We start from the raw sequence: 72,089 nt of genomic DNA on the forward strand, positions 1-72,089 counted from the left end.
ATGTAATATACATTTTTATAATTTATAGTAATTGTGCAGTATCAATAATTACTGATAGTTAATATTTTTATTTTTTTTTTTTTTTGTAGTTTACTTTATCACAATAAATTTATTACCTATCCAATTTTAATTTTCAAAAATTATTGTTGTTTATTGGAATATACAATTTTTTATTTTGTAAAAGTAGATATTTTTCGTTAATAAAATATTTTTGAAACATTTTCTAATATTAACTGTAATTATATTGTATAATATATATATATTATATATAATAAATATAATATTAAAATGTTTGTGTTAATTTATGTCTGTATTAAAATATTTTATATTATATAATTAATAATCGCATTTTTTAACCGCAATGACTGTGTTACAAGTTAGAATTACCATCAGGTACTTAAAATTAATTTTACGGTGTTTGTTACAATGTCGTGCTTTTTCCGACTAATATTGTTCCAAATCTATCTTAAAATATCTTTATATTTATAATATTTTCATTTTGTCATCATGCAAAAATTGTTGTGTCAATGGGATATCAGACTTTGCGGGAAGACATAAAAACACTTAAGGAAAATATTACATGTAATTGGTGTACGAAAACATAACGTATAGGATGGCATAAAATTGGACAAAAGTTAGAAGATTTATCATTAATAACAAATAATTAATAGTTTATTATACTTGCATCAGGTTTCATTGATTTGAAAATCATTTATATAACAAAAAAAAAAAAAAAAATTAAAAATATAAATTGAGTATTGTGTGGAATGATAGTTTAAGATAATTTAAGAATAATTACCGGTCGTTGGTATTTTTTACTTTTATGAATTTATATTATTAATACCTGTCTATAAAATTTTTGTTCGTATTTAAGTTGTGTATCCTTTCATAACTATGGTTAGTTATTTAGGTGCCAATTTTGTGGTTTAAGAAAAAATAATAACTGCATACAAAACAAAGTAGGTTAAGGCACCTATACTTAAAACGTATGTACAATACACATTTATATATATATTACACATAACTTTATCACCTGTTATTATGCGCTTGAATACTGTTTGTTACCATACATTTTTGTCGTCAAAACAAAAAATACAAAATATAAACGCACAAAGTCGGCTGACCGAATATTACGAATGTAATCTATAGTTGAATATATTTATTATTTTTAAATTACATGTAAATTATATTTAATAAAATTAACCTAAAGTATAATATATAGGTAATGTAAAATTGATAGTTGATTGAAGCTAGCCGACAGCCGTGAATATTGATACGAATAATTTTAACAGTAATAAAATAGGTGTATGTTTATAATTAGAAAACATAATGTTGGTAATTTTTCAGCAACACATTTGGCGATCTGGTTTGAAATGATGAGAAAAATTTGCAAATCCTTCGGGCCTGGAACAAAACAACCAAAAGAACCTTATTATAATTCTGTATGAATAACATCATTCAGAAATAAATGGATGTCTTCTGAACCATTTGTTTCGCCAATTGTCACGGGAATAAAAATAACAAATGTTACGGGCTAACCCACGACCGTATTGATCTATTGTCAGTTTGCATTTTCATCCGCGTAAAAATGCAACACCCCCATCATAAACGACTATTGTGATGGTGCCAACTATTAATGTACTCGTACGGTATAATAATATAATGCGCTTTGACCGATAGACCTACAAAGTTTGTAAGCTTTACCTTCGTCAAATGGATCACATTGCACGAATATACGTGCACGTACAGCATATAGGTTAGTTTAGTTTACGTTTACGGTTGATTCAATGCTCGTTTATTTCTCGGATGGAATAAGGCTTACCTTTTGATTGTTTATTTTTTATTATTTATCCTTGATGGTTTAATAATTACAATTATTAAACCATCAAGGATATTTTAAAATGAAAAATAATTATAAGCATTTTAACTATTTTTAAATTACCTATTTTACCACTCCAATTCAAATTTAAAAGAATTATTTTAATTTATAAACCATCAAGATGATATAATCCAAAAATGTTCAAGAATTGTCAACTGATATTAATAACTAAAAACAATATCACTAATGACATGATTAATATTATATGAAACTAATAACTATTACTAATATTAATATAATATTAACAATCATTATATTAGCGTTTATATTTATTAAGTAAAATTATTTTATGATAAGAAATTTATCAGTCAAACTTAACATACAAACAGTTATAGTCTTTCCATTTAGTTTTTTTATATTAATACATTTTAAGTTATGCATTTAATTAATTGTAAACATAATATTTTTATATAAAATCGATAATAGTTTTAATTTTCTTCTTTTTTTTCTCATTATAGATGTAAACAATTAATACAACTAATTTCAAACTTGTTACAAATGTTTAATATTATAAGTTAAATTATTCGGAAATCGATGTTTTGAAACTTTAAGATCACAACATCGTTGAATGATATAAATGAAATAAACTTTAAATTAATTATTCAGGTTATGGTTTTGTTTTATTATACATTTTTTTCTAATTTACTTTTTTTTTTATTATTACATTAACCTTATATATAGGTAATTTAGATTTAAGTGTAAAAATTAATAAAAGATTTAGTACAGATAGCATATGTGTAATTTATTCAGAATTTTGGTTTTGTATAATCGAGTGCTCAATCATAATGCAAATATTATGTTTTTACAAATAATTATAAACAATTTTTGAAAAAGTTTAAAATTTTCTTAGTTTTTGAATTTTGACATTGGCGATGCTAGAATATTTTACTTGATAGGGTCAATATGAAGCCAACAATTATGATGTCCGCCTTGCAAAAAATGAAATAACATATACTAATAAATTGTGGGGTCATATTATAATATGATATTTCAGCACCTAAATCTCTATTATTCTTAATTATGAATTTTTGTGCTTATCAAAAATGATTATATTATTATGTTTAAGGTCGAACCAGTGTCTAGTGATTTTACCCGTCTCTGGCACCAACACTTAATTTTTATAAGAATTTATACATATATTGTCATGGTCGGACGACAATGTATATTTAGTTTTACCATTATTTTAATAAAAGGTCGCTGAAAAATGCGGTTTAATTAATTGTGTAACATACGCACAAAGTTTGAGAAATGCTAATTTATAATACAGGAAAGTTACAACTCAAATGATAATTTATATTGTTTATCCCTGATAAAATATGAATTATTGTAGTTAATATATATTAATTACTTAAAGTGCTTAAAATGTTTTAAATCAAAGATCAATGCATTCATAAACAACTTGCATTTATGTAACGTACAAATCATTATATAATTTCTTTGTTTTCTCTATACGATAAAAGTATGATAATATTATTTGATAATGACAAAGAACATGTTTTTAATGATATCAGTACCTTTGGGGTAATAGGTCCACATCCAATTTAGAAGACGGATCGTCTTCAAACAATACCTGTAAAAATAATAAACAATATCAATACATTTTAAATTATTAGTGATATTAGATAATGGTAATATTTTCAGAAATAAAATATTACAATAAAAATTGAACTTAAACAATATGGTCAATATTACACAAGAATATATAATTAACAATTCTTTCCCTTATAAATACAGTGATTATTTTTATCCGTATCGTTTAATATAATCACAAAGCATTTAATAAGTTTTCCATCTTTAAAATCTTTGTTATTTATAAAAATATTTATTTTAGATAGTATTCATATTTTTCAATATATTATTTTACCTACTTCCCACGCGTTAGAGTAACAATACATTTTTGGTTTTCCATTGATAACCAATAACAATAATATTGATTAAAACTTATTTTTTTCAATATATTTTTTTACGTTTTAAATTATTTAAACATTGATCAACGGTATGATATTTGATGATAAAATTAGTAGTCCATTTTGTTTATTTTTTTTCAAATAGTTTTTTATAACACAGATCATTTTAAAATTATAACATTTTATTAACAAATTTCGCACACATTTTTCAGTTATAGAAACTCATAAAGAGCATTTTTTTTTTTCAAATATTAAATGTGTAGGAGTTTAAAAATGTTATTTTTTTCTGTTAAAAAAATGGCATGAATATACTACTACTATTATTAACGTTTTTTCCCTAAAGCCTACATTTGTTCTCTCTAATCGGAATACGAACAATGTGTTTATAATTCATTATTTATACGATCGTTCAATATTGAAATATTCTAATTCGCATTTATATTTTACATTCCGAGATTAATGCAAGACATGTTTAACTATTTCTCGGGTATTTCAAACATGCATAACTGTAGTAGCCTAAACTAAGTTCAAGGAAAACTCTGGACGACTCGCTTGTGCTTACCCATCTAGACGTATCGTACTGCTGTCTGGGCAGAGGTTCTCCTGACAAGTCGATCAACTTGGCTTCTTTGACTTCTTGAGCTACGTCATCTGCTAGAAAGAAAGAAAAAAAACACCCATCGTAGTATTAATAGTACGTGCAATACGCGCGTTATTGTGTGGTTAACTGCGATGGTGCAACGTGCCCTTTAGAATGGTTTTTGATTAAATGTGCATCATCGGACGTGAGTAAAAAGTGAAATTTATACATTTTATACACAATGGACGACTCGAGACAACGCTTTTGTACGTTGCATGTTATGTAGGCTTTCGCTTTTCGATCCATCTCTCGTCCGTACAAAATCACCGCAACGTAATAATAATATTGTATTGTGCCACCGAAATTGTGACTTATATTATAGTCTCACATCATAATTCATTGGTCACTTGTACGCCGCGATTATATGTACGAACATAATATGATATTGAGTACATAATATGCAGATCTAAAGTATTCACAATGTGTCTCACAATACGGCTATTCGGTTTTACCCAAATACGATAGAATTTAAATCGTTCTAATATTTTTTTCGCACGCATAGATGTGTTTATTTTCAATCAAAAAACATTCGACTATGTAAATGTAATTAATCTTTTACCCGTGCATCTACGATTACATAATCGTATTCAAATGCAGCCTGTTGATGAGCAAGACACGAGCGGCTATGCACGTCATAACGCATAAAGCATTGCGATTGTACATTATGTCCGAACAATAAACGTATCATGTTATTCATGTTATTTTTTGTTATCACTAAAAACAATATAACAAGTATGCTAGACTGTTTTTTGTGGTAATCGGTTTAAAAACAATATGGGTAACTATACGAAATGGAGATGATAATAATTATTATTTGAAATTCGATTGATCAAAATACCAATTTGGATAACGTTTCGTAGTTCTGCTGTTCGAACAACGAATGAAAACCCAAGCAAATTAGATCGTACGTATAGTAAACCATTTGAAACTACAATAACAGGTGACTGCCGCAGCAGATGTGGCTATCAAGTGAATACTTCTTGTTTGTTGGACACAAAATTCACTGTGAACAGTGCAACAAAGCGTTTGGCGGGACCAATGTTAATACTTATTAGTTACCGCTAACTAGGCTACACCGACATTACGTACGTCTAATTATTATATGTATATACCGTGATATACGTGCTGTATTACATTGTTGCGTCGTAAATATACGGAAAATAATGAATTCATCTTTTGAATTTTTCTCTCTCCGAAAAACCGTTTATCCCTGCTGGACATTCGCAATAACATTTCATATTAATCGAGTCGTGTGACATCATATATAATATACAATACATGAATATAGAGTAATTAACTTTTAATAATAACGTGTCTTACTCAATACCTATGAAACGTTCGCCCGACCGCTTCCTAATGACATGGAAAAAAAATTACAAAATTATACACACATGTGTACATACCCACGTATAAAAGTTCAACGTCCAAGGAAAATACATCCAGCATTGCAGTAAGGGTGAGTACACCGATTTTATTAAACATTAATGAACATCTTGAATGGTGCCGTGCACCTCGGTTCTTATAACTTAAAAACAATAGTTAATTTAATAATTGCTTTGAATAGTTATTTATTTTACTGCGCTTTTACTATAGTATGTAACGTTGTTATTAAAATATTTTTCGATTACAGTGTCAAGGTTTTAATAGTCTTGAAGTACCTATGCGTTTAATTGACTAATCATTCAAACACTTGCATTATGTAAAAAAAAACCTCATCCATAGTAATAATATTGCGGATAGTGAAAAAAGTGTACGCTAAAAAATTTAAATCGACCTCAATTTAGTGGTCACGTAACTTTTGTTGATACTTTTCTCATTAAAAATACGCACACGATGAAGCATACTTGATAATTTATTCAACGTATACAAGAGTATAAATAAACAAAATACTGATCCACATAAACTTTGTATTAATCATTTTCCAACGAATTACGTTGTATTCAAATCATAGGTAATTCTAATCACCTCGGGCTTAATGAAATCGAGTCAATAAACGAAAATCAAAACATATTAACAACTTTCACTGTTTGTCAAAACTATACATTCTGCAAATTATCTTCTTGTGTACATTATTTTCGTTCCCATTTTTAAACTGTTTCATAATGGTAACGAATGATGATTATAAAATATATTTTAAAATTATGATTGTAAAATGAATCGTTTAATTCAACATCTGATCGGAAAATAAATCATCGGCGTGCTGCACAATACAAGGCATATTCGATTAACGATTGAAAATATTTACTTCCGCATTTAACATTGTACCTACTTTGTAATCAATAAGTTTTAAAAAGCAAAAAAAAATGGAACAAATAAATATGATTAAAAGTGATTATAACTCATAACATTACAAAATCATAACCTATAGATCTCAGCAAGCGTGACATTTTCTCACTATAGTCTCTGTTATTACAGACGAGCGAACATCGTTTTACCATCGTAGTATTGAAAATATTTACCTCGCACGGTGTTCGGAATTATTTCCGGAGTTTTCAATTCGATGTCCGATTTCTGTTTGTTGTACTCCTTCCAGACGTCCGGCACGGAGCTGATTAGTTGACTGATGGTGATGGACATGTTTTGTGCCTACGGTTGACGACGGATCGGGGAGGGGATGGGATGAAAAATAAGAGAAAAATTTAATGAAAAAAAAAAAAAAAACAGGCGATCAGGCCACTCGCGCAGGGTCGCGCTAGGCGGTGTCACAAATTCGACCTTACCATTTTCCGTTTGGCGCACATAAAAGCGTGACATTCCGACATTGATTGGCCGCTGGCTATGACGAAGGCGAACACGTTGCTGTGAGTCGAATCGGTGAAACAATGGGACACCCTGTACGGCCGAAAAAAAAACACAAAAATCAACGTTGCGCTTGCGATAGGTGTATAGGGTGGGGTGGGGAGGTGGACGAGAAAAGCGTGCGTTTTCCGTTACTACGTCCAATCGAGGTTTATTTTTTTTTCCTTTCTCTCTCCTTCGTTTTTCGCGGCAATTCTTTTAATTGTGCCCGCGATCACCGTGAAGCGCTAACACGGTTTGACCGGATTTTCGTTCGGTTCGCTGTACGATACGAGACGCCGTGAAAAAAAAAAAAAATATTGAATTCGCAACGATCGACACCGATAACCGATTAACAATGTGCAATGTGTACACGGGGGTCTTCAACCTGTTTTCCGAAGGACCGACGACGAGCGTTTTGCGTAAAATGACGCACGACATGATTTACACGCACATGATTTGCCTAAGTGGTCTAACGTGTACGGCAGCGATCGCATCGTTTGTTTCGACCGTGCACGACAACGACGAACAACGGCACGATGACGCGTGAACATGTTCGGGAAAAGCGCGTTGAAAAAATAAGACCAACGATGATTTTATCGGGTACAATTCGCAACGAGTCGCTGCTCCGATCGTCGTCTCATTCGTACACCGAACGCGGTTCAAATGCGCATTTCTTTTACGCGATCTCGTACACGTGCGCCTATCAATTTGAACACCTAAACCGGACCAAATTTTTCTTTTGACGTTTTCTTTACTATTTCTACTGTTAAAAAATATAAGATACAAAAACGGTTTGTATTTAACATTGGGTTCCGTGTATTTCTTGATTAATATCACCTTTCTATCGGTGTGTCCAGCACGGTCTTCTTGTCGTCATTGGTTTCCGTTATTCTGATGCCTTGCCCGTTTAACGTAACCGTCACGTTCTGCGATTTTCTTTTGCTGGCTTTGGCCTGGTGTAAGAAATAATAATAATTACGAAAACAATTAAAACACACGTTTTGTTAATCACGAACAATTAAGTTTTGAAATCAAATAAATGCTAACGAGCACGTTATCTGTATCGTTCGAAATACAAATAATCACTTGTGTGGTACAATGTAAGATTTACAAATTTTACGCACACCTCAGTACCGAAATTACTTCATTAGTAACATTTTAACCAACAGTTAAATTATGTACATAGTGAAGAGAAATTTTTTTATTTCCAACGATTTTAATTGTTATATATTATTTCCATACTTTCGTAAGCTAGTATAATAATTTTTTTTCACATAACTTATTTCGCTCGTATCGATTTGTTTTTATAAAAATATTACATTGCATTCATTTGAAATTAATTCTGCACTTACAGACTCAAAATATTTTTCTCGGTTCATTTAATGAGTATATTTTATTTATATTAAAAAATGTTATCAAAAACAAAACCTCGGAAGCGAGGAACATTACATTTCTTATATATGAAATAATAATATATCATAATACCTTAATATAATTTTTTATCATTTACATAAAAAATTATTAACTACACCAAAATTAACTAATTTTTAATTATTACTTACCTGATATTTTTAATGTAGTTTAAAGTTTTATCATAACAACCATTAATCCTACTCAGTGGCGTAGCTAGGATTTTCTGAAGGGGGGTGTTAATTGTAATTATTAAATATTATATGTAATACGTACAAACTTAAACTTTTATTTTAATTAATTAATATGTATACATAATGTCTGTAATAGAGATGTAATGTATATTCGAATTCGGACAGCTTTACCATAAATTATTCGAATATTTGACTATTCGAATATCAGTATTCGATGCTACAATACCTATTATTATTAAACGTTTTGTGTTGTACGAAAACGTCAACGAATAATTTTCGTCACATATTGTCGCAATCGCGATAATGTTAACCTGTATATATGTAATTAGTATTGTGCATTATTTTATATTTCATATTGTAATATCGATTTACCTATATTCCTATAATAATGTAATGCAGTGGTTCCCAACCCCATGGGCCGCGGCCCACAAGTGAGCCGCGAGCAAATGGTACTGGGCCGTGAACCATATTTTATTAACATTACTTACATATATTTTTAAAATATTAAATATCAGCAAGTGAAGAAGATTCATTGATTGAACTCTAATGTGATAAGACTCTAAACTCGTTTTTTAAAACTACACCATTATTACCATTATACTTAAATATTCGGCGAGACTTTCCAGCAATTTCTAAAATTTTACTTAGAAATTTGGTGGGCTATATTTCGACAACCTGTGTGTCTTTGTGAACGAGCTTTTTCTACTTTTTAAAAAATAAATGTAGGAATAAATTTAATTTTGAGTGATTTAAGGCCAAAACTTTTCATTTTTAATCCAAATATTGATTCTCTCATTGGGAACAATCCAAAATTACATTAAATTGTTTAACTCTTGAATAATCTACTTCAATGAAGTTCTATTTTTTGATAAACAATTGTTTTTTAATAAATAAATTGTAATAACTGACGTATGTGCATATTATACATATATAACTATTGGTGGGCCTCAAATATTTTCTACGAAATTGGTGGTCCGCACTACTAAAAAGGTTTGTAACCGCTGATATAATATATCATACGACTCAAGGGGGGTGTCATATCTACCAAACACCCCCCTTGTATAAGCCACTGATCCTACTTACAATTCGCGGTTCAATATTACAATTTTTTTAACATATATTGATTAAATTTCTTTAATTACTATACAAAAAGTTTTAAAATTAATTTCAAGTATAATTGTGGCATACATTAAGAAATAAACTGTAACAAATATTTATTTTTCCACTCTGGAGAAAAATTGATATCATTATGTTGATTCGAAATACGAGCACAGTGTCAACATTGATATTCGTTATTAACCATTTAACATATTATTATTAATTAAGCATCTCACTTGATATATCCACATTCGGATCAATATACTAGCATTAAATGTTCTTCTTTATAAACTATGGTATGTTTTTTTGTATATAATAAAAAAAAACCTAATAAAAAGTCAGATTTTTCATGTATTAAATATTACTTATCACTATAAAGATATATAGTTTACGGATATGACAACTCTCGTCTTCTATGGTTAAAATACAATTGGTGTCATGACTAATTCCACGAGTAATAATATTATTTTCCTCCAAAAAAACATATAGTATAAAATAGTACGGTTAACGATAAACTTTTAAATCGAGACAGTCTATTTAATATGACATCAGTAATATATGATAGTATTTCTAGGTTTTATTATGCACATGTAAACGGCTGTTTTTTAAATTAAACAGAAATAAGCCATACCATTAAATAAATCCTTACTTTTAATTCCTTATTCTAAGAATAACACAATAAAAACCACATGGGATTTCCATATTATTGTAACATTTCAAGGATTATTATTTTCCTCTGTTCTGAGAAGTATTCGTGTAATAAGTTCTGTCTCAGTCAGAGTTGGGCATTAGTCGAATAAAATATTATTCCAATGATTATTTGAATAAAAAATTATTCTTCATTGATTTATTCTTAATTTTATTATTGATTTTTATTTTTTTTCATTATTTTAATTTGTATTATTATTCGTTATTCGTTATTCCCTATAATCATATAAATAATAAATTTAAATCCAAAATAACGATGTATAGTGATAATATACTTATTATTTAAACTTAAATAATATATATATATAGGTAATACATATTAATATATATAATAATTGACAAAAATAAATTAATTATACTTTTATATTTAATATCATTATTTATTTAATATCATTCATGATTTTAACGAATAAATTTATTCTGAATAATTGTTTTATTAACGAATAAAACTATTCAGAATAATTTTATTCTTTATTCATAAATAAATTAGTTATTCAGGCTTTTATTTTTTATTCATTATTTTGATTTGTTTTTGCCCAATTCTGGTCTCAGTAAGAATAATATATTTTATGATAAAGACAACCATTTACACTTTCTTGCATTCCGCTTCAATGCCGAGGTTGAAAAACTATAGGTCCTACAATCAGGGTTGCCACCAGGGAAGGGGTTCAATGAGACCATTTTGTTTCAGGCTTCAGTCTATGAAAATTTAAATGGGACTTCTTAAAGTCCAGATTGAATAGAAATAATTTAAATAATTGTATAAATATTTTATGAAATGTTAATGCATTTAATTAAATAAAATTTACTTAAATTTATACTTAAGCGCTATTATACAGGCTACATTTTCAGTTATTCTAATTTCTAAATAGTTATAACTGTAATTTATTAAGGTTAATGCCGAAATGTGAAGAATGAAATAATTTTATTCAAATTTATGTAGAAAGCTGTTATCGCAAGTATAGGCACTACAACATCCAAGTTCTTATTTTACATGACTGTTTATAAATTATCTAGGTATAAACTATATTTTAATTGAATGTGGTTACTGGTAATACATTGTTGTGAAGTTATGTAAAATGTAATTTATTGTTTCGATGCATTTAAATGACCTTGATTGGGTGAGGTTTGTAAAACTATATTTTACAAAATTTTGTAAACTTGGTATTTTTTATCATATTCATATATTATTGAGATGATTAAGGAGTTCCCGAATTAATTGGGCCCAGGCTCTAAAAATTCTTAGGATAACTCTGCCCATAATTATTGACTATTATCCCTCTACGGCAACTCAAATTTGTTCTAATATTGACGGATGTACGGTAATTACAAACGCTAAATTTGCTGAATGAAATAAATTTTATTTGAAATGTGATGAAGAAGATAGGGTGTCAAAAAATCTCATATGAATTCTCTTCAGGATGGTCCTGCGTACAGTATCTTAAATAATCCAAAAACTAATCTAACAAACTGCATTATACAATACGCTCATTTGTTTTATGCCGACGTGCGAACTGTGCTATGAAATTTCTAAACCGTGGACTTTTACGCCACTATGGAGCTATGCCCAAGCGAACAGCAATTTATTTTCGTTTGTATATGATGTATATATATATATAATATTATAACCATTATCTACGGTAATTTTACTTGCTGCTCGAACAATCGCAAGCAGTGGAATAATCGGGCGTTTTGATGTCCATAATAATCAATTATTACGATCTACGACGTTTTCAAGCAGAGCTGAATAAAATGTGATCATAATAATATAATACCCGATGGAAAGGGTATACTCAAGTACCTACATTAATGTACGGGCTGCGTAATTACGCGGAGAAACAAGAGATCGAAAGTCTCGTTTCGCTCCGTTTGGAGCAATAATGTCGACAAGAACGAAATAACATCCTGGTAGTATCGGCGTGCGATGTGCAACGATAGTATCGTCCGCGTAAGACACTCGTTTTATGAATACGTTCATTCCATACACTGTATACGTATGCCAAATATGTTTAATTATGAATAAGACGATGGGTAACGATGGGCAATAACGAATTAAAATGTTTTATTTGAACTCTTCGACTTAAGCAGTTACTTTTAAGTTTTAGTTTATTAAACTACTTGCCTAACTTGGTTATTTTGTGATAAACGTGAAATCAACAATTTCATTTATCTTCACAAGAAGTTAAGTTAATTCAATTTTGTTTTCAGTTTTATTTTATTACATTTCAATCTATTTATTTTTCATGTCAACAAATATTTCGGTTATTATTTATCATGCATTGTTTGCAGTTAAAAATAACGTATTATAAATAATAACATTAAAAATTTTTTTGGAGATAAAGTTACCTAACCTTAACTTCTTTTGTATTAGAAATATTAAATAGAAATTATGTACAAACAGTATAGTTCCACTTTTAGAGTAACTAATTTAATCAACAATTTAGTAAACTCTTTACTCAAACTTTTCCTTATTAAAGTAAACTATCATAACTTAATTTGCCCGGAATTGATAGGACCTATCACACTACAATACAGACAATATTTTCCGTTTTGGATTAAAAACACGGACCGTTGTCATTGTCGACGTTTTACCACATCCCGTATGACTAAATAAGACTTCTAATCTGACTTGAGAAATAATATTTTAATGCGTATGCGAGTTTTTGAGAGCCATTGGTTACGTTAAAATTAAACTGACATCGATTCGAAATGGTAACACTACCATTTAAATGCAATTTACAGTGATAATATACCTTGAACGCGGGTGTTCTAAATTTTTTTTTTTTTGCATACGCGCGTACGAGTTATTTAAGCCTAACACGTTTTGATTCGCGTTCTCATTAAACATCACACCGAGCGTAACGAGATAACAGCAGAAACGAATAATAACAATAATAATAATAATAGCTACGATAATTATACTAATAAGGTAAATGTGCAATATGAAAATTTTGAATAATCCACTACAGCTCTTTTTTTTTAAAGTTCAACGATGAAAGTTTACTTATCAATAAGTACATGCACATATATAACACCGTAAAAGTGTTTAAACCCTCTAAATACTAACTTCACAAATACAGTTTAATAAACTTCTAATTAATTTGCGTTTTAATTTTACAAATACGATACCTAAAACAATTGGTATAGGTTCGTTATTTTATGTTAAAAAATACTATAGTAATTACGAGTGGAATATTTATTATATTCCAAAAGAAGTTGAGTACTTTATATAAAAATTAAAATATTATTATTAGGTATATAAATAACTATATAATAATTAATAACTATAACCATAATTCTTTAAAATGCATGTTTAGTTATATTAACTTTTTTACTAATTTTACTTAAAGTTTAAGGTTTCCAATGACTAATATGAAAAAACGTTCATAATTTTATAAATACTCTGTTCAAGTTTTGTATTTTTTAAGACACATATTCGTCGCATAGTATGAGTTTCTTTCAACTAATATCAGTTGTGAATACTGCATTTTTAATTTATATTAAACCTTTAAAGTTTTAAAATATTTAATTTAAATTAATGTTGGTATCTACTATTGTTTGATTATTATTTTCAAATTAAATAAATGTATTTAATTGTTTATAAAAATAATACTTTACCAAAATTTTTAAATGATTAAATGAAAATCTTTGAACATTTTTCAATTTACTTTTACTGCTTTAAATTTATATATCATACATCAAATGTACGGTACAAGAAGTGGACATCAGCACTATTGGTTATATATACATATATATTGTAAGTACGATTTGTATATCTTATGAGGATAATTGGATTTTATGGACTTCCATTTGAGAGTAAATTAGAGTAAACTATGTTATTCCACTATTATCTATTACTGTAAATTTTTTTTTTTTTTAATTTGCCTTTGTTAAAAGGCAAATTTTGACAAATTTACTGTAAATTAATAACTTAATTATTTCTGCGTACACCCGTAAGTAGCAAATGGTAAAAACAAAATAGCTACACACAGGTTGAATCACAATTCGCAGATGGTAGTATGATTTCTCTAGATTAATTTCATAATAATTAACAAGTTACTGCATATGAATGTAATATGATATTTTTCAGTAATAGACTTGTTCTTAAACTGTATAAAAAATAACTATCAACATTAAATAAAAACACAACTGATATAAAGCGTGTAAGTTATTGTCGTTAACTGATATTATTTTTTTCCTACAATAACATGATATAAAATGAAAATACTTATGTTAATTCAGCATTTTGCTTCCTTTTTTTTTAAACCCAGTTATCTAATACAAATATATATATTAATTTACATGTAACATCAATAAAATGAATAATATTGCTAAACTAAAGAAATAGAATGTTACACCATGGTAAAATTGAACGTTGAACATAAATTTACAATAAAAATTGAAATTTAAAAAATGTATGCTAGTAAAAATATATTACTAAAACTCTGTGCATTCGGTTCATCTTGTTTTGCTAAGCTCAACACAAAATAATAAGATACATTATGATTTAAAATTGTATAATATGACCATTTTGTTATACCATTAAAAAAATTGTTATAAGTGTAACTTTATTTACTGCAAAAGAATCGATGATTTTCAACATCGAATGTATTTTGTACTTATTATTCAAAATGTTTTTTAGTAGATGTACACCATTTGCTCATTAAAATAATTTGACGCAAACCATAAAAATATGACTGTTTATAATTAAATCTATATTTGTATTCATAAAATATTTCGTCAATTATAAATAAACAACCTTCGGCTTGTAAATTTTTTCAAAAAAAAAAAAGAAAAAAAGGTAAAAAATGCACATTTCATTATACTTGCATTTCAGCTGACTTAGCTCAAATTTCAATTATTTATCCAAGCACAAAATGAAATCTTATGATTCGTTTGATAATTTAATTTTAATAAAAAGAACCTAATCGAAAATTACCTAGGATATAGTAAACAATGTTACGTAATTAAACCAGCGGTTCCTGAACTGTGCTCAACTGAGACCTTAACGCTCTACAATTGTTTCTAAAGGGCTCCGTTCGTTTTATCATAGAAAATTTAAAAACGTAACAACTATAAATCGTTATTTAAAACAAAGACCATATATATTTTTACAAAATTCCGTCAACTCAAATATAATTCATCGATACGTATACAAGCAATATTAAAATCCCGATAGGAAAATATAATTTTTTAATTTTAGACATTACGCATTCCCATTCTAGTTATTTCCCGCCAGATACGTATATTATATATAAATATAATATTAAATTTAAATTATCAAGTTTTGAGTTTCCTCCAATTTAAATATATATCATGTGTAATATGCTCTGTAGAATACAGACATATAAAAGTTAATATTAAATATTTCTTGGGCCTCCGTGAGGAAGTACTGTTTAATAAAACACTCCGTGGCTGGAAGTTTGGGAATCACTGAATTTTATTATATTTTATATCAGTGAATATATACATAGAGGCACCTATCTTAACATGTAGATAAAAAAGAAAATAAGCGGATCGACCGATTCATTGCCACTAGATGAGAACATAGATTATTGGTTTAACCGCGCAGATATAGAAAACGTATTTGCTTTTTGTTCGAAATTGATACGTGGTTAATTTAAGTATTGCACCACGCCACATTTTCACACGTATTTGCTACGTATTTGCTCAACTGTTCGAAGCCGATCGAGTGGAATAAATTGAATAAACAAACGTTAAATGCGTCCTCGTACGATCATGCATAACGTGTTTAGGCAAAATTTTAACTTTCGTCAACAAAAATATTTCACTTAATAATGTTATTTTCTACAATGATAATATGGACGCAATGTTTTCTAACACTTGTTCGGAACCCACGGCACGGCACGAAGCCGGAAGAGTGAAGCTCACGAACAAGATGTTCACGTGGGTAAGATTTGTGAGAAAATCCGTTCTAAAACACCCTAACATAAAATAGGGCCGCGTTATATGGTAGGAACGTATGGTGTCCAGTTGTTTAACCAACAATTGAATAACGTCAAATAATATTTTTAATTCAAGAAAACTAGGCATCCAATTAATTAAATAGTTAGACATCTAGTTTTCTTAAGTTTAAAATAATTAATTAATTATTAAATTAAATAATTAACTAATTAACTAAATACATTTTCAATCAACTAATTAAATCGGTGCATACTACTTGCGTCCGAGATTATTATCAGTAGGTAATTTGCGTCTCAACACAAATAAGTCATAAACATAGCATAAAATAAGTACTAAAATAATTAATTACATTTAAAGCTTTTCAAAGTATTCAGTTTTATAAATACGGCTCGGAAATTGTTTAGCGACAACCGAATATTGTCATGGCACGTAATTAATTATATCACACTGATACTCTATAATAGCTGATAATATTAATTTATCAATAGTCGCAGATATTATACCATATACACAATTTCTACATAAATGATTATTATAGAATGATTATTGTAACACAATATTTATGGACACATCTCGGTCATGACTATTATAGCAGATAAGAAGAATATATTATTGGTGGAGTTGCGTCCCCAAGACGGGACGCAAGTTACCTGTTGAATTCACTACCTGAAAAATATACCTTTTTGAGGGACGCAAGTAGTATGCAGCCAATCAAATAGTTACTGTTTTCAATGATAAGCATCACATGATGCTTATGCTACAATAGTATTTAATACAATACGCGTTCAATGTTTATTTTCCTTATATTTTCAGGCCAACTAATATGTTTAAAATTAAATGGGTTTTATATGATTATCTTAATATTAATTTAAAAATAAAACGGACGTACCAATCTTCAGTATTCTGGAATGTAAAAATATATTGATGAAAACCCTTTGAAGAATATGCATACATTAATTTAATAAAAATATTTTCAATCACTGGTCTGTTCACCACAGTGCAAATAATGATAAGAAATAATATGTTTTTTCGAGTTACCATGAGCAAAATGGTTTTGACGGCTTCGGCAACAGCACCGGCTGCCGAGTCCACCGGAGTGTTGCCCAGATACTTCACATCGAACGTAGTCTGGTCGCTTTCGTCCGCGATCGCAGCAACATCGTCCGCGTTCTGTCCAATGGCCAGCGACTTATCTTCGGATAACTCTAGACAAAATCATTGCAACAACAAACGGTTAATTAATGAAATAATTCACCGTCTTCGATTTTATCGTACAATAATCGATAGTTAAAAATTTGAGTAACACGCGATGGACAGATATTACGTAAAAATAAATAAATCGTAAAAACAATATTAAACGCTTATACTTATAATCTGACAATCAGCGTATTTTTTTTAAATTTTTTTATTTTTTTTTTTTATTACAACATAGTAAATGTTATAACGGAGGTCTTCGTATTCATTTTTTCCATCCAATCCTTTTATCAAAACAATTATAGATGTAAAAGACCCATGACGCTAATTTCGTTTATAATTCCACTGCAGTATTGCCTCCAACAGCCTAACATAAAACATTTAGCGTGATCTCACCGAGTAATGACTGTTAAACGAGTTCGAAACGTTTATTTCTTCTGACCGCTACCGTATGCCGATCTATGTCGATGAACTCATTAAAGTCCCGATAACAGTAGAATTCATTTCCATAGCAAGACTAAAATCGTGTCAATAATTCGTGATGACTTCATATATACGACGTAATTTAATGAAATCTGATCTTATATTTAGAATAATAAAGACTGAAAAAATTTTATACAAAATAGCGACGTTAAATGATAACTCTAATCATAAATAATTAGCTAGATAGCCGACACAACACTAACACAAAAACACAAACAGTACTCGTTTCAATATAATATTAAAATATTATAAATAATCAAACGTTTTAGTATATTCAGTTATGTAATCGGTTATCAGCGATAATCGGAACATAATAAATGCTATGGTAAGTATTATTATAATATCTTTTTTATAGTAGAGGCTGTGCTTTTATCTCTGACTCGATGAACAGATTTTTCAAATTACCCACGAAAGCTAATATCTTTATGATAGAAATCATTGCCATTAAAGAAGCAATCATCTACGCTGAATCCACCTTCACAAATAAAATCCTAGCTATAAACGACTCACTCGGTTCTCTAACTTCTTTATTATCAAAATATGCAACAAATAAAATTTCTCAACAAATACTCAGTACTATGGCCAACTCAAAAAATACCAGCTATTATATGTGGGTCCCATCGCATATTGGTACTATCAGTAACAAAGAGCCGACCTACTAGCAAATCAGGCAATATCATCCCCCGAATCGACTGACATAAAGGCACTGCCATATAACATATAGATATCAAGAATAATCGATATTACCTCAATCCAAAAATGGTACTCTCAATGGAATATCATAACTAATAATAAATTAAAAAAAAAAAAAAAAAACCAGTTCAAAAATGACGATACCCCACCAATACAACCCGTAAAGTACACTATTACCACAAGAATCATAATATATCATACACATCTCACTCACTCTCATATTTTCTATAATATACATATAGTACCTATAATATAATATATAATTATAAGAATAACTTTATAATGAAATAGGAATTTTAAATTTTATTATTACGTATTACGTGAATTATTTAGTCTGATATAAATATTTTTAACATTTTTAGATTAACACTTTACGCGATATATTTTATATTTTATTTATAAAATAAAAATGTTCAACACGTAATTTTTTTTGTTCGATATAAATTATTATGCATTAATCGTTTTATAAACTACTTTTTTCTGATATCTTCTCATATTTGTAACACTAAACAGAAAAATAAGATTAGACAAATAATTAAAAACACAAGGAAAATTATCTCATTAAACCGGATGGTAATACGAAAAACCACAATTTTGATAGTGTTACGCGATGAAAAACAAAATTTAAATAAAATATTCACGATTCATGTGGTTAATGTTCACCACATTGATGTATAAATTGGAACATTCATTCTATTACCTACGTTTGTATTTTATGTTAATTTACGAAAGCCATTGTGCAGTTATTAATCATGGTTAATCATATGCGACTTATCAAATAACGTACGATAGTACACCACAAAAGTTTATGGAAACATTTTATTTTTCATATTCTAATGATAAACATAAGTGCATAAAATAAATATGATAAAAATATTCTAGAACTCTTAATATCTTCATATATAACGAATATAATTATATTGGTACGAATGATGTACCTGCGTGTCTTAATAGTCAATATTAGAGGTAGGTATACCGATTCCTCTCGAAAACGCGCAGTAGACATTATCATGCGAATTATGTGTTCTACGGATACGAATCCTTAGAACGAACATTACGAAATGGATTTACATGAATATACTCGTTTCCTATCAATGAGTTGTAAGAGGAAACTGTGCACGTTATTACATATCATTATCGAACAGTGAGCGTAACCCGTAGGAAAATATTACAAAATAAATTACGTCTCAAAATCCTTTCCGCTGAAATACATCTTGAACTATAATTATACGACACATTTTCATGCAACAATATTTAATCATAAATCATATACTAGCGGTTTATTGAGTTCAATCTAAAATATCCAAGATTTATTTTTAAACGAATCACGAACAGTTAACTTACACGGGGAAAAATTTTATTTTATTTTATTTTAATTAAATTTTTTAATTTAATTTAATTTAATTTAATTTTTCCTATATAACATGATGAAAACTGACTGTTATTCTAAGGTTTTCGAAATCAATCTCATGGTGACGTGATCAATGCTTTGTTTCACTGTCATTGTTTTAAAATTATTTTCTGGAAAACATCTTAATCGAACTGACTTCTAAGAACTAAACGTACTGCTTTTAAATATTAATATTATAACGATGAATTTTCCTGACTCGAGATAAATGTTAATAGTAATCAGTGATTGTCATTACAAATAAATTGCGAATTAACATCAAATACTGAAATACAAGATAACATATTTTTTTCGTATACACTTGTGACTCATCGAACCAAACTAATGATTATTTTGAAATTTAGTGATAAATGGAAAAAGGACAACTTTAAGCCACATTGGTAACAATAATTCATGGGTGTATTTAAAAATTAAAAATTACATATTTTTCTTAAATGGTTAAACTATAAACCTGCAATCATCGCACCGACAAAGTCTAATAGATTAATAAAAATACAACGCATAGCTTATTTTATAAGTATTACACTTTTTTTCTGAGTACTCGTATAAAGAATTTCAATCCCAAACAAAAGATTAACTCATCATATAATTGTATAGATATTATCATATATACACAGTGTACACATATATACATACCTAATTTATAAAGAATTAATAAATATAATATGCTTTTTTATGTTTGAGTAAGAAAAAGTGCATGAAGATGTGTGATTCATTAATAAACGAAGATCTATGATTATTTGTATCAACATTATATAAGGATTTATTTTAAGCAATGAAAATTAAACCTATAATTACGGCGATCTATAGTCATCACCAGTAAGTGGAAGGTTTTTAAGTATTCTAACGTATCTAAGGACCAAGAATATATTATACATTCAAAAACATGTCAATCATATTGAAAGCTTTGAAGATTCGAATGCTGTTATGTAGTATACATTATACTGACGATAAAATCATTAATACAATCGGTTAAACAGTGAAAAATTAAATAAACAGACATCATATAATACAATAGTATCTTAGTGTTTTCAATCCTATATAATTCCACAACCTACGGAGAAATTATATCAATTGCGTTCCTCGAAATATTTTCTAATTAATTAATTTTACTCAATTGGAAAAAAATGGATATTCGCTATTTTTACGGAATCTAAACTCCCAAATGTTACGATTATTTTACCCGAAAATCCAAAATCTTTTTTTCCGAACGCCTTTTTCCCGATGGTTATTGTTCCCGAAATAAAAAATATTAAAAGTTTAAATTAAAAATGTTGTTATTATGAGGAATTTTTTCTGTATATTTACAGAAATTCTGTTTATTTACAGTAATATTGTATACTTTTGGAAAAAATACCATTCTAGAATTTCGATTAAGGAGAAAAGATTTTGGGTTTTTGGATTTTCATGTAAAATACCATTCGGGAAAAATTTCATTCGGGAATTTTGATTCAAGAAAAATACCGGTAACCAAAAAAAAAAAGTCTTTAACATAAAATTAATAAAAACGAATTTAATAATTAATATTTATAAAAAAAAACATTTTCAATAATAGATTCGATGTTTTGGTATTTATATCTATATTACTCGTATGGATATATATATATATATTGATTTTCACTAGTTTTAAAAAATACACATCTATATTATAATATTATTACCTAAAAACCACATACAGGTATATGAATATTTTATTACTATTATTTTAATACTTTATAATATAACTATGATATTACAATAAAATATTTAGTATTTTATTCAACATTTTAATTACAATTACAAGGTCTTAAGTAATATTTGTTTGCTGCTACTATAAAATATATTTCCGAAAATATAATTTTTGATCAAAAGTACATAATCATAATGAACTCCGTCATTTCCCAGTTAATATTTAAAAAAACAAAACAATTTTGCTTATATAAGTATAAATAACCTTAAACCAAATTATTCATAAATACTGGTTTAATAGAAAATATATATATTCTGTAAACATTTTAATCTTAAGTTAATCAAAAATATAACTCATGCTGCATTTTAACTGTAGTGCGTATTGTGGTCAAATTGCTCGTTCGTTTAAAAAAAAATTGTATAATATATGCGGCATTAATATAATAATATACTGTGAAATTACTATATAATATGTATTATAATGCAATGAAACAAATCTATCATTATTTACATATCAAAACTATACGTTGTACGTACTCTTAAGTCCTGAATTAGTTAACTTAAATTAATGCTAATGTTCGATAGCAATATAAAAAGCAAAAAAATATTTCACGCATGCGTACTCTCACGTTTGAAAAAAATGGTTTTTTTGGAAACCACGAACCTAGAAATCCGTGCGTAATTATTTACGTAAATACATATATTTTGGTATTTTTTTGTATTTATTATTAATTTATAATATTTTATAACAATAATTAATAATAAAATTACGTCAGATAACAATAACATTAATTTAAAATGTCTGCAATTTTTATTAATTTACACAATAAATAATAAATATATTTTAAGTACTTGTAATTTACTTATGTTGTCATTTGAATAAATACTTAAAATAATCTTAATATCTTTAAAAATATTCGTGTTGATATAATATAATATTAATTTATTAAAAGTTAAAAACGAAAACGTTTTTTTTTTCTTTTTTTGGAGTAGGTAGGAACGTACACTGAATCTTCATAATAAAATTTTAAAGGGTGTAAAAACATATAAACGTATACGATTAAATGAAACTGGGGAAAAACTATAGCGGAAGTGCCTTCTACGTCTCTATTATAGTTATCACATTGACCCAAATAAAAATACCAATCATAAGCCCAGGTAGTTCCAGCATTTTATATTGAAATATATTATATAGGTCTTAGAACTTGTTATGAATGTATTATGATCACTATCATCAATACCTATTAAATAATTAACCATATATTATGTACCTACAAAAATTTCCATAGAAAGATTGCTTAAACAGTAATCGTTTAAAATGTTCTGATCTTTAAGTGTATTGCTACATATATATCCTGCACACATTAAGTATTTAGAAAATGCTTTTACGTGTGTATGCATAATTGACGATTTGCGTGCATTGTGAATCGTTTAAAAAATAAACGGTTTGAAAGATAATAATTACAAATATTTTGTATTACATTTTCAAACATATGGATTTATTGTATAATATATGTAAGAGTATACGCGCGATATGCACGTTTTTTTTTCTACGAAAAGTTCCATTTGAATATGTACAGAAAAATATAAACCGTAATTTATACACGATGGTATAATATCATATTTATAACTTTGTTTTTCACGAAACAACTCTCCAAACGTAGTTGATACATTTCCAAACATTAATTGATGACGCCGATACGTCTTGGTTCAAATCTCCACATTTTTACATTACGAATTTCCTAGACATAATCACTATCAACAGTAGTAACGCGCTTATACGACGCAGATAGATCATACCAATGTGTGTAGAACTAGTAATGTTGTTGTCACATATGCTGTAAAATACATGTTATACATGTGCAATCATATTATAATGTATCTAATGCATATTTAACAAAGGTTGACATTCATACTCGTGATATAACTTCTCAAAACCCCTACGCATAAACACCCAATCGAGTTGATATTTTTAATACGTACAGATAGCAACGAGTCGAATTTTCTAAAACAGTGTAAAGCAAAATATTTTGTGTGGCACCAATGGCATCTCATTAATACGTATTTTAAACTAATCGTTTTTTTTTTCTACACCAAAATATATACAAGCCAATCAAGTAAATATTAGAAACGCGTAGTTAACTTAATAGTCATACCACTCAATTTATTTACAACTGTTATTAGACTAATTTTCATGATCATTATTTTAATTGAACACAATATATTATATATAGTTAAAATCAATGCTCGACTTCGAAAAATTAAAGAAGAGGGACTCTATTTATTTTAAAAAAAAGAGCGTCTCCAAAACTTGTTAAGCGTTATAATTATAACATAATAATAGTAGGGGGACGCTAAAATTTCTGAAAACTATTTGGGGTACTCCGTCCCTTTGCGTCCCCCCTCAAGTCAAGCACTGGTTAAAATTGGTTTTAAAATACCTTTACAGGATGCGGCAAAAATAATTCCTTGATTAAGGAAACTAATAAAAACTAAAACCAGTCAAATATCAAAATAAAAAATTGTATTTATAAATCGTACATATAATGCTATTTTATATTAATTTTTTTTTAAATTATATCACTGAAGTGGTGGCTCTCATTTTTGATACACTGATTAAGCCTTTCTCGATAATTTTCTATAACTCTACATGTCATTTGGAGGAGAATAGCATAATAATGTTCTGGGTTATTACATATTATTCCAAATCTATATGATCATTAATTTAATGCATAAGTCTGGAAAACTAACACATCTGTCAACCCTCGTGTAAAGGAACAATTTTAGTCTACCGCTTTCAACAGAAAAATTGTTGGTGCAGTTACTGTTAAAAATAATTTTCTAATAATGACGAGTAAAGGCACCATTTCAAACATGATATTTGGGTTTCGGTCATAAAATCGATAAAATTAAACACCCAACGCTTTGACAACAGAAAATACAATGTTGCATCATCATATTCCTATTATAGACATCACGCAAGTCTTTGATAAAGTTTAACACAAAGGATCACTCTAAATAATTTCGGTACCGTACTTCCTTCTACTTGAACATCGGGAATATTCCAAGTGCATTCCGTTAATTTTTACCTTTTTCATGAACCGAGTACGTCCGTAGTTTTATTTCCAAATCATATCGAAATAGGCACTCGGGCTGAGTGCCTATTTTAGATAAACTAATCAAATACAAATTTTTAAGATATAGGTTTGACAATCAAATTACAAATACAATTACAAATAGTAATTGAATCATATTTAATTTTTAAGACTGTGAAACGCTGAGGAAATTGCATTTCATTTTAGCTTTCATAATAATTTAGCACGATTATAACTTAGTTACGGTCAATAAGTCCTCTTGAACTACACGCGAAGTAGTGCCGTAATATTTAATAGTTTTATTAAAATATTCAAAAATGTCATTGTCAGATAATATGCTGAGCCAACACGATAAGTAATACAAATTATAGATGGGTATAAATTAAGATTCCATAAAATATTAAAAAAAATGTAAAACGATATAATTATGTTAACAAAAATTGTAAAGCGTATATGAAAACCGATGGAAATGGAGATACTGTTATAGAGAGTAAATTAAAACATAACCATGAAAAAGATAAACAAGACATTATGGTTAGACAAGTAATTCGTAATTCATTAAGAGAAGCATAGGATTTGTGAACAGCCTCTTAAATGTATACATCATGACAAGACCACGTAATATTCAAGATTTACATGAAGTATTGGATTTGTTAGACATTAAAACTTATGACGATGAACAATTTCTCATGGTAAATTATAGTAATCTAAATATACGAGTAGTAATGTTTTCATATGAAATACTTCATTAAAGTATTCATATGAATACTTTAAGTACCATTAAAACAATATATGTAGAAATATAATTTTTTAACAATTATTTACAATACATGGTTTAAATAATGTTCATTACATATCTTTAGTATACTTTTTACTTAATAATAACAATGCGAATCATACACAAAATGTTATTATATAAAAAAAACCTAAGATTTAAATTACCTAAATTTAAGTTTTTTCCCGAATATATATTTAGTCGATTTTCAATTATCTATTCATCTTAGTGCATTAAAAATTTGGCCAGCCATAACTATCAAAAGATAACGATTCAATTTAGGGCATGCTTGGTAACATCACATTCAAAATTCGAAGTTGAGTAAAGATTATCTCAACCAGACAGAAATAGGTTTATTTTTGAAAAATATATTTGGAATACCATTATTAAATAAAGAAGATGTAGAGAAATGCTTTGTTGAAAATTGTATGACTAAAGGTATATTGCCGGAAAATCAAAAACTCAACCAATTTATGGATTATTAGAAAATTTTATAGATTCTGGAGCAAAATTATGTGTGGGCTGATAAGAGGAATATTTTTGAAAGAACAACAAATGCATATGAAAGTTTTCAAAATAAAAAGACTAAATTTTGTCAAAAGGATGGCGTTTAATTACCAGCCTTTATAGATATTCTAAAAAAAAATAAAAATACAAAAACATTAAAAAAAAATAAATACGCTCACCCAATTTCAAGGGTGTAAGCTAAAATGAAATATGATAACATATAAAATAATAAAATATTTTTGGGGTGTAGCCAGTTTATCTCCTCATAGTACACCCTGGGTAATTCTATATGAACTGTGACGCACACGGACTACGTCAAAAATATGACCTTTTTTTCTTGGGACGCACTGGAGTGATACCTTATTCTGGACGCTCTCGGAACATTAAATTAGGGTAAATTCGGGACGCATTCGGGAAACCCGTAAATATCATACTCGAACGATACACGTTTTCAAGTACATATACGTTAAGATAGTTGAACCTTCAACAATCATTTTTGTGTTCAAACTAGGATTCCGCAAGGAGACGACTTTGTTCCGGAAGTATACAATATTTTTATTTCAGATATGCCTAATAACAGAAAAACAATATTAGCAGCTCGCACCCTCAGAAAATGTTGTTCAATGTCTTATAAAAGTCTTTGTCTATATATTTAAAAATACAAAAATAATTTTTTTTTTTACAATTGCACAGATTGTGGATTTGAGTTCTAGATGAAGGTTTAAAAAATACATATATAGGTAATCGGTGCCATATATATTTACGCTCTTAGTCAAATAATAATAAAAATGTTTTTACCATAATTTTTTAAATTTAAATTACGAATAATTTTTAGTTCATCAAATAAATAATATGATTGTTAAGGATATGAATGTATGATACGTTAAAAATTGTTATGTATGTGTATAATATATGGAAAGCAATTTGGATTGCATTATTAATAAAATTAAGACTCTAAATATTTATTATATGATAATTAGGTTTGTGATGACTATCTATGAGTATATATATTTAATACCTATAAAATTATATAGATTGCAGTAGATAATGTATATTATATACATATTTAAGAAAATTGATAATTATTTATACTATTTATATTTCTTATTCTGATTTTATATAAATAACCAAATGTAAAAGCAGCTTTTTGAGTATTGTAAATATATATTTATATTATTTTTTCTTTATTAATCCTAAAATGGGTTAAAAAATATAAAAAAAATTTCAAATATTCTCGTTATTTAAAGTTATTACAAACATTATACACGCCTTCTATTTATTAATTTTTTCGTATGACAAACTGGTACCTAATATATGTATAATATATTTAATACTGAAATGTGCTTCAGATTTGATCAATTATACTAAATTATAAAAAAAAAAAAGTATCAATAATAAAAAGGTCTACGGGACAAAAATTTTCAAATATATTTTAATTTAAATATTTTTCTTTTTGAATTTATAAACAGTTTAAGTTATGCCCACTATATGTAACAGATAAAGTATTAATATAATTAAATATAACAGAAAATTGGCTGTGTTAACCGTTTCAATTCAAATATTCAAACATATTTGCATAACAAGAAAATTGTCGTTTTTGAATAAATTTTTATTTTAATTTCTCAGAAAATTAATATTTTTCCAACACTGAAACACTCAATAAACCGGTTAGGATCCATAAATATATATGTATACAGTAATAGTTGCAGATACCTTTCATAAGAACGACTATGGCCAATATGCTTTTTTTTAAAAAAACATGAAATTATTTTGTTAGCAATAAAAAGCTATGTTAACACATAAAATCACGTAAAACTGTGACCCATAAAACATTTTCTTTTTTATAAGCACATACCAATTATAATAAAATATAGTATAGTCGATACGAAAGAGCCCAGCACGAAAAAACCCGAGCTGCTTTTCTGGGTTAAACTTGCTCATTATTTTGAAAAACACATAAAAACCCAGGCTGCTTTTCTAGATGAAATAGAAATTCACTCTTATTTTTTTTTTTTAACTTGTGTTAAGTTTCAGAAAAATTTGCCTTAGGTATTATTTATTTTTCCAATTAAATTATTAAACTGATTTGAAAAAATGAATAATTATATTTTTAATTAAGTACAATTAAAAGTATAAAATGGAAAAAATTACACACTAACGGATAATAGAAATGTTAACAATCTTTTATTTTTAAAAAGGTATCAGCATTGATTAAATATACATATAATCAATGGTATCAGGTAACTTTCCTGTAAATACTTAATGAACAATCCAAACAAAAATTAATAATTAACAAAATAAATACTAATACATGGAAATAAATTCCGATTTTCGGATGGGATTTAAAAAAAAAACCATCTCTTAATACTTTTACAATAAAACCCGCCAGCTTTTTGAGTTTTTTCTATAATACCCAGGTTTTTATCAACCCTTTAATATACGCATACATTGTGTACAGAAAGTTCTGAATCGTAACGAGATTGCAATAATGATCACGAACGTGCAACGATTTACCGGAGATATATACGTTAACCCATCGCTTTTGGTAATGTTATCATCGAACAAAATATTTATATAGCCAATTGAATTCGATCAATAGCAACCAGTTGCGATTTTGAATTTTACCATACGTATACGATCCATTTACTAAATAAAAGGTTTCTGAACTTTCCACGCCCACTATGTACTCTTAAAAAGTTTATATTTAATAACATTTATTTGCAAACAATTGAAATAATAATTATCTTTATTTCCCTTTCTTTCGGCCAGCAGTTGCATACGCCGACGTTCATCTGCGGTCCAGTACAGTACAATTGAGTTTGTTACGTGTATTTGTAGAATCAATTTCTGATCAGAGATAACGTTCAACTACTTTAAATCACCATTTTATCATAAATCATGAGTAGAGCGCGGATTTGTATGCATTTAAATATATATTCTGGTTGATCATATGATATGCTAAGTGAGCACAAAATTTGTTTCATATTATAACAATTTAAAATTTGTTAACATTTTAGTGTATATATTTATGCATATTTAGAATTTTTAGCGAATATTTTGTTGGTTTTTAATGCATATAAATCCGTGTTCTAATCATGAGCATTAAACACTTTCGGTGAAAAGTGTTTCATGCTATAAACTTACATAGCACACGCATTGAGTAAGATTTAAAAAAAAACACGATATAATATTTATTTGTCCATGTGAACATTGTAATTTTCTATTGTATACCATATTATATTATTAATATAGCTTGATAAGCAAAATGTAAGCACTAGGTGCCCACCATAACAGATTCGTCGAAAGTGACCGAGAAACTATATGTATAACATAAATGACAAAATAGTTCTTTGTCATAATTGCATCTGATAAAACACAAATATGAAATTATAGGACAATACAAAAAACTTAGCAAAGTATGATTTGAAAGTGAACTCACACGCACGCACGTGCACACTCGCAAACTAAAAAACCACAATGATATTGATTAGTTAATCGTCACAGCGGCGCCACTTTATATTTTCGAGCTATTACGATTTAAGTTAATGGAAGTTTGACACGATTTTAATCGTACAGTCGAAATGTATAAACTTATTTTTACTACTCTTAATTCATTTTATATGATTTTTCATTTATTTATCTCACTTTTTAGATTTTATGATGTTTTTTGCGATCTACTGAAATCCATAATTAGGAGCATTAGGAGGACACTGCATCGGTTAAATAATAATGTATTTATTAACTTGTGTGTATTTTAATGATGTATTACGCAACATATTATATTATTCAATGTCGTCAAATGGTTTGGTTGTCGTTGGATAAATGTTGCTCTGAGTTCGGGTAATACTATCTGGCATTGGTATTGGCGTTATTTCCCTCGTTTTTTACACATTCGAACGCGACTACAGTTAGTGTACACTACGAGTGTAACGATGTATGCTTGATCTGCGTAGAGGTACAATTATTGCACACAGATTAAATGGATTTCTGGTTTCTCGTAACATAAATATTGTTCACATCGTATTCGATGAAGTCAAACATTATGCATTCAACTACGTGGCATTCGAAATCATAATAACAAAATAATTTCTCCTCCGAGCAAAAATAATGGTTACTTCAACAGCATAGCAGTTGCATTACTATTACAATACTTCATTATTAAATTATAATTTTTAATAAAATTATTTTAAATAAATACATTTTATCTCACATAGAACAAGTACATTTTGAAAATAAACCAATTTTTTCCCCTTGAATTCTATATTTATTTTTTTACATCAAGTAATGTAATTAATATATAGTTTCTCTTCAATTGTTTTCCCAGAAATTTAATCATGATTATTGTTCAATTGTTTGGTAATCCAAAAAAAAATGTTTTGTCTTTTTTGTTTTTGTTTTTAAAAATGTAGCAATAAATCAATTTAAATGGTAATACTTATCTTTGCTCCAAAAAAATTAAGATCTTGTTGTACTTCTACTAAATCATACAAAGTCTTCTCGAAAGTTTAGGTTATAACATATTACCTATCGTAATTTTTTCTATTGAAATTGATCATTTCCTAAAATATAATATTTTAAACAATAATGTTGATAAATTAGTTTTTAATAAATGAGATACAATATCTGTACAATGCAATATAATACATAGAATTTGCGAATAGCAATTAATCGCATAACACATTCATACATATTTATGCATATTAATCAATACCATTTTAATGAAGGCATATAAATCAGTTGACCATACAGCGTGCAAAATGCGTTTGTTAAAATCGAAGGTAAGTAGATTAAAATGAAGAAAGGATGACAAGAATCAGATATTGATTCATGTATATCAGCAAAATAATGAATTTCGGGTGTTCCAATGAAAATATTACATAATTATTATTCTAATGACAAAAGTAAGACCAATCTATTTCCTCTGCCCTAATTATAGAATTGCACGTACGAATTTGTGATTTTTTAATCTTTTCCTATTAAAACACCTTATTATAACTTTTTTTTGTTTAAAAAGAAAAATTTACAATCTGTACAATAACATAACAATAAGTAAATATGGTTGTAATATGAATATAATTGATATGAGTAACAAAATTGGGGAAGTCATGGGATTAGTTATAACTTTAAAAACTAAAACCATACATATAATATGAAGTAAATGAGTTAATTTCGATTATTTTAATTGTATAATTCACATAAAAGTTAACACAAATTTACACATTGAAGATTTAAAAGTCAATGCAATGCAGATTTTTAGTAAACATCAATTTCAAAATATTTATTTGAAAAAATGTACTCATTATAGATATTATGAAAATACCGGTCGTTAATAAAGTAATATTTTTAAAACACGAAACACACGTACTAAAAGGATCGATTTATAACTTAAGAACTTAAGAATACTATTAATATTTATGTTTTTTGATGGATATGGTTTAATTTTAAAATGTTTTGCTTTAATCTTCATTAATATTGCGTATTAATTGAACTAATTTGGTGTTATTTTCATAATGTTATAATAATGCTACAATTTTTTTTTATTTCAATTATAATTACTTTCCGAGAATTTTTTTCAAAATATTTTGAATATAGTAATTAAAAGCATTCCATGTATTATTATAATAATTAAATAATATTTCATATTATCATATTTAGAAACTTGATAATAACATTTAAAATATAATATAATAATATCCCTATTAGTATTATATTATAATTTAAGCAAATAACTAAATATAAATTAAAAATATTAGCAATTTAATTTGTGGAATATTCATATTTTCAAATTCATATGCATAACGCATAAATATAAATAATATTTATTAAATATACATTGTTACGATAAAAAGACATGGACATTAGTAGTCGTATCAAAGTATAGAATCCAACCACTGAACTTTAAACTATAATGTGATTTTTAAAGTGCCAGGATATATATTATATTAAGCTTCTTTAATATTTGGCAACAGAATTTACAAAACAAAATATTGGAAACCATACAAAAATAATAGGCAGACCATAATTTTTACAGCAATTGTGCAAAATATTTAAAGCATTTCAAAATAGATAACGAAGATGTCCACATATTTATTGTTTATTTAAGAAACAAAACAAAATAAATAAAAATAATTGAAGAGGACTGGAAAAGACGAAAATTATACAAATATATCATACAATTAAAATATGAAATTCACAAAGTAGGTTATCAATAATCAATTCAACATAAATATTTAAATATTTAATTTCATCTATATTTAGTTTCAAATAGTTATACTCAAAATTATATCATAATATAACATTTAAAATAAGCTCCGATAGTTTAATACATAACAATTTTATCGTCGTATATATTTAAAAATACACGCATTTCGAATAGTGACAGTTATATAAGAATATAAAGAAAAATATAGGACAAAATTAGATGATTTCCATGGCCTTATAAAAGTCATGCATACCAAATACTCTTGAAATTAAGTGCAATAATCAAAAATGAATCCGAATTCTAATGGTTTAATATATATTTCCTTTTAATAAGTATGTTGTGTGATGGAATATTCGTGTTATGTTGGAATCAACCATTGTTGTCTCCTTTTAAAGTAAATTTTCAACGTTTGTCAGGCTAAACGTGTGCTTTCTTCTTATGAATTTTACGGTAGTAAATTTTAAGTGTAATTTTTTTAGTTTTAAAATAATATATTCTTCTATAAGACGGCGTCTAAAGTTTTGAGGACCATCGTTCTATTACATAAAAGAAGAATACATTCTCATGTGTGTGTGAAATTATGTAATGGTATGAGAAACCACGTTTATGTAATATGGTATTATAGCATAAAAAAAAATAAAGTATTTTTATAAGTATATTAATTATAACGTATAAATACTGTTTTATGGTTCTCGAGTACATGATCTCAAAAACTATAAAATTGAGATAAAGTAAAATATAAATGTACCATAGGCATGCGCAGACCTATATTTTAGGGGGTGCCTACAATACTTTTGGGTTCTATCTTAACAAAACGTGTAGGCATATTTAATAAATTATAATTTATAAATAATTAAATAAACATAATTTCAATTTTTTATTTAATATAATAATATATTAGTATCAATGCATATGTTTTCCTTAAATCTCGTGTACTTTTCTCAGATAGCTTCAATTACTTATGATTTATATTTTTGTAGTAGATTGTAGCTGTTATATTACCTATCGTAATAAGTTTTTGCACGAAAATTAAAAAAATTTTGTTTAATATTTCTATTACTAAAAAAAATTTATTTTTTGCCACATATTTTAGAATAAATTTAATATAATTTGAGTAAAACGGTTAAAATACGGGCCCTTTAATCTTAGATTTAAATTGTAGGGCATTGTTTACAACATTTCGGGAGGTGCTCGGCACCTCCCGTGCGTATGCTTTTAAAATGTACTTGTATTCAGAAAACGTATAAAATAAAAACGATTTTATTCCGTATATTGTAGTCTTATATTTTTATTTTTAAATTATTACATTACGTAGTACAATAGTCAATTATTTAGAGCTCTATAATATAACCAACTAATTATTATTATGCGAAACTATAAGCCCGAAAATAAATGTCACTCTATTCGCTATTGAGGCTTGTAAAAAAAATAAAAATAAATAAATACACCATAACCAATTTTCTAATTTTGCCAGTTGAGAGTATAACAGATCACCTGTATTTTCCATTAATTATACAAACACATTGTTGTTGAAATAATATGTTTCCAGCTGCTATATTTGTAATATGACGTAATGTGTGTTTTCGTCGACTTTTACTAGCTTTTTAGTCGCAATATATATTCAATCGCTGTGGATTTTATGCTTGTGATGGTATATTGTTGAAAAATATTAAATAAAATAGATTTAGCATCAATATTTTGGGCGTCGAATGTGCTGTGGTTATTAAATGTATTGTTTTTCATTAAACATTCTAATCAGATTTTGATTTAATTATTACGAAAAGACTTCGCATAACATCTCATCTGCACTAGAATTATATTTTTTCACGGTGTTATAGTTTAATAGCCTCAGCAAACAATTTTATACAAACAAATTATAGAAAAATTACTTATTAAATCTAATTTTAAATATTTCACTAGCATTTTTCTAAATCTTTTAAAAATATCAATAACATTCTTCAACCAGAATGTTATAAAATGGATAATATGGGAAATTTGGCAGTACCAGGGCTCTTAATCTATGGGGACTTCCTGTATTTTAACAATAACAATTTTTTTATTTTTGTCATTAGCAAAAATATTTTTGAGTTGAAAATTGAGAAAATGAATTTAATATACTTTATTTTATTATTATTCATTTATAAAAGTACAATTTAAATTGAGGATTATCCATACATATACACCTATTTAATATAAATTAAAAATACTAATATAATGCATTTTTGAGAATATATATGTAGGACCATTGTTAGGTGTGCATACCCCTCATTTATGAATGATCTATGTTTACAGTTGGCAATCATCAACAAATTAAGTAATATCAGTATTATAGAAGTTTGTTTAAGAAAGTAGTCGGTAAATTTGTACCTATATTTATAATTCCTCCCCCAATCAATATGTTTTAGCTCCGGCCCCTTTGCATATGTGTACCTTGTTTTATTATTTTACATTTAAACCGAATAGGAATCGTTTTCTATTTGTGGCTTTGTAACATGTGTAATATGTAATATATGTATTTTATTTACTTTGCTTTATTATTATAAAGAAGTTTGTTTAGTAATAAAAATAAAATTGACTGTTAAACTCGTTTAATTAAATTAAATGTTTTGTCATGTTTCGAATACTATATTGTATACACAATTGAAACGATGTATTTTGGTTACAGTTGTTTGAGTATTATATCTTGTCGTTTAGTTGATTTTCATTTCTGTAGTGTTAATAATCAAGAAGAATATATTTTTGTTGTACACACAGTCTTGCGGTTTTAAACCCTATTAAGATTTACATTTGTGAGCCACATAATGTGTTGTCATCATTGTTGATTTCAAATGATACTAAATATATAAGCGTTTGTTTTTCATCCGAGAACACTAATTGTTGACGCGAAGAAAAAAAAACCGTGTAGAAAATGTACGTCATAAATAAATTTCACTTACTCTTGTGTTTCGAGTTTCCTTTCCATATAGATTTAAGCGACAGTGGCATTATGGCGACGGAGAAGTTTGTCTTTTCGGTTTTTCGTCGGATTCGTTTCTCTTTCTTTCGAACGCTTTATGAGTACCACACGGACAACGACGGTAAATACAACGTACTTCGACGGTTGATACTGATATAAACAACGATATTTACGTACGAGTCGATAAAGACGTAAGACTTGACACTCGCGAGCGCGCGTAAAACAATCAAAACTCTCACCGTTCACTACGCCGCACACGACGGACTGCGATGGTCGGTAACGTGCGCGTGGTTCCGCGGTCTCTCTCCGTTCGCCCAATAGACTGCTCTTGACACCACCACCACCAGCCCCTTCTATCCCCCCGCCCTACTCTTCGTTCACCAGGCCGCCGTTCGCTTACCGGTGTACGACGTTCGACCGTAACCACGGTCACACAGCTGTCACGCAGCAGACAACGTTCACGAGCAGCGGTCATGGCATCCACGGTCGTCCGGTGTTTTCGTTGTGGCGCATCGGCCGACCGTCCCGTCTCGAAAGGTATCGACGACCGGGAAAGATTCGTAAACGGAACAATGCTGAACGATTGCGGTGCAACAACAGACGACGTCGGTGGACGGACGACCAAGTGCCCCGATGGTGCGACAACCGTTCGAATGTTCGGCGAACACCCGGAATCGGGTCAAAGGCACTCTTTCGGCGCGTACGTGATACCATTCATAACTGAGACCATATGATAGGTGTTTCGTGTGCAACGTATAACCTACAGTCGATGTTCATTAAACGAAAACTATGAAAAATCATTTGTAATTCGCACGCCTCATTAAACGTAGATAACGTTCGTGTACGATTCTACAATTACTTCGATCTTTAATACAGTAATTAACAACGTTGGCATTGTTATTGATACTCCAAATTTTCGAACATCTATCATTATCCCTATATTTTTCAGGTGTTTCGTCTGTACGATGAAGGTTTTTTTTTTAACCGTGAAACAATATTTTTGTAACAGAGCAATAGATAACATTTAAACGTTATGCGCCACTTATTGGTCCATTACACGATATGTTGTCCGATGTTCGCATTTTATGTGAAACGCACGGAACGTAAAGTTATCTTATTCGAAAAATAAATAACAACATAATGGTGATGGTTTAAAAACCATTATTTTTAAAACTGTGTAACATATTTCATTTTTGCCGTTAGTAAATACAGTTTAAATAATAGTGCAACGCTCATACCATAATATAGAATAATAAACAAAACATTGATTCAAAACATCAAAATCAAGAGGCTTAAATTCCCATGTTATAATTGTATAGCAATACATGTGCGCTCAAAAATACACGATCATAGCTGCACGCTATTATCGTACGAGTAAAATATGAACGGTAAGGTGAAAAAACGTGAAGATACATTACACTCGTCATTATGTTAATGCTTTGGTATTTATTGCTCAAAGGCAAATCGTTAAACATGATAATAACCATAGTACAAATAATAAGGTCGAGTAAAAATGTTTACGTTAAGTGTTAAATTTTTAAAATTACAATATGATAATTGTGTACACGAGTTGAACTGTAATGGAATAGTTTACCCACTCCATCAAAATGTCGATTGCATTAAATAGGTGGGTTCAATATTCCAATTTATTATAATAGGCACCTATTCATATTCAACACAATACCAAATGGGCGAATGTAAGTTCCTACTCGAGACCTAGCAGATAAAAAATACTGTATTTTAAATGCATGTTAGTTCCTACATGACGAGATAAAAAAAATAATAAAAAATTGTTTGTATACATTTAGCTTTGAGTGAAGTGTATTTTGATGGTGAAGATGTATTAGTATAGTATTAGTAGAAATTTTACTCACCAACGTTACATACAGTTAGCTTTACCAGCGTATAAAGTTTCAATAAATATATTAATTTATTAGAAAAAATAAAATAACCAATATATGATTATATATTCGTACATCCCAAATAGGAAGTATTGGATAATCACAGAGTAATTTTTCCACTGTAAAAAAACTAACACAATGTTTTTAAATAAAAATTATAACGTCATTCATCTTTACTAATTTATGTAATGGTACATACGATATTTTTACTACTCATACATAATACAACACAAATAGTATCAAATATGTTCACAATACAATACGTTTTGTTAATTTTATTCAGGTAATTTATACACTAATTGTATTAATATTAAATCATAAAATTGAAATAGCGCTGCATAAAACGGCATTCCCACTATTAACTGTATTTATAATCTCAAAATTTCGCGACTTATCTTTATCATATTTAAAATATTCTGTTAATTTCTGAGTGGATACGCAAGATGGAAAATTGATCATAATGTTTTTGCTGTTTTCGAGTTGTAAATGAAACCCATTATTAAAACGCACGCATACTTTCTTTCGATCGGCGTATACGAGTATGATTTATTTTTATATTTTACGCTAACATTTTAAGATTTATACTATTGGCGCACATGTAATGTTGCAAACATAAAACAACGTGATTGTCATATACGATATGTGCTGAAATAATTTACTCGTTAGCACACAACAAATAAAGAATACCTAAGAAGTATGATACCATAAATTATGTGCCGACGACTGTCTTTAATTGTCATTTCTAATGACGGTTTTGAGATTATATTACACTCGGGTTGAATAATATACTTAATTATAATTTTTCAATCAAGACAGCACGGTATAGTTATTATTACACAAAATACGCATAAGTTGCACTACGTTTTGTTTATCAAATAGTTTTTAAAAAATTTAGTTTTCCATTATTTTTTTATCGTAAACGGCAATAAAATAACATTGCGTTGTTTATAAATAAAACGCATATCGTTAATATTAAATGCTTGGCAAATAACATTATGTTTACGTCGAAGATATTTTGTCAAAACTCCTAATGAAAGATCGCTGTATACACTCACTAGCAACAGTATCTACTGGTCGTCGTAGTGTAACTGTAGCGTCACTACGTTTATTTTAAGAGCCAAATGTCATTAGGAATTTGTCATGTGAGTAACTGCTAGTGGCGTAGTAGAGCATCGAATTACTTTCGACGTGCGATACTGCGATTCGAATAGTTTAACATAATGTTAAATATATATATAAACTGCATAATATTTAATAATAAAACATAACTGTGTGGCGTACATATATGTTACATACCGCACAGTTGGTTTTTTACCCAAATACTTCCATAAGAAATATTTTTGCCGATATCGCGAAACCGTTTGCCAATTATTTTTGGTATTCACGTTTTATCGAATATTCTAAGCGATCTCGTTTGAGCTAACACATTTAATGACTAAATTCAATGGCCACCATAGTTACACGGCATAATATTTTAACTAAAATGTTGTGCAATGTTTTCTTAAAAAATTCAAACATTTGTTGTAAAACATTATTTTCTAGATCCTGGTACATATAAACTTTTATGAACTGTATGTTATTACTTGACATCAGTAAATCATGAAAAAATAATTGAGAGTTGTGTAAATTTGCGAATTATATTTAAATATGGTTCATTAGATCGATTACAAAATTGTATTCTAAATATATTTGCACGATTATAAATTCAATAATGAATGCAATCAACTTTCAAATAAATAAATACCAATTTAAGTTTGAAATAATAAAAAAATATTACATTATTAAACAATTCGTTTCGTAGATATTTATTTAGTAGCATGTACTTACCAAAAAATGATTGTTCAGCACGGTTATCTAATAATTGTAAATTTAAAATAAACAATATATTTTTAATTATGATTATTAATTTAAAAACATGTATCAAGTATTTTTATTCATAGTATTGGTTTTCATAGCTTATACATGAGACATATTTTATAATTTTTAAGCAATTACCAAAAAAATTGTTAATTAACAGAAATGCCATCTACTAATTATTAAGGACTGCGACAATATTACAATATTTGGTCATGACTAGTTCGAATTGGTGAATATCCAGGTAAACAAAAATATTTGTGATAACATTTTCCTCGAACTTATGGAATATTTAATTATACCGAATTAATTACGGTTTAAAATCGTCTCGAATTCAGAACGTTATACTCACCGGCTCGTTCTAAATACTGTATATTTTTCAATATCTTGTAACTCTTTATGTGCTTGAAATTAAATGGGTGACATTAAAAACTGTACACTTGAAAACGTAATCTGTTTAAAGACTAGAGTGGTGATTTGGATGGGGAATAGTTAATTCCTACACGGTAAAAAAAAGGTGAGTACGTTAGTTCCTACATGATTAACCGATACCTACTTAAACGTTTAGAAATATCGAAGATAAAATAATACAGAAAAGTAGACATAATTGAAACAATTATTATTTTTAAGTATATAGAGCAGTAATTTTCAACCTTTTTAAACTGCCACCTCTTTAAATGCAAAATATTTTCTCTAAAAAAAAAAAAAAAAAATAATGAAGAAAAAATGGGATGCTAGAAAAGAGTATAAATTAAAATGAAATAGAAAATATACAGTTGAAATTTTTTAAACAATAAGAGAATAATTGAAATTAATAATAATTATGATCAGTGGAATAGTTGTACTTGGTGCTATAGAGCCAATTTTTTGCTTTAGATTGAATGGGAACGTATCAAATCTAAGATTATAATGAAAAGTTAATCAGACGCAAAGATGGTAAAAAAAATAATAAAAACATAATAAAGATAATAAGTTTGAAAACAATTACAGATAATCAAATACATGTCGACCTGCTGATAGATATTTATATTTTTTTTCCTCACGTTTATGTTATAGATAATATAATTAAACTTCATTGTTCAAAAACAATAATAGTTAAGTAAAAGCACGAAATTCAGCATAATATCAGTACTTCAATTTTTATTTTTCTTCGGTTTTAATTTTTAATGTAAATATACATTACATTAAAACGACCCTACTGTACAAGACTTGCTCACCATCCCATAAAACAAGTTCATCGCCTACCGGGGGGTGATATCACCCAGGTTGAGAACCACTATATTATTATCGATCGCTTTCATGTTAATTTATATTATATAAATAATAGTTGAAATTCTTCAAAATCAAAATATGTATTTTTTCATTATTTACTTTATAAGAGTAATTTCAGGAAAATTTTTTACTATATCAAATATATGTACCCATGATTTCAAATGTATCATCAAACATATAAGCAAAGCCGTGTTGTGCAAGGTGTTCAAAAAAAAGGGTGACAGAAAATTTAGAATGGCTGTATAAATCAAATCTCGGAAAAAAATTTTATTATTTATTACTTGTACTTATAATAATAATTTATGGTAAACATAATATAAAACATGTTTTGAATGATAACTAAAAATAATTATAACATTTTTGAAATTTAACAAAACTTAGGACAGTGTTCAGATTAAAAAAAAAAAAAAGTTGGGGAGACAGCAAATTTATTTTTATAACATGGATGGACGTACCCGACCTTCCCGATGCGATAATGATCGCGATATATGGCCGGTATACTGACAGAGAAGGGTGGTTCAAGTAAAAAGGCAAATCTTGTTGATGTTAAATTAGTGGATTATATTAAATGTTTAAATATAGAGTTAAAAAGCTTACAATAGTATAAACTTAGGTACTAAAGGGCCAAGGGTGAGGACACATACAAAAAATACCTTGTCCAAAAGGAATAACAATATTAACTATACAATATAATAATAAATATATGTATAACAATTTACAACCTTGGCCAGTAAACGCAAAATGTACGGCACACGTTGAGGCAATAAAACCAATGTTTTTTATAATTGTTGTGGACGAGCGCATGTAAAACACAAAGCGGTGATAAGAACTATACGTGAACGTAAAAGAAAGAACCGGCACACGCGTTGATTAAAATGGATCAAAAAATCCACGGACCGTAATCAAAAAAAGACGCCAGACGGTAAAAAAAAATGACGACCGACCTTAAACACATCCCGTGACGCAAAATATCATGAAGACGAATGCACCCTAGTGGCGAGGAGGCTGATGACGCGTCGTCAAAACGTCATGGAACAAAAACTGATTGATGACAGATGTCGATGTTGCTGGGGCGGGGAGAACAGCCTCCACGGCTGCGTCGGTCATCGATGAATATTGACGTTAAACCTCCATCGATACCATGGAAGTTATCTGCGCAGCGTTCTTCCAGTACCGAACAATGGATAACCAAATAGCATCTGAAAATACATTTATCTCAAATTTTTTGAGTTAATTAATTTTTTATTTAATTTAGATCTTTTGCTTAAAATTACGCCATTCGCATGTGCTGTCTTTGTCTAACATACGTAAAACATAATAAATTTGCGTTCAGTAGTTCAAATGTAATAATGTTATCTTTAGTATTAAACTGACCAATAATAATATTTTCAGAAAAGAACATTATCTCTGTTTTGTTGATCGATTTTGCCGATATTTTAATTTTCAAGCGGATTACACGATTTTTTTTAAATTGTAAAATTTTACCTACTCCTTACTCATTTAAAAGCTGATTAAATCAGAAAAAACTGACCAACAGAACACAAATAATATTTTTCCCTTAAAGTTTAATTTTAGGTCAGTTTACTATAATATTTATTAAAGCTAACTATCTACGTTTAAACTACTGAACGCAAATGTACTATATTGTACGTTTGTCAGACATGGACAATACATGCGATTCTGGCGTCTTCTTAATAAAACATTTTAGTTTGACTGATTTCAGATAGTTAGAAATTATTATTTTGAGACTCTGATGTTCAGAATCAGTATCGTATTCAATGGTGTAGTCATTAGAGATACACTCACACATCGAAATCCTTTTTTACTTTCGATTATTTGATCGTAATTTCATATTCATATGAGTAGATAGTCAATGACGAAAAAAAAAACTTTTCTATTTAAATATTTATGTAAATTGAAATTACAATAAATTAATAGTTTTAACAAAACATGTTCATAATGTGGATTATAATGTAATAATTAATTATGTAAAATTGATTACCTATTCCACAGAACTGGATAGATACCTTTATTTGATTGTTTACATTTGAATTATAGTATTAACCAATATAATTAGCATTGTTTCTTGTTGTATACAAATTAGTATTAACAAACAGAATTAATACCGATTGCATTTTCCAATACCAATCAATAATCTATATTATTTCATCTGACATTTGGAACATAAATCATTATAATGTACCTAGTTTGAATTTAAGACCAAATTGATATTCACTAGTTTATTTTTTATTTTTATTTTTTGTGATTAATAAAAGTTTCAATTTTTTCGATTTTTCTATAGGTTTTAAAAAATCAAATCATGCGTACTACTAAAATGTCTGATTGGATATCAATGAATATTTTAAGATAACAAATAATTATATTATTTAAAAAAAAAAAATAAAAATATTATTTCCAAGCTATTTAAATCGAAAACGGAGATAACATTTTAAACTTTTTTACTCCAATACTGTTTCGAAACAAATATTATCAAAATGCGAAACATATAATTTATTATTATACGCCATACGTTTTATCGAAACACATAAAAGCACTTTTTTAACGAGCTTAAGATCATTTTTTTTTAAATTTTTTTTTTTTTAATATTTAATTTCTTTTAACATTTTTTCTATAAAAGAATTAAACTATAAATTTAGCTGAAAAATGTAAGTACAATAAATATGATATTGGTTTTAAATATTTCGTTTTTTTTGTATACTCATATTTGTATTATATTTAGTGTTATACTAACTGCAAATATTTATGAGTTATGATCTATACTAATGTAAATTTAAAACTGTACAAGTATGTATAGGTTGTATGGACATTTAATCTTATTAATTACAAAATATTTTAAAGATAACATTTTATATATTGCTATGTACAAAACAGATATAACACATTGTTGAAATATACCTACCAATCAAAATCATCGACTAGAAAATAATATGCCAAAATCGTTTAGCAAAAAAAAAAATTAACAGATAATAAAATAAAAACTATGGATAAGTACAGGATAAGTAAAACAAACAATGATATTAAATAAAAGATATACAATTTTAAGTTACTTAGACAAACAAATATTGAGTTTGATAATACAGTATTCGCTGTTTATTTGAAAGTAATTCCATTCGGACATTTGAGTTCATTAACCGAATGAATCTGACGAAAGCCCCAAACAAAAAATTAAAAAAATGCTGCACTAATTAATTTTTCAAAAATGTATTTATATTAAAAACATTTATTTAGATTCAGATTAGTAAAATAAAAATATGTATATGTAATATATTTGTGTACATTTTAATGTGCATGTATATTAATAAATGAATGTATAAGTTAAATAGATTCAAAAATAAAAAGTTGTATCTATCGCTGATAAAATAAGTAATTTTTTTTCCATCAAGCCTTTACCCGATAATACTCAAATTACGTTAAAACGATTACTATGATACCTATGTGCCCAATTCGTTCCTGATAGAAACCCATTTTTGGGTTTCCAATTGTTAAATTACCTTGCATTAACCGGTGTATTGTGAATTTTTTTAGATTTTTAATTTTTATTTAGTAGTCCATTTTTGTTCTGTATATAAGTATAGAAACTTCTTGGGAAAGCATGTATGAAGTCCAATAGTCAAATGAATCACTAAATTATGAGTAAGATTACTGTGTCATAAAACAAAAAATAAAATATTTTTTATTGTTTATAAAAAACAGAATATAATTAGGACAGTAATTACTGTCATCTCTTTGTCCGATTTATAGAAATTTTGACCACAAGGTGTACATTTAAAAATTATTCTTCCTGTGACAAATAGTATTATGTTTCTAAAACCACTTGAATCAGACCTTAATTATTGTAATGCAATTAAATTCAATATTATGACTCCACAAGGTTTTCTTGTATTTTTCACATTTCACAATACTCCGAATAACAATTTGTATACGGTATTTTGTAAATTTCCATATGCATAAAAAAAAAAAAATCATAGTTAGGTTAATCAATTATAATTACAGATAAATAACATCTTAACTACATCGGCTTTTCCTCGAAAAATATAATTGACCGGTCTCTAAAAATGTTTACTAAATCATACAAACGTCCTTCAGTAGTCTAAAATCTAAGAATAAATGCTTTAGCACTTTTATTATCACACAGTTTTCTTACTAATTACGTAGTCTTATAATGATAACTATAATGCAAAAAATAACAACGCGAGAATGGATGAATATGATTGTTTCTGATATTAATGATAGAAAATATTTCAGCATAGTGTATTGTAACACGTATGTCCAAATAAATAATGCACTCATCTGTTTCCAAAGAAAACAAAGACAAGTATTTTGATTACATAACTCGATAAAAAAACCCGTTCGTAAATTATTCATTTCTGTATACTATACGTAAAATACTTATGTTATTTATATTATTATTATTTAAATTATGAATTGATTAATTTTTAGTCAATTTAATCATATATTTAATGATTTTTAATTGTTGCTTAATATGGATGTCTAAAATGAATATATATGTTTCCTGATATAAATTTATAGTATTTCTATTTTTGCATATCTATTGCCTATATTTTTGCATGATTGCGAGCGGAAGAATGTTTCCCCTCAAAACATTTTAGTAAGGGAAGCAAATTTATCATTACACCCCCGCATACTTTGGATATACATTTAAAATATTTGACATGTGAACACATATTAAAATTTATACACGAACGGTTTATTATTAATTTTTATTTTATAGTGAAATGTGCTAATGTTCTGTCATTGCCTTACTATATTCACAATTGAGATAGATATCAAAAGTGAATGTACAACGATTAAAATAAATAAATTAAAATATTATTATAAATTTTAAGAATGCAATGTTATCCTTTCAGCTTTCGCAGCACGAAAAAACATAATTTATACAGTATATATATATTGCTTAAGTAATAAATACAATTTTCCGGTCAGGATTAATAAAATATTTTAGTAAAAATATTACGTTCATAGCAAAGTAGTAGCTAACAATTACTTAAGGATATTTGTACAATATTTTCATAAAAAAATATTTTAAAATTTCGTTCAATTGTTTTCCAAAACCATTCAATTAGATAAGAAATCAAAATAATGATCAAAAATAAACAATGAAACAAAATAATGGCATCTTACAAATATATTATAATAATATATAATTTGACAATAATTGCAGTAAAAAATAATGTTATAACAGTAATGAGTTAAGAATATTTTTTCAAAAAACTATAAGAGTTCCAAATAGAAAAAAAAGCCCGTTCTTAGTAAAACATATAATATAATAATGTATGTTAATGTATTCACATTATTATCAATAAAAAACATAACGGCGGTGATGACGTGACAACAATATTGTTGTTAACAATATATGTTGAATTGAATAACGTATGCAATAAACAGCCAACGCAAGGTCGGTTAGTGGTTAGTTTGCAATATATTATAGGAAAATGGACTTTGACTGAATATAGAAAAGTTCTTTATCTATTGTGACATTACTATCGTGTTTGTACTGGTGGAATTAAACCCAGAATTTCAACACCGAATATCAATGAATCCTTTGTTATTTCGGGAAGACGTAGTACTAGCGAAAAAAATTCGACCAACTGTTTTCAAATTTTATCATTTTTATTAAAACAAAGACTAAATAAAATATTCAGTTTCTTCGTACTAAATCCTTCAATATTCGTGCATACTATTGTTTTATAATTTAAGTTAATTTTATGTCATTAATTTGCATTGTATTTCTTTATAAATACAATTGTAATATGCGATGTTATCTTCATAATAATGCAACATTATCAGCCCCATAATTCTTTCGGTACATATCGCAATATAATACGAATATATAATAATATACAATATTAAAATGACCAATTATTATTCTACAGCATAGAACCTAGCATAAGCGTACATAACATACTATAAAGTTAATTGCTATATAGATATTCGAATTACAATTTAAAACTATTTTCTCAGTAATTTTACGTGTATTATATTAAGTTCATCATATGTTGTCGTCTTTCGTTATGTTTTTATGGGAAATTATAAAAATTACCCATCATTCAATAAAAAAAAAAAAAAACAGGTAACATTTATCTCAAAATATTTGAATTATTTTAAATACACGTTTTTTACGTAATTATTTATAAAACAAGTAAATAAATAAATACATGACAATTTCAAAAGTGTGCAGTAAATTATGATCAATTTTAAATCTACTTTCTTATTGATAATTTCAACGAACGTGACCACGACGACAATACAGCTGTACATTGAAACTAGCTTTCTGTCATTATTTTCTCTTTTAATTAATAACAGTTATGAGGCTTCGTTTTTTACTATATTTTCAACTGGTGATGTTTTTCCACTTTTATCATAAAAAATGTTTTGTTAAAATATAATTGTGTTTTTATTTAATTAATTTTCTTAAATAATTATAATGTATTAATAATAGCAAGAATATATATAAAAAAAAATTATAGGTATGAGATAAATATACATATTGTAATCTATAAAATTTCTTAACAAAAAGTTATATTTTCCTTTATAAAAAAATTATACCTATATGCTAATTTTCATCTTATAGCGTGAAAAAAATAAAGATGTTTCCATAGCATATTTTATCTACGACAGAAAAATACAATTAACGTAATAATACTTATTTAGCAAAACATTTCATCATTAAAAACAAAAGAAACGAAGTGAAACTGGGTTGAACATGTGTCAACTATATTAGAACATATTTTTTATGGACATAAAACATAGTAAACATTTACGTTGAATTTCATAAGTTATCACTGTCATATTTTAAACAATTCTATCTGTGTGTAGGTACATATTGTACTTACGCGTCAAAATACATTTTATAAATTATGAACTACTCGTAATCTTATCGTGAGAATAGTAACCCGGGAGAGGACATTTAACTTGGGCGTGTCACGAAAACCGAAAAACTCTTTAATAGGTTTTAAATGTCCGTCATTGAGCATAATATTATTGTAGTGGAAATACTTTTAGTGCATACACCACAGTACGGGTTTTGTTTATCGATATTATAACATTACATAGTGTGCTGACCTATCAACATATGTTGATATATAATATATTGGACAGTAAGTTGTACCGACGATCATATAAAACCATAGATTTACAGTAAATGTTTACATTATTCAAATTATTTTACTGAATAACACGGTGAATCTAACCGAAGCACATCCGATTTGTTGTAAACTGTCAGTCAACAAATATATATTGTAATTTGACGCCTAATTGTATTGAAATATAAGACACGAAAAGCCAATTAATGGAAGTGTAGGATAAGTATCAACAATCTCCGGTGAACTGTTACACTCAGAGCACCATAATAAATATACTCTGAACAATTTGAGTTTAGATTTTTAATTGTTTTGTAATTATTTATAAACAATTGAAAGCTTATCAATTGATTTTTTCTTTTATAACAATTGATTTTGATTTCGTCAAAAGTTTTATCGATAGTTTTACGTCAGATTCAACCCTATAAAATTAAAATATCCACCCCTCCAGTCTAGAAAATTTAAGCTAAATACGTCTAATCCAATGTAAAGATTATTAATTTTTAAAATCAAACTAAATACTGAGATAATAACATAGTATTACGTAAATTACAAAATACCAACCATGTATTCAATTTTAATGTATATATATCTTATTTAAAAGTGGATATTTGATATGATTAAAAAATAAATCATTAAATATAAAAAATGGAATTCAGATTCAAAATACTGGTACGATTTAATTATAATCAAAAGTCTAAATAAATCCATAAAAATAAGAAATAAACATTTTTCGGAGAAATGTGACGAAGGAATGATTTCGGATACTTTCAAATCATCACTAAAAGTCATACTTGCTTTTTCTTTATTTTAGTATTATTTGAAAAGTATTTTATGAACAATACGTATGAACTATAAATATATTTAAGATTTTCTTATGCATCTAAAATATTTGAGTATTTTTTTTTTTTTTTTGTGTTTTTTCCAATACTCTAATTCGAAATTATAACTACTACATAGGTCTGTTCGACTATACCTTTATCCTTATTATGGTTATTATGAACACAGTGGTAATATGCGTTGGATCTCCGAATCGTCCACATGTTAATTACCGCGAACCATTCTATAGTTTCCGATAGCAGTATCAAACGTTTACACCGCGCTGCTCGTACCTGTTATGTATACAACATTTTAATTGGGTTAAAAGCACGCAAACACGAACCGTTGAATACGGGCGCGAGCTCATTAATAGTTTAATATAATTATCCAAAATGAATTCAAACCCAACTACTTCCAATACTAGTAACGCATCTCGACAATATTTACGAATTAATAAAAAAAAAATCCCGTCACTCGTCATAAGTAAAAACAAACTGATGTCAAATAGTAACGCATCTCGACAATATTCACGCAATAATAAAAAAAAAGTCCCGTCACTCGTCATAAGTAGAAACAAATTGATGTCAAATGATGGTGACCCCAATTTATCGTACCCAAATTCGGATAACGAATTTAGATCACCAAGAAAAACCGGTAGGACTCGCAGTACTTCAAATGAAAAGTCATCCCTTTTCCACACACCAAATCGCTATTCGGCATTAGAACTCTAGGAATCGGACCAAGTTAAAACACTCCCAAGTACAAAAAACGACAGCAATAAAGAAAACAACGCTCATAAATCACAGGCTAGACCAAAATTCCCCCCATCTATGTCGACAACATTTGCTAAATTCCACAAGTCATTAGATAACTCAATCCTCGATGAATTTCCCATCACTACCACAAAATCTGCCTTAAAACTGAATCTGGGCTCTATTGAAGAACTCCGACAGTTACAGGCATAGGCGTCATTACGGGGTAGCGAGGGGTAGCCATTGCTACCCAACCATTGTCATTGGGGTAGCAAATTAATAGCTATGACACCCCACGAGAAATGTATGTAACATTTTATTGTTTTTTTTTTCAGAAATTAATCAAATATAATCTTAATCTATCTATATATATAAAATCAAAATACCATTTAGTCACTGATCGTTGATTGTTATATTTTTATCAACTCTTATGAACAATTCACTAGGACTTATTCTTCTAAGGACACGTGTTTTAGAGGTCAATTATGTAAATTATGCTCAATATTTCATAATATGTTATTGTGTATTATGTATTTAACGTTCAAAGTGTTAAATGTTGACTAGTTTTATTTTTTTTAGATTTCACACAGTCAATATGGGAGGGAGTGAGAATGGGCTAAAAGCTTTTTAGCCCTCCTCCCTCTGTATTACCAATGTTGCTACCCTAGGTTTTATTCCAAATGATGCCCCTGGTTACAGACCAATAGCCTCCTAACATCTTTATCTGAAATGTTTAAAAAAATCATACACAACAGATTACTTAACTAATTGAACATCACGGACACTATTCTAAAATTCCAATTTGCGTTTAGTTATCAAACCACTCTACCGTCCAACAACTTATACAAATAACGGAAGACATCAACTCTGCGTTATAGTATTATTATTATGGTATTTACAAATTTAAAAGAAATTATCATTTTTTTAACAATAATTTAGCTTTCTAATAAGTTTTTATTTATGTTTTAATCTTACCGCCAAGCTAAATTTCGCCGATTGAAAAATAAACATTATCGATGATGTAAAATAAGATATTAGAAGTTTTTACTAATTGTCACAACATGTATAGTACTTTTATAAAAAAATATACAGTTTAAGCTTGAAATTAATAAATTAAATAGATTTATAATACCTAGGTCGTTGAGAGTTACATTAATTGACACTTTGGAATGTCATCATAACACTAATTTTTTTTTAAATTTTTTTTTTTTTTAATTTTTGAAGATCTTGTGAACTAAAATACATATATTTATTAAATACTTATTCAATATAATATTTTTATGAAAATAATAAATATATATAAAATGTTTTTTTTTGCATATTATAAGTGTGGTTCTACCGTTTTGTTTTTAATTAGTTCATATTAAATGTCTACGTCTGAAATATCATAACATTAATTATATTACAATAAAATACATGCATTATGTGTATAGTAAACATGACACTTCATATGTTATTTTGTAAACAATAGTTTTATTTGAATATCCATCAGACTGCGTAATACTCGCAAATGTTGTCGGGGCCATTCGAATGGGTATGGAGAAACAACGTGATTATTTAAATTAAGTTATTTTGGAAAAACAGTAGAAGAATTCAATGAAACCGGTACACTTATAAGTTGTAATGACCGTGACCCTTATTTTTAAAGGCCAAGGTTTCTATAGGTCTTTGTCCGATCAAAAACCTATCCAATCGCTATGATCAACAAACCGTAACGTTCCGGTGTGATTAAACGGTTTCGCTGTGTACATCAATGGCAGATTCGGATCTTAATTTGGACGCGTAGTCTTTGATGACAAAACAATTGCTCCATTTTTTTTTCATTTTTTTTTATTTAGGTTTTATTTTTCGTTTTTTCTTCGATTAATAGTTTACGATTAGAACAAATAAGCAAACGTTTTAAAATATATTAAAAGCAATAAATAACTTAATGCTGAGTAATTTATTATTTTTTAGTATAAAATTATTTCACCGTTATATTTTAACAAACGTATACATACTGTGAAGTATAAAATAATATCAAAACATTAAAAACATTGGTTATAATACTTATAAACATTAAAGAAATTGGGCAATATTTATAACGTTCAATTTAAATGGATAATATGGATATTATCACAATATGTGGACCGGGAACATTGAGTATATATGTACAGTGTTTTAAAGTGTTCTGATATTTCAAATGCAATAAATATGAGTATATATACTTAATAGTTATTTAAAATACACTTCAAAATAATTGACACAGATGTTATGTTTTATTGTTGATTTTATTAAGATCTGAACACTATCGAACACTAAGTACAATGTAAATTTTATTTAATAATACACAAAGTTGAATATTACCGTTTTATTATGATATATATAATAAATAACCTACTCATACTCTGAATTTTTCTTTGTGAAAGTTGCAATATTTTTTTAATTTTTTTTTACATTCATTTTTTATTTGCATAACATTTGTAAAATGCAGTTGCAGTACTATTGATTTATCTGCTATGTATGACTACGGCAATACATGTTTAAGTGCATTTAACAACACTAGGATATTTGAAAATAAATTTAAATTTAAAATTATTTACGCGTTGTTGGTTTAGTTCTACTGGGTTTGTATTATAACGTTGATAAAGATTGTAGCACTCGATTATTCGATGTTCTCGAATTTGAGTTCAATATAAATGTAAATTACAGCGTTTTCAGTACACAGACTTAGACTGTAATCATATGCCATCGATTTGCAAATATGAATACACACACACGAGTATTTTATACTTTTATTATTATTATTATTATTATTAAAAAAAATTGCATCGCGTACGATAAATCAAGCGTCAAGCGATATTACGGTATACATACTGAATATTCAACTGTTGAATTCACGGATAGTTGTTTGGAATATGTCTATTTTATAAAAATGGTTTAAATTGGCCAAAATCATGGGTTTACAATGCCGAGGTTTTCTACTTTCACATATACACATACACACACATTTATGTATAAATATATACAAATAAGTTAGTTAATATAATATATATTTTTCGATTATATATTTCATAAGATTTAAAGCACGAAAAAATAATTTACAAGCAATCAAAACTATTTCACCTACAGTATTGAAAAACTGATTATTTGGCTAATACATTTATATTTTATTTATTAATTTAATTTAATAACAATTTCAAAAACGCCATAGTTATTGTTATATTTATCTTTTAAATCGACATAGAAATTAAAACTATTATAATTATTTAAAACGTATCATAGGGTAATTATTAGTTTTAATTTATAATTACGATTAATAAAATTATAAAGAAACTTATAGTACCAGATAATAATATTCACAAATGAAATTTACAAATATAGGTGTGTGCACAGGTGGTGCCAGGTGTGCATGGGCATTTTCCAAAATGTAAATGAGACCCTAAAAGTAAGGGGCTTATATTTTAACTAATGTTAATCAAATTAAATTAAATTTATTCTAAAATATTTAGTTAAAAATAAATTATGTAATAGAAAAAAATAAAACAAAATGTTATAAATGGTCATGCAAAAATTTCTTATGATAATATAACAGTTACAATTGACTACAAAAGTACAAACCATAAATAATTGAAGATATCTGAGAAAATATACAAGATTCGAGAAAAACGTATTCATTCGAATTAATATACCACAATATTAAATAAGAAATTAAAGTAACGTTTAATTATTTATACATTATGATTTATTATAAATACCAACATGTATTATTCAAATAGAGCACAAAAGTATTGTAGGCATCCCCTGAAACACAGGTCTGGGCACACCTATGCTTATAAATTAATTTTGCACACAAATGTTACTTAAAATTTACATCCAGTAATTAGATTAAGGTGGGTTAAATACATTTACGCAGCTATGTGCAGAGGGAGGAGAAAAGTACATAGAAGGGGATTAAATTTAAACTGTTAATTTATTTAAATAGTTGATTGCTATAGTTGTGAAATGGTCAAACTTATTTTTGTGAATATCTACTAAAAATATAATATTTCTTTGAGAATCTACTTTCATAAGAAATATAATTATTTCTATGGTTTCCGAGTGTTTCGAGCATAAATTAATATATTGTTAACTATCATTGTTATTTTTAATTTTTACTAAAACGATAAATGTACACGTGCAAACATTTAAATGTATCAATGTTAAAAATAATTTTTACAACCTGAGGTATGTTAATTCACCTCTTGTACAGAGGTAGCCGTGCTCGCGTTAAAATATCTTCCTAAAAACAATACAATTGTACCATTCAATTTAAGATAACCTAAAACGAAGTTGTCCATTATAATCACAAAACTCTCTATCTTTTTTTTAATAAGTTTATAATTTATAAGCAGCTCGACATTCTCACGTCTCATTCTTGTAATTTTACTAAAAGCCGCTAATTTTTGATACTGCGACTTCAATAAAAAAAAAAAAAAAAGTATAAGTATACATTATATTCGTAGGAATCCGATTGAATTGAACTTTCGCGTTTAATACGGTTTACCGTGTGCCCCGTGAATCCAGTGACAAACGTTTTAAACGCGCTGTAATGCGTTCTCCGTGTGACGCACGTCATGATATAACATTATGTTGTACGTTGTGGCGTTTTTATTTCACCGCAGTTCGGATTGACCCGGAAATCTGTGCAAGACATCTATCGCACTCGGTCCCGTGACCGTCGAGTGAGAGAGACATTAACAACGTAGTAGGAAAAAAATAATAAAACATCAGATTTGATAGAATCGCATTGCGATAAAGGAATGAAAAAATAAAAAATAAAATATCGATTAACATCGGTTACACAATATTGCGCATTTGCGTTCGTATTGCGGAAGAGTTCAACGGTCGTCATCGTCGTCGTTGTCGTCGTCGTAGTCGCTCGTAGTTCAATGCGTCGCATTTCATTCGGGCGGAATAATGTTATACCGCGGCGTTCTCAACACGCTTCGGCGTGCATTTCATTCCGCGGTCGCACATAGTCGGTCGCGCATACGCGGTAACCCCTCGCCGTTAACGTTGTTCGTGGTTGAGGATGTCAGTGGCGTGCGCAGGGGGGGTGGTGATGGTGGGGGAATATAACCCCCCCCATGGGCTTTTTTTTTTAGTCTTAAAGTTTAAAAACGTATTTAATAAATACAACGAGGCAGTCGCGGTTAAATGGATTGGCGTTAATGAACATACACCGAGACATTCCATTATCTACAGTATAAATAGTTGATGAATTTAGTGTAAAAGCCAGAAGGATGAATTTCCGCCTTGATTGGATTTTTATTTTTTTTTTATTTTTGTAATAACAAAGAATAAAAATTGAAAATAATACATTTTTATGTAAACAACCCCCCCCCATACCAAATTTCTGCGCACGCCACTGAAGGATGTTGTCCGCGTCATAATTATTATTGTTATTGTGAAAACTGTGTGTAGACCGTCTGATCTTGCCGTTTCCAAATGGATCGGCCGCGTTTATTCTACGGGCATCTTGCGACGAAGGGTCTACGTCCCCATACGTCGTTTTATGGCGACCGCATGATACATCATATTATGAGTAGCAGACGAAAACTCTGACGTGCAGTTCGATTGCGCATTTCGTAGGAAAATCAAACCGATTTAGGATTTACTAAAAAGACTTATGATAACATTATTGAAAAAAATATGAACATACAAGGTACCCAATTAAATAAAATTGTTCTCGGTAAAATTGTGTTATGATTTACGATATATCGAGTCCACGAGTACGATAATAAATGTGTACGATGCACACACTTGATAAACTTTAGAGCATGTGCGACGTACGGTGCATTTAAACGAAGAAAAATTAATTATTCAACATTAATTCTTAAAATAACAATTATGCAATCGGATATATATATATATATATATACGTTATAGAACACTGTGATATTGGGTTTATAATGGTATTGTTATACAATGTACAATGTACATGAATTAATATTTTATAAATGCTGATACAACTCTATTTCATTGCAAGACGTTCGTCTTGTATACGTTGACGATAACAATTATTACGAACTAGATCTACCAATATGATGATAACGTTGTTATTGTAATAAATCGATGGATAATAAGAACGATAGAAGCAAAACGCATCAATTTATCGTTGCATTCGACTGGACCGGGTTATTTAATACCCGATCAATAATGCCCCTTCGTACCACCTTAAGTACGTATGCAAATGTTCGATTTTAACCAAAGAAGTCCGTCGGGAACGCTGCAACATCACGGACCGTTGTCGATCGCGCACGGTTGAGCTCGAATGAATGCGATCCATAACGTGAAGACTGCAAAATCGATAATCATATATTTCTAAATTACGCGGATCCGAAATAATAACAGTGCGCGCAGATGAGGTACGGCAACATTTGAACGTCGGTGCTATTATTGTGCACAGCAATCATTCTCATTTTCCACGCTCGTCCGTCTGTATGTTTATCATCGTTATGGGTACGCGCATGGTATGGGGGATGGAGGGAGGGAGAACAAGGGCGGTAAAGGGTTTGCGATTTCGCGCGCACCGTCAACGGCAAAATCGGACAGTATCACAATTATCGGACACAGCAAGTGTACACGCACATTAAACGATATTCAATTTTTTTTTCTCCTCCACAGAGTAATATCACAGTATTATATTTGCCATTAACGTACGACGTAGTGTAATTTAAAATTTCACTTTAACACTCGCGGAAAATGTGAAACCTTAAATTTGAAATCTGTATTTGTATATTACGATAACGGCTAGTGGAATGTACACGTTATTTAGTGCGGAATGACAACAACAATTTTAGAACACCGCAAGAATTATTAACCATTTATCACGCGGATCTTTGGGTGCCATGTCACCACTGTGAATATCAGCTATCTAAAACGGAAGTACACGCGTGCTATTGTTTTTATAAGCGGTATTTGATCTCTTATTTTTTAAACACCTAAATCACGTAGTTATACTCAAGTGTAAACCAAACTAACGACGAAGGTTATTATTATCTATAATAACAGAAGTAAGGTTTATAACACATGAATCACTAAACGCAGAAAGGGCACATGTCCAATATTTTACAAAAATCACTTTATTACATAATCAATTTAAATATTGATAAAAATACATAGTTTATGCAGACGAGGCACATGTCCTATTAAATAGATCCTCGTTAAAAAATACTTTAAAATTTCGTTAATTGCAAAAAAAGCACTTGTCCTGGACATGTGATCTTTTTAGATCAAAATTATACTTTATTAATACTATCGGAACCATATGCGCAACTAGAGTAAAAAATCTGGGGGGCTACAGCCCTTCTACCTAAACTTAAAATAACCTGTAGATTACTCCTACTCTTATACACCATGTTAATATATTTTAGATTCTGAGTCATGTTCGATTTACTGCAATGTGTCTTTTTTTTGTATGTGACACTATTGTGAGTTAAGTATACTGTATGCGGTATGCCATGTATGACATGGAATATTTATAGGAAGCTTAATCTTGATCCGAGGAGAGGGACTAAGCCCCCCTAGCCTTCCAGTTGCGCTGTGATCGGAACTAAACTTGGTGAAATCACTTTATTGTATGACATGACATATTGTTCTATTTATAAATTTAATTTTGTACAATCGTTTATCAGTAAATAAAGATTATAATGATGAAAATGTTGCCATAATTACCTATAAATATAAAATATAAAATAAAATGATTATCAGTGAATAAAGATTGTAATGGTCAAAACGGTCGTAGTCGTGTAAAAACGTTTTGAACGTGTATAACTTTAAAATACAAGTTCAGACTACGAGTGTATTAGTCCTCTCAAAAGAAAAAAAGGGGTTTTTAACAATGAAAAATATAAAAGAATTATTAAGCAAACAAAAATTGAAGGGAAAAAACATACAAAATAGATTAGAAAAATAATAGCTGCAAAGAATGATTCTTCATTAATCCTTAAATAATAGTATATATATATATATATATATATATCAAACTTAATTGTTTTTGTTCGCTATTAATAACTAGTACCTTTTATAATTTTAAATTATTTTTTTCTATTTAAAGTTGTCCAAAAAAATGTTTCAAAGGCAAACAAGAAAAATTTGAAAATATAATGAAAATGTTTTATAAGCTATATTCTAAGAATGAACAAGACCTTCAACTTCAATGAACAATAGAAATAAAATAAATTACAAGAAAACGAAAAAAATAAAACAGAAACAGAAGGAGGAGAAGAAAAACTGAAATCTAAAAGTGTTTAGTAATTTTTAATAGTAGATGGACAGCGTATTCAAGTGTGTAAGAAAGCTTTCATCATCGTTTATAATATTTCTAATAAAATAATTAGACGGCTGGTCGATTTGTTAGAAAATAATATTTCTCCAGTTGATATAAGAGGCAAATATATTAGTGCTAATACTATGCCATATGAGTATGGTCAAAAAATATATGAACATATATTGAGTTTTCCAACAAAGATACTCATTACACAACACGATTGAAGAAATATTAAGACCCTTGTTGAAACTATGCACACAATGTTTATAGACAAGTATCCTGAATTTATCTATATCACTTTATCAATATTATTGGGAGAATTTTAAGAATAATTTTTCATTAAGCTTTGGGACTTCAGTCCTGATGTTTTTTCGAAATGCGGAGAATTAAATATAAAATTAATGAATAAAGATTTAAATGATGTTGCAAAAAGAATAACTGCTGTAGAATTATTATTTTATAAAAATAGAATAAAAGTGTTAGGTCTTTGCTTTGATTTTATGACTGTAGTTGACTTACCTAAATTACCGGTGCAGAAAGTATATTATTATCGTCAATTATCTGTCAACACTTTTGGTATTCATAATTTAAATATGAATAATTTATTTTATTATGTTTATCATGAGACAGCAGTAAGAAAAACGCCAAATGATGTATGCTCTTTCTTGATATACTATAGTTTTGTTGGTGATTATGTTGAGGAATTCCATTTGTTTTGTGACAATTGTACTGAACAAAACAAAGACCACGCTTAGAATGATTATGCCTCTAGTTGAAATTAAAACTTAGTATTTAAATGAATAGCTTTTATAATTTTATTTTATTTTCAGCAATTTCAGTACCCCTAATATTTGGGCTCTAGATACGAGTTAGGTTTTCCTAAACGTTAAATTAAAGGTTATCCTTAGAGCTTATAGCTTCTCGAAATGTTGTACTTGGTTTTGTGATTTGCGAATCAATTTTAGATAATAGAACATAAAATTGATGCTGCGGCATTCTAAAATATTTTTAAAATGAAGTTTCTTAGTTTTGTAAATCATTAAACAACGTATGATATTCCTCAAATTGCTTTCTTTTAATTAACATTTCACAAACCGATGTTGTTCTATGTTTTTGTTGACGATTTTCTTCTTCCTCGTCTAAAATAATTGCCATAATTGCTAACGTTTTTTTGTTAAATTTTGGCATGATGAAATACTTATTATATTATTGCTCTAGTTATTAAAACTATGAGACAACTTAAATAGTAGATAAAATTTGTTTCAAAACACTATGAATCTACGGAAGTGTTAATACTACACTTCTGTAGACTCAACCTCAGTAAGCTGCCATGATTCTTATAATTTTGACTTTTACGTTTGATGTTTTGACGTTTGAATGTGAATGTATAACAAATTTAACGTGTCGTTGCCGGTCATATATTGCCGTAATGTTTGAATCGACCATTATTGTCCATCGTCGGTGCGGTTCTCGAGATAACAAAAAAAAAATAAAAAAAATATTCATCATTGTTGAACGACGGAATCGCGGAATCCCGCGTGTAAATACCACTGGGCCGGATTCGTGGTTGTCTCGTATTCATCGGTATTTTCACGGCCGCGATTGCTGGAACCACTGTGCAGTCATCGGCGTGGTTTTCACTGCGGTCGTCGTAATCGTCGTTGGGTGCTTCTATTCTTCCAATCTTCATTTTTAGTTGTGGATAGAAGAATGGAGTGACGATGCTCGGAAATATAAATATTATTGCTATCAATATTATTCTCGGGATAGTATTTACCAAAATATCGTGTTGTATTAACACTTTTATTTGTTTTATTTATCGATGATAAATTTATAATGCTACCAATTCTTAGAATTTAGTACGCAACAATCTAAAAATGTGATCACCGTGGTCGAACAGTAGAACACAAATATATTAACGGCTGATAAACGCATAGTCGTTGGTTCAAACACAGTCACCGACTGGTAGTTATAACCGGACAGGATAATCGCCTCTAGAAAAAAAAAAACACTACCGCCTCATTGTCCAATGTCACCCAAAACACTCCAACATTCAACTATAAACTTACCGTGCCAAAAAGCACACGTGAGTGCTGTAACCTGGACTCGATTACCAGCCTTTTCCTTATCAAATAGATCAATAAAATAAAAATAATTAAAAAAACGAAAAGCTTGCAACATTGCACACTCATGTTACATTTATGTAAATCTTAATCAAATTCTATTCGGAACTGGGTGAAGACTAAAATCCACGTCACCCCGGAGTAATATGTTTCTATCGCCTTTTTTATCAACAATATCTATTGGTATTAAACACGATTTAACACCGGAGTCACCGGAACGAGGAAACGTGTACATACATTGTCAATTATTGTCAAAGTCAAAGGAAACTTAATGTTATAATTTACAGTTTTATGCACTGGCCAAATTTATTTATTTATTTTTTATAAGCTAAATCTGTTTTATTAATAAGCACGTAACAACAATACTATTGCTATGAAATATAATTTAACATCTGCATTTGCTATATTTTGGTCTTAAAGTACGATCTCGATTCTTTTATATATTTGATCATTTATAAATTAATTAAATTAATAACTAATACATTTGACATTAAAATGTATATAAACACTTTAAATTTGTTGATGAAACTTCGAAATGCGAGGGACAGCAATGAGATTAGCGATGAAGAGTATTATATCCTAAAGCAATCCATCTTGGGTAATAGGACTGCGAATCGCAAAGATAAGGAGTATGCCAAATCGACGAATACGCATCGCTCCTATTTTGGATGGACATGGAGCTGGTCAGCGGTAATGCGGGAGTTGAGGTTACCACTCTTATACCTTTCGATTGTTCTGTTCGCGATGCCGTATTTTACCAAAGGTATTTATGTACAGATATTTATTGAACTATTATATTTGAATGTTGATATGTTTTTTCGAAATTCAAAGAATAGCTTCACCCACTATATACATGATCAGCCGTCAAGTGACGTTGTGCTGAACTAATAATGTAATATATTTTCTTAGATTTAGAACACGACACAAAGGATTGGTCGTACTGCGATGCGTTGAAGGAGAAACAATGCCAAAACGGCGGTGTACTCGTTCAGAATAAAGGAGTATTCACGTGCCAATGTCCACGTGATTATTATGGGGAATTATGTGCCGACGGTAATATCGATCGCACAATATCGTTTGGTCGACAGCGTTTTCGGCAGCGAATATTCAACAAACCATACCGTTTTTTTTTATTCGTTGCAGAGCGATATTTTTCAACCATTTCCCGGCTGATAGGCGGTGCTTGGTGCGACGGTACGAACGAAGACATGCGAAGAGGCGCGCCAAAAACGTGGTGGTGGCAGTCCCTTTTTTCGACAATTGATCCTGCGGAACGGTACCAGAAAACCATTATCTCGTGTAAGCATAACAATCCGTCGCACTCACAGCAACGAGGCCAAAGTATACGTAACAGTTCAAACGTTGTAATTTTCAGTCCACCAACAGCAACTGAGACGGATAACGGACGACTGGGTTTCGACGGACGGCACCGAGAACGACATCCTAGTCTCGTCGACGAACTCCAGCAGGATATTACTGCCCAACCGTCCGTTATATTGTCCCGTCAACGGTAAGTATAATATTCATATAACTATCAGAACCACAATAGTGACCCGTGTGTACCATCCGCAGAGAGCTATCCGCCGTTGAACACGTTGTACGACCAAGTGTTCAGACGGGAAAAGGACGGCGATTTGACGCAGGACCCGAAACGGCGAAATCTGCTATACCACACGTTTTACCGACACTTCGTCATGCAGTTTTTCGGTAAAGATTTCGGTTCGACGGTGACGGGCTCTCAGCTGTACGGGAGCGATGAGGCCGCGGAGAAAAGGCTCAGGTCGATGTCGGGCGGCAAGCTGAAAACTGAGTACTTAGGCGGTGATCAGTATCCGTCGCGGTTGTCTTTCGCGGAGAAGATCCGGAAGATGTTCACCCGGACACCGGTAGCCGACCAACAGCACTGGGTAAGCATCACGTTTATAAGAACGAACGGCAATGTTTCTGGTCGTTTAACAACCAATTTTACTCGTGTATTGTGTTCGACGGCAACAATAATAGTTTAATCAAGCGGTGACCGTTGGCCAACCGCCGAGGTCGGTGTTCGCGGACGTTTACGGGGCCCTGCGCACCCAGTGGGCAGTGGCAAATCCGCTGTTGGGCGAGGACCCGCTGCTGTTTGCCATGAACACGTTATGGGTGCGTGAGCACAACCGCGTGTGCGACTTACTGACGACCCGTTGGCCCGAATGGACGGACGATCAGCTGTACGCGGTCGCCAGGAGGACGGTGGTCGCACAGATGATGGCCATCATGATGAATGAGGTGTTGCCCGCGGCCAATCCGTTCACATTGAAATACGACCCAGAGTCGTACCGCGACGTACTTCTGAACACCAGTACCACTGCTAAAACGCCGTTGGAGTTGTTGTTGACGACGTTCTTACCGTCCGGTCTACCCGACGGTTTAGATGACACTAGGTCAGTTTGATTGGATATCTTTGTATACTGATCCTACCCTCGGCTCGTTTCGATGAATAATCACAGGCGCATAATGCGCCTATACCATCCGACGACACGCGACGGTTCTAATATTATATTTCATTTGCAATGGATATTCATTAAAATTCTTTGTCGAATTGGGTTTGAGTCCTATACCTATGTGTCGCCTAATCAACGACTAGAACAAATACCTACCACTGTTTTCTTTAAATTGGATTCGATTCTTAGTTTTTTCAATAAATAAATAATAAAAAAAAATTTAAAAAAATTATAATTGATTTAGGTATAATAAATAATTTAATTTTATAAAAATAAAATAGTAAGTAACGATTTTATTGAATTTGTGTACACCTGACGATGAATTTTTCGAAATCGGTCGTAAAAGTGTAATTACACTCCAGGCTATTTCTGTATACAAACTATTTGTGTGTTTATGTATTAGTTTTTTAGTTTTGAACGATTTCGATGGTTTTTAATTTTCGATTAACATTTTCAGGCAAATATTAGTGAGTGGTATGACTGAAACGGTTAGATTCATGGTCGATCAAAAAATGGGATCGTTGACTAGCAACAATGACGGCGATGCGACGATGCCGCTAACAAAATTACTGATCAAATTATCCCGGGAAAATAGGATAAAAGGTTTTAACGATTATCGAAGACATTTCGGATTACGAGCCTACAAAAGCTTCTACGAGCTGACCGAAAACCACGAAACGGCCAATAAGTTGGTATCGTTGTACGGAGATGTCGATAACGTAGAGCTGTTGACTGGAATGTTGATGGAAAAGAAAAGTGACAATGTAGCTCCCACGTTCACGGTCATGATCAATAGTTTTATAGTTAATTCGATCATCATAAATCCTCTGGGTAGTAAAGACTTATGGAATGCAGATACGTTCGGAGGGGAATACGGCTTTGACTTAGTAAAATCTGCCAACATTAAAACATTTATTTGTAACAATCTGATCGATAAATGCGACAGTAATTTTACTGTCGATATTTATGCAAAATAGGTTTCAACATTTTTTTAAAGAGTTGACATTTTGTATATGTCTTATTCTTTTTTTGACATATGCAAATTAATTTATAGTTGAAAAATCAATGATCTTTATTCAGTTACATATTTAAGTTTAGTCCAAATAGCCATTTTTTTCAAATACAATACCTGACGTATTTTAATATTACAGGGTGCGGCAGGCAAATCCGACGATTTGAAAAAATAAAAAAAATAGAAAAATTTTTTTTATTAATTTTTCGCCGAACAAATAAAAAGTACACAAGTGGAATTTTATGTTATATATTTAAAAACTTTATTTTTAAAGACTGTGTCGGGCAAATGCCATCCTTGGTTAGCCACACATTGTGAGAGTCTGACACCGAAGCTTCCCACGTCTAACTCGTTCATCGGACTTGACGGCTCCTGATTTTTTTCTTTGGGGTTATGTGAAATCCAAGGTGTTCGAAAACAACCCACAAAAGACTATTGTTGCCTTGAAGGAGCGAATTCACCTTGAAATCAATAACATAACCTTGGAAGCACTTCACGACGTCATGGGAAGCTTCGGTGTCAGACTCTCACAATGTGTGGCTAACCAAGGAAGGCATTTGCCCGACACCATCTTTAAAAATGAAGTTTTTAAATATATAATAATATATAATTAATAAATAATTATAAAATTCCACTTGTGTACTTTTTATTTGTTCGGTGAAAAATTAATAAAAAAAATTTTTTCTATTTTTTTTTTATTTTTTCAAATCGTCGGATTTGACTGTCGCATCCTGTATAATATACTAAGTAATCGGAATAGTCCAGCATGTTTTACCGATGGAAATATATTCATATATAAATATTAATCAATGTTATTGACGACTATGTATGAGACTCTTAACAGATGATAGAAATATGATCATATTAATTTATCGCAAGAATTACAAAAAATATAATTGGATTATACGATCGTGGCATACAAAGAACATAACGTTATAAGTTACAATCATTGGACTAATAACGGCTGAGAGGTATCATACCAATATTATATATTTTACCGTTTACGTATTATCATAGAAAATACATACATTTAAATATACGAGGACACTGATACTAATGTGCTAATTTTCGTTAAAATTATAGGTTTATAAATTGAAAAGTAAACCAGAATAAAACAAATGTGATGAGTCTGATGAAGTAAAAGTTATCTAAAAATATTTTCTTACAGAAGGTGCATAAGTTGTACGATATCATTTAACTCGAATAGTAACATCTGATATGACTAATTCACATGGATTAACCCGTTTAAAACTAGAATAGTAACTTATATATTATAAAAAGCATTATAAAAAAATAGAGGATAAAACCATGTATAATAAACATTATAAATATTTTTTTCAGATTCAGCAAAACTATTTTTGACTTTTTAGTTATAAATACTATGAATAAGTTGAATAATATAAGTGAAATTAAAACAAGTAAATGTACAAAGAGGTAATTCTTTAATAATTAAAGAATATAATAATTTAAGAGTGGAAGGTTTTCTGTGCATAAAGTTCAAACTAATGAAATCCTTGATTTTAAAACCTGGTGGCCACGCTTCTATAAAAAGAACATTATTTCAAACGAAACGTCTGGTAGAGGAATCTCTAAAGAAAATAGAATATCGTTTAAAATATCAACATTTAAACATTTTATTTACACCGCTGGAAAATTAGAAGTTATTTATGCACTAATATCTTCCATTTTTTCTCTAAAGAAGACGAACCCTCTACCGAAATTACCTATAACAAAAGCATATCCAGCTGGTCGAGTACCTATCATTAAGAAGAAACTCGAAGATGTAGAAATGCTTATTCAATACGTTGTTGAGCATGAAGACTTTGATCAAGCGATTTTGTCCTGGCCAACATCAGAGGTTCAACTTAATGAAATATCAGATTACTACGAAGATTAAAATTTAATAAAATAAAAATAATATGTTTTGTTAAAAAATAAAAATTTAATAAATTTATAATGTAATATGTAAAATAAAATAATAATTAAAAATACGATTTTGTTCATTAAAATATATTCAATATTATTATAATAACTTGTTTTCTAATTATTTATACCTCATACTAATTATTTGATTAAATTAGGAGAAAAAAATTAAAAAAAAACAGTGCCCAGTAAAGTTATTTATCGCATAAACCCCATATGTGTAAGTTACAAAATACATTTTTTTCCTTCCTCTACTATGTCAAAGAACTAAAACTGTACTATAATCTGAAAGAGAGAGCATTATTGTATATTTTAGTAATTTTGGGAGTTAAAAAAAACAAATTTAGAACCGTGATTTAGTTTTTATTGATTATTTCAAAATATGAAAAAGTGAATTTAGGGGGTTTCTGAAATAAGTGATTCAATTGGTTATTAGTTATACAGAATAGAACCATTCATAAATTTAATAATGACAATAATCTAGTTCTTCTTCTAATCTCGTGCTTCGTGACATTATGATATTCTTGATTACCACTACCTTGGCTCGTCTAGTATTATCACTCCTTCCGGCTTCAATTCAATAACTGACAAAACGATTTCATTAGATTCATTAAATATTATTTAATTATTTATTTATTAAGAATATATTATATTCTTAATATATATGGATATATTATATTGAAATAGTTCTTAATATACCAGAAAGGATTCATATACATATACGTATATTAACAACGACTATAAATTTATTATATATTGGTTTTAATTTTATTTATAAACATAATTTCAAATATTTTTCATATTTTACTCGTGAAAATTATTATTAAAATGTTTTAATGCTTTTTTTTACTATGATAGTAATGCAATTTAAGTAGTTTCTAATAAACTTTAAAACGATAAAATGATTGTGGAATATCCTTCAAACATGCAAAGTAATGCACATAACAGTAAAAAGAAACCATATGAAAAAGATTAATTGTAAAGCATTACTTTATGGATATGAATAAATTGCTAAACAAAAAATGAATGAATAAATAAATCATTAAAATTTCTGTCGTTAAATGATAATTCAAAATCATAGCTAAATTATCTTAAATTAATTTAACTACTTCATATTTGAGTGTGATAGCAGTTTGATTGATGCACCCATGGTTATTATACCATAGAATATTACAGTAACCAGTTATCTTTATTATTCTCAATTGCGTACTTTCTTGTTCCTATGGTGAACCTGTACTTTTTTTTTTTTTTTAAATTACTATATTCTTATGCTTAAGATCGGGACCTATGCCCAGTAGTAAGTCCAGGCATTTTCAAGTAGGAAAATGGCCTTACTTAACCCCTTTCTGGAGTCACCATTGCATAACCATACATATACCGTGGTAAATGAACGTAATGAAAAAAACCAAGAAGGGGCTAGAAGGGATTACCAATTTACGAGACGATTTAATTGCTACTATGCGAGCGATGGTACTACGTAGTCTTTTCATGCGGTCATCTAACCGAAAACAACAATAGTCTAGCGTAGTTTGTGTAGAGCTCCCGTGGATACAACACCGTAATCGTATCAACACGATCATAATGAAATTTCTTCGCCTCCCGACATACCCACCTGTGTGTAATGATAATTACATAAAATCAATTGGGTATAATGTATATGAAATATTCGCATCATCATCATCGTCGTTGCCGTCGCATCCGATTGAAAGCCGACCGCGTGGCATGCTAAAAATTAAAAATTCTATTACGAGTAGGTACTCAGGATAGTATGTACGAGTCGAGAATAATGATAACAATAAATCAGTTTCCTACAGCTACGTGACCTTCGGCACAATATTTGTAGATTTTGTATTAACATATAACAACGCATTTATTTTGTTCGCTGATCGAACGAAAGTGGAATTTAAACTTAATTTCGCGAAACGAACGCAAATGAGAGAAATATAGGTGGCATTAAAAAATTTTCAAACGAAAAGAACACGTTCCCGGTCATTGTGTTCTAATGAACGTCGATTATTTTTGACCCAACTTTTGGCCAACGCCACATGATTCAAATCATGTCCCTTTCCCTGTACAGTTACTTTTACGCAAAAATCCTGAAGATCACAGCTTATCTAATTCTTGCAGTATTTCAACTCGATTTCTTGATGAATTTTTTAATTCTTCTGAATAAATTATTAAATGCATTAACCGCATTAACGTGACTCGTTTTTAATGAGGTTATGTGTAAGTTTAACTTTTGTTGGATCAAAAAGCCTCAGCTCGTGGCTGTCTTTAAGAATTGGTTTTCAAAAATGTCTAAGCTTTTTTACTGAAATAGAAATTTAATTTAATTTTAATTGAGTGAAATAAATATATTAATGTTAATGTCTATAGTCACAACATAAATAATTATACGTAATGGGTACGCACAACACTAAAAATTACTACATATTTAATATTTTCACAAACTTTTCTCTTAGATCACAGGAAAATCTACAAAGAGTTTCATATATTGATTAAAATAGAACCGCGGTTATAAAGTGAATCGATCTTTTTGTTGGATCCGAAACAGATCGATTCGCTTTCAAAATTCGCCCACCACTGATTTGTATTGCTACATCATACTACAAGTGATTTATATTATAAACAGTAGTCGATAAACATTTTTAAAAACCGAATTGTTTCACATTATAATATTATCGGTATTAACGGATGTATTCAGTGAGCTTAAATTTTGTAAATGCACGTGCGCGTAGTAGATACACTCTACGCATACGTTAACTGCACAAGATGAGAACGCATCTATGTAGTGTAATAATTACACTTTTGTTCGTCAACTACATTATGCGAACAAAGAACATCAACAGTCGAATGTAAAGCACTACACTTTTGTAGTCGACTTAAAATTAATCAACCAAACTGTGTGTGTGTGTGTGTGTGTGTGCGTGGATTATGTTCGTACAAACGCTCCGGTAGTACCCGTAGGTAAGATACAATTATTGTATTTTAACGGTTCTGCTGATACAAAACAACATCATAAATATAAACTATTGCTATCATTCCAATCGGAAAACGTTAATCTTCATTGTTAAATGCAGTGTCCGTAAGAATATATTTAACATATTAATGCTGGCTATAGTATCAAGGACGTTCACAAGTGCATATTTAAGACGGAGAACCGACATAAATAAATAAATAAAACAACTACGTGTGAACGATGATCTTGGAAATTGAATATTAAGACTGAAATAGAGTAAATCGAAAACCACAATATTCGAGAAGAAAGAACTTTTAATCGAAGTTAATTTATTAAAGATCTGGTATAAATATTTATATATATATATATATATATATATATATATATGGAAGAGGTACGGAGCTTATAATGTGTCTACACTTTTTGTTATAACTATTCATGAAGACCAACAGTGTTTTGAGTTTAGAACGAGTTACGTAGCCTGACCAATTGAGATTTAAACGATTTTAATTTAATTTAATTCAAAATACGAGTAATGTACAAGAGAGTTAACGTGGTAGAGTTTAACCCTTCGTCTGTACACTGGGTCTTTTATGGCACAACCGAAATTTCGAAAATGCATTTTTTTTTTTTTGAAATGTAGGCACTTTTAAAATGTTATAAAAAATGTAATTATTAATGAATCTTAAAACAATCTTAAAAAGTAACCCTCGATTAGTAAATGTGAATTTTTTCAGATTTTTCCTAAGTGTTTTTAGTACCTACTAAAAAAACCACGTCTGTCCGTTTATGACCTAGTATACAGATGACGTCCCAAAAAATAATTGTACAGACAAAGGGTTAAAATTCGATGCATAATCAAATAAGTTATCAGATGAAAATCGTCGACGTTAAAAAATAATGGGTTTATTTGAAATAGACTTTATTTTTATGGGACTAAGACAATAAAAATATAATAAAAACAATAATTACAGAAACAAATATTTTCATTTAATGCAGTATGTAATAAGTACGAGCGGTTAAAATGCCCTGACGAAAATATAGATGGATATAAAACAAAAACAATTACTTCTCTGACTTTAAAACATCGAGTTACAATAACAAAGTAAACTTACAGGCAAACTAAGTATCCTAAATTCAAAAAATTATTGAATGAAATAGATGACTTAAAAAAAATACTATTACTAACGTATGAAAATGTATTTTTTTTAGGAATTTTACTATTTAAAATTATTAATAATCAAATTTTACGAAAAAATGGTACAAAGAACGTTTTAGTTCATAGATTATAGTGCACTGCTGCTACATTTTTGCCTTGAAATATTTTATAATTGCATAAGTATTGTAGAAATTGCCTATACTGGACCTCTAAAAAAACGTAACATCTTAATAAAAAACATTTTTCAAAAATGTAGCAGCATATTTTATAGTCGTTATGAACTAGAAATACTTTCTGGTCCATTCCGAAACCGGGAAGTATTTTTATTAGTCAATTTATAAGACCATCTCTTTGTTCAAATTGCTACTACATCATTCTTTGCGAATCAGAAAAATGTGTTTAAAGTACCATTTAATAATCACAATTTATTGACCAATATAAAAATCTACTCTCATTCAACTTCGTTGTGTATACATTATACATTTTTACTAACTATGTGTATGATAAGACGATAAGTATATTAATTAATATCAATGTAAAATGTTATGTTATGTTTTAAAAGTATTAATTAAAGTATTGATTAAATATACTATTTTGTACATTTAATTAATGTACATGCAATGTAATATTGATAATATTGATCTGATTTAAAACACGGGAATAATTTTCTTATATAATTGTTCAAATTTAATTTTAACATAAATATTTTATAAAAATTGTTAAAATAAAATTTAACTTTAGAGAGGACGAAACGATAAATTTGCTCCTTCAATATTTTTCTGAAGTGGTAACTGCACCCTCGTGCCGCCTATGCGCTGCATGACATTTTTGATATCCATATTTGAATCTAAAACTTTTTATAGTTGATTATACTGTATAAAAATGAACTATATTGTGCAAGGCTATAACTAGTTTGCGCACATCATAAAATTTTTCAATTTGGTAAAATCTGAAACTCGTTTGTGTACAAATTATTGTAGAATGGAACCACTTGTTTGCGCACAACATATCATAGAAGGAACCAAGGCCGGATTGGCCTATCGGGAAATCAGGAATCTTCCCAATGGGCAGCTCTATATTATTATATAATTACCAAAAAAAAGTTTTATTTTGTAAAATAAATAAAAATCATTAAAAAATAAATATATATTTAAATATGCATTAACATCAAACTTCAAGTTCAAGTTGGAACTGATTAATCATGTGACTTACCCAAAACTGTTATAGCTATAATTATAGTAAAGTTATTGTAGATTTTACCAATTTAGGGGTGAAACTAAACAAATTTTGAAATTAATGTAAAATGAAGGATTAATTCAGTAGCGGGTGTCGCCGAACTAAACAGTTGGGACCTTAGACAGCGTCTACATTTTGTCATGGCTCATGTCATGGGCGTTACCAGAAGCTGGTTTTTGTCAGAGACTTTCTCCGACTGGTGGGAATTCGAACAAAAATTCCGAGAAGCATTCGTACAGGAAATACGTCTGTCTGACAGATGGAATGAGTTAAATCAACGCAACCAGGGAATTGAAGAACACTTGGTGGACTACTTCTACGAAAAAGTGAGGCTGTATAGAGTACTGAAGCTCCCGTTCGGGGAAATACGGGACCTTGTTATCCAAGGATTACGTTCACGTGAGTTGGCAATTTTTGCGATGGGACGTACCCACAGTTCAGAAACCAGCCTGTTATCTGATTTACGTGATTGAGAGAGAATTCGTATGCTGCGTAAAGACCGTTTTCCGGCAAAGAACTCCCCAAGTCCTTCTCCCGTCAAAGGCCACGCGACAAAAGTGAAAGAGGTAACGTCGCCAATGTCGGAAAGGCCGCCACAAGAAATCAACGTGGACAGATCAAAATCACACAAGCAAGTCGACAGAATAGACAATTACGAGCTATAATTGTCGCATGACGGGACATTTTTTGCGGGATTGTCCCAAACCCCGTAGACCAGTGCAATGCTCAAATTGTGGGTCTAAACAGCATACTCGAGGATGTTGCCCGAATGAAGCAACCGAAGCTAAATCATCCATGTATGACAACCAAGAAGCATATTGTTACCTACAACACAGTCCGGCCCAGAGACCACCGGAAAGTAGGTCACATTCACTGTGATAATCAAAATGCCCACAATGTAAAGTGACTTATTGATAAATAAAATTAAAACAATAATAGTTTACGGTCGGTGTCGAACCAAGTTATTATAATAATAATAAAGTAAAAATAAAAAGGGCACAATAATATATAATCAGCAGGGCGCCCTCGAGTGCTAACAATAATAATAAAACAAAAAAAAAGATATAATAAATTGTGTATATATATATGTATATAAAAAAATCAGGTGCAAAACCTCATTCTCTCGATGGCCACGATGATAGTGATGCTCCCGCCACTGGACACGACCGCAACGTCGACAGGCAGCCACAACACGGTTGACGACGAAACAAGTGACGACAAAAACCACCGTCGACCACACCGCTAACGAAATCAACGCACAGCGGGAATACGCACGACGGTAACACGCACGACGGCAAAGGAAAAGTCACACACCCGGTGGTAACATGCACGACGGCAAAGGAAAAGAAGTCACACGCCCGGCGGTAATACGCACCACCAGCTCGCTCGGTTGCAAGTGTCGCCCCGGAGCGGGATGCCAGCGCGACAAAGCGCGCCGAAAGTTCGCGAACATTCCATCATTGGCACGCTATCGGGGGGAACAGGTTGTCGTGGCCAGACACAAACACAATAGCTTGTTCGAACACATATCGTGCCGATATGTCTGTCGTGGAGCCGCGTGAGAATCCGTTTTCGAAGACCGTAATGCTCAATCAACAATCGTTCACCGATCTTATCGATTCAAGCTGTTCAGGCGTAATAGTACGCGAGGCCGTTGTGATA

General features: G+C 29.2%; 2 protein-coding genes and 1 pseudogene across 3 annotated transcripts; 2 read left to right on the forward strand and 1 right to left on the reverse strand.

The window, feature by feature from the left end:
* Positions 1 to 960: 960 nt before the first annotated feature.
* LOC112692583 (low density lipoprotein receptor adapter protein 1-like) lies at positions 961 to 35,811 on the reverse strand. Of its 2 annotated transcripts, none has more exons than XM_025567302.1 (8): positions 35,504 to 35,811; positions 17,581 to 17,747; positions 8,045 to 8,160; positions 7,147 to 7,258; positions 6,886 to 7,012; positions 4,349 to 4,437; positions 3,394 to 3,449; positions 961 to 1,404 (listed from the first exon to the last, which is right to left on the reverse strand). In XM_025567302.1, the coding sequence occupies exons 1-8, from the start codon at positions 35,550 to 35,552 to the stop codon at positions 1,344 to 1,346; spliced, it is 777 nt and encodes a 258-aa protein (XP_025423087.1). In that variant the 5' UTR covers positions 35,553 to 35,811; the 3' UTR covers positions 961 to 1,343. The 2 variants fall into 2 exon arrangements, with proteins under 2 accessions (XP_025423087.1, XP_025423086.1); XM_025567301.1 differs by having other exon boundaries at positions 4,349 to 4,440; positions 35,504 to 35,809.
* Positions 35,812 to 49,320: 13,509 nt separating this feature from the next.
* Positions 49,321 to 58,324, forward strand: LOC112692623 (annotated as a pseudogene).
* A 3,028-nt stretch (positions 58,325 to 61,352) lies between these two features.
* LOC112692624 (prostaglandin G/H synthase 1-like) lies at positions 61,353 to 65,047 on the forward strand. The gene is made up of 4 exons (XM_025567349.1): positions 61,353 to 61,565; positions 61,660 to 62,078; positions 62,596 to 63,025; positions 64,850 to 65,047. The coding sequence occupies exons 1-4, from the start codon at positions 61,353 to 61,355 to the stop codon at positions 65,045 to 65,047; spliced, it is 1,260 nt and encodes a 419-aa protein (XP_025423134.1).
* Positions 65,048 to 72,089: the final 7,042 nt, after the last annotated feature.

This window comes from Sipha flava, unplaced genomic scaffold, assembly GCF_003268045.1.
Source record: "Sipha flava isolate LNK unplaced genomic scaffold, YSA_version1 75_pilon_pilon, whole genome shotgun sequence".
NCBI classification, from domain to species: Eukaryota; Metazoa; Arthropoda; class Insecta; order Hemiptera; family Aphididae; genus Sipha; species Sipha flava.

Coding starts and splice junctions, on each gene's coding strand:
- LOC112692624 (XM_025567349.1), top strand. CDS start 61,353: ATGCAGTTTTTCGGTAAAGATTTCGGTTCGACGGTGACGGGCTCTCAG. Junction 62,079..62,595: donor GACGGTTTAGATGACACTAG/GTCAGTTTGATT, acceptor TAACATTTTCAG/GCAAATATTAGTGAGTGGTA. Junction 63,026..64,849: donor GGGAATACGGCTTTGACTTA/GTAAAATCTGCC, acceptor TTTTCTCTAAAG/AAGACGAACCCTCTACCGAA.
- LOC112692583 (XM_025567301.1), bottom strand. CDS start 35,552: ATGCCACTGTCGCTTAAATCTATATGGAAAGGAAACTCGAAACACAAG. Junction 8,161..17,580: donor TCAAAACCATTTTGCTCATG/GTAACTCGAAAA, acceptor TTCTTACACCAG/GCCAAAGCCAGCAAAAGAAA. Junction 7,259..8,044: donor CTGGACACACCGATAGAAAG/GTGATATTAATC, acceptor TCGGCCGTACAG/GGTGTCCCATTGTTTCACCG.